The 72,089-nt window shown below is 46.2% G+C and overlaps 4 protein-coding genes and 1 pseudogene across 4 annotated transcripts; 3 read left to right on the forward strand and 2 right to left on the reverse strand.

The window, feature by feature from the left end:
* Positions 1 to 20,137: 20,137 nt before the first annotated feature.
* LOC147975956 (uncharacterized) lies at positions 20,138 to 21,305 on the forward strand (the record flags this gene model as incomplete). The annotated part of the gene is made up of 4 exons (XM_087520661.1): positions 20,138 to 20,242; positions 20,586 to 20,747; positions 20,843 to 20,941; positions 21,048 to 21,305. Coding segments are annotated over exons 1-4 (606 nt in total), but the record flags the coding sequence as incomplete, so codon positions are not given.
* Positions 21,306 to 26,810: 5,505 nt separating this feature from the next.
* LOC147975957 (protein FAR1-RELATED SEQUENCE 5-like) lies at positions 26,811 to 29,114 on the reverse strand (annotated as a pseudogene).
* Positions 29,115 to 36,301: 7,187 nt separating this feature from the next.
* On the forward strand, positions 36,302 to 37,268 carry LOC147975958 (protein FAR1-RELATED SEQUENCE 5-like). The gene is made up of 2 exons (XM_087520662.1): positions 36,302 to 36,324; positions 36,596 to 37,268. Exons 1-2 carry the CDS (start codon positions 36,302 to 36,304, stop codon positions 37,266 to 37,268), a joined length of 696 nt encoding a protein of 231 aa, XP_087376788.1.
* Positions 37,269 to 37,343: 75 nt separating this feature from the next.
* On the forward strand, positions 37,344 to 39,275 carry LOC147975959 (protein FAR1-RELATED SEQUENCE 5-like). The gene is made up of 2 exons (XM_087520663.1): positions 37,344 to 38,044; positions 38,669 to 39,275. The coding sequence occupies exons 1-2, from the start codon at positions 37,344 to 37,346 to the stop codon at positions 39,273 to 39,275; spliced, it is 1,308 nt and encodes a 435-aa protein (XP_087376789.1).
* Positions 39,276 to 40,344: 1,069 nt separating this feature from the next.
* LOC147975960 (uncharacterized) lies at positions 40,345 to 40,972 on the reverse strand. The gene is made up of 2 exons (XM_087519698.1): positions 40,701 to 40,972; positions 40,345 to 40,563 (listed from the first exon to the last, which is right to left on the reverse strand). The coding sequence occupies exons 1-2, from the start codon at positions 40,970 to 40,972 to the stop codon at positions 40,362 to 40,364; spliced, it is 474 nt and encodes a 157-aa protein (XP_087375824.1). The 3' UTR covers positions 40,345 to 40,361.
* Between the last annotated feature and the right edge of the window lie 31,117 nt (positions 40,973 to 72,089).

Raw genomic sequence — 72,089 nt, forward strand, 5'->3', positions numbered from 1 at the left:
TGGTGAACATCACTATGTTGATCATATCTACTATATGATTCACGCTCGACCTTTCGGTCTTAGTGTTCCGAGGCCATATCTGCATATGCTAGGCTTGTCAAGTTTAACCCGAGTATTCCGCATGTGCAAAAATGGCTTGCACCCGTTTTATGTGAACGTAGAGCTTATCACACCCGATCATCACGTGGTGTCTCGGCCACGACGAACTGTAGCAACGGTGCATACTGAGGGAGAACACTTGTACCTTGAAATTTAGTGAGAGATCATCTTATAATGATACCGCCGAACTAAGAAAAATAAGATGCATAAAGGATAAACATCATGCAATCAATATAAGTGATATGATATGGCCTTGTGCCTTTGATCTCCATCTCCAAAGCACTGTCATGATCACCATCGTCACTGGCTTGACACCTTGATCTCCATCGAAGCATCGGTGTCGTCTCGCCAACTATTGCTTCTACAACTATCGCTACCGCTTAGTGATAATGTAAAGCAATTACATGGCGATTGCATTTCATACAATAAAGCGACAACCATATGGCTCCTGCCAGTTGCCGATAACTCCGTTACAAGACATGATCATCTCATACAATAAAATTTAGCATCATGTCTTGACCATATCACATCACATCACAACATTCCCTGCAAAAACAAGTTAGACGTCCTCTCCTTTGTTGTTGCAAGTTTTACGTGGCTGCTACGGGCTGAGCAAGAACCGTTCTTACCTACGCATCAAAAACCACAACGCGGTATAGTGATTGCTTTTTGATCTTCAGAAAGAACCCTGTTCATTGAATCCGATTCAACGAAAGTTGGAGAAATAGATACCCACTAGCCACATGTGTGCGGAGCACATCGGTATAACCAGTCTCGCGTAAGCGTACGCGTAATGTCGGTCTGGGCCGCTTCATCCAACAATACCACTGAATCAAGAATCAACTTGATCTGAAGTTTCATGATCATTATCATTAGCTTCCTCTCTAGTTGGTGTAGACATCATGGGAACGGTTTTCTATGATGAGCTCCCTTCCAATTTGAGAGAAGGTAAAATTACCTCATCAAGTTCGACTTTCCTCCCACTCACTTATTTCAAGAGAAGCTCCTTCTCTAGAAAGTTTCCATTCTTGGAAACAAATATCTTGCCTTTGGATTTGTGGTAGAAGGTGTCCCCAATAGTTTCCTTAGGGTATCCTATGTAGATGCACTTGTCCGATTTGGGTTCGAGCTTATCAGGATGAATCCTTTTGACATAAGTAACGCAACCCTAAACTTTAAGAAACGACGGCTTAGGTTTCTTGCTAAACCACAGCTCATACGGTGTCATCTCAACGGATTTAGATGGTGCCCTATTTAACGTGAATGTGGCTGTCTCTAATGCATAACCCCAAAACGATAGTGCACTAGTACGCGTCGGTGCTATACAATCGGTATTTAACCCCTTTCCGCGATGGCATTTGGAACCGTCACCTAGTGAGTGACGACGATAGGGGGTCCTTCCCACACGACCCAGAAACCGTCGGGGATATGCCCTCCTGACACACACGCTCGGCAAAATGAGTTCGTGTGCGATCGGCGAGTGCTCAAATACGGAAATACGTACAATAGAGCTAAAAGAATACAATTATACAGGTGAAATTGTTTCCAGTCGCAAGTACATCCCACACAGGCAGTCCCCGCTAAACGTTTCCGTTCGTATGTACATCCCACACAGTCACTCCAAGGAAAACGTTTCTGTTCACAGGTACATCACACACAATTTTTCCCGCTAAATCGTTCGTGATAGCGTTGCCATTGCACACGATATTAATAATTTATCGTTTGCATTATTGAATGCATCACACACGGTCTGCAGAAGAAATTGTGTGGCAAAGGTTTTCCATCACACACAGTTTCTATGTGGTAAACGTTTGCGCAAGGTGGCCTAACACAAACAGTTTTCAAGAGAAAGTCGTGTGTGATTGTTCATTGATCTAGCACGGTTTATTCCTAGAAACTGTGTGCGTTGCCTGAGGTCATCGCCCATGGTATTTTTTTCAATAACCGTTTGCAATAGCAAAACCCAATTAGCAGGCTAATTGCCCTATTATTAATAATCCATTTATTAATCTAATTGACATTCATATTAAGCACATAATATATTTCATTTCCATATTAAGGAAGTAGAATTTCATAATTGAAATACATTAGAGTACAACGTGATATAGCTTCAGCACTAAGCTACCCCATTACACAACTGCACCAGCACCAAGTTTCACATGCAACATGTAGAACCTTTCAAAATTAGCATCATAGACGGTATATAGGTAGATGCATCTCATCTGTAAAACTGCTGAAGTGGAAGGCGAATATTGATCCTTCATTCATGTTGAAGGTCTTTGCAACTTTAGGCCAGAGCGTGTGGATGATTGACCGTCTGTCCTTCGTCCTCTTCAGAAACACTTCAATATCGAACCGTGGGTGTTGTATGAAAACCTTCCTCGCCTCCTGACCATAGAGGTGGTTTGAGAGGTAATCATGAGTGAACTGCTTTGGAAAGGCCTGAAAACAAGGATGTGCATAAATATCTTCTCTATATCGGAAATGGGGCAAAGGAATAAAAAAGGCAAGGTATAATAGTTAGTACCATCTTGTAGTGAACTGATGTCTTCTTCATTGTGCAGACAAAGATCTTGTTGTTTTTTGTCGCTAATTTAATTATCCTAACAATCTTTCTGAGTTTCTTGACTTGATTGATATTCATGGACAACTCATTTCCCCATATGCAAAAAGGGTCGAACAGTGGGTCAAAACCTCTGACAGCAGGACCTATATGTGCAAGACCAAATTGTTAGAAACCTAAATATTAGAATGGTTCCTATAATTGCACAATAATGTGATATTAGACAACGGACCATGCAAATGCAGTTAACTAAACATCACAACAAATAAACCAAACGTTAACTGAGCACCACATAGCACAATATAACATACTCCTAATAGAATATCAGAAAGTTAACCAAACCAAGCATGCTTAACAACTTGGAAATATAGCAATTGTATTTGTTTCTCATGTATTTAGTACAGACAAATTCAATTTATTGCTCACATGGTATACAATAACAGAATGCACCCACAACAATTGAACATCGCATTGCAGAATTGAACAAAACAGTTAACTAAACACCACAACAAATGAACCAAATGTTAACTGAGCACCAGATTGCACAATATAACATACTCCTAACATAAGATTGGACAGTTAACCAAACCAAGCATGCTAGAAAATTTGGAAAATTGCACCCTGAAGAATTGAGCATCACATTTGTAGAATTGAACCAAACAGTTAACTGAACACCACATTGCACGACATATAGAACATATACTCTAGAGCGGAAGATTGCATGGTAAAAGTAAATAGCACAATTCACTAGAATTTGTTAAGGAAAGGCACATGCATGCTGAGAAAACACCTCATAGTCTTCGTCGAGGCACCGATAGTGGCCTCGAGAAAACGCCATGAACTGTCGTTTAAAGCAGCCAACCGCGTCACGGCATCGGTGCGCGAGGCGTCGACGGTGAGGTGCTCCTCCAAGATCCGGGGGTCGGCATGAATGGCAGCCATCGTGACCTCATCCGCGCGTGCGGCCGTGATTTGCTTCTCCGCTGTCAAATGCTCCTTGAGATCCTGGCTATACTGCGTGCACCATGTCTTAGGGCGGCGCTTATTTGGTGGAGGGGTCGGTGATTTGGGTGGAAGGTGTCGCGCTCGCGCCAGCGGTCGGGGCATGTGGGATGTGGAAGGAGGAGGAGGATGGGGGTCGGGTGTGGATTACCTGCCTGGATAGGCGAGGCCGAGCAGCATGAAGGAGGGTCACCGGCGAGGAGGCGGCGCTGCAAGCAAGGAGTGAAGGTTTCAACTTGGAAAGGAAGGCGGAACTAGGGGAAATGTGGCTTTTGGTAAGGGGGAGGGGCGGTGTCGTGGAAATATCACGGCAGATGTCCTAGTGTGAGGACTTAGTCGTGAGGCCAATGCATCTATGTGGTAGCTTGAGAGGGGTTGTGTGGAATCGAGAGACGCAACGCAAGACAAAGGTTTAGACAGCTTCGGGCCACGGGAAACACCATACGGTAACAACCCTACATGTTGTTTGAGGCTATCTCTCATTATGATCATGAGGAAGTCGCTGTAAACAGGCTCTCCCAGTTAACCCTAACCCTTTATCTTTAAGATTGTTTCTTCTTACTTCTCCCTCTTTGGGGAGCCCTGCCCCTCCTTATATATGTTGAAGGGGCGGGTTACATGTAGAGTCCAACTCGGACTTAAGACTTAACTATTATGACTTCTCTTCTTGGGCTTCTTAACATCTTGGGCTTCATGACGTCTCGGGCTTCATAACTCCTGGCAACCCAATTACCACTGCTTGCTGGAAGTTAACTGGTGCCGGTTTAAGATAGTCTGTCGGGAGTTAACTGGTGCCGGTTTAAGATGGTCTGCCGGTTTAAGATGGTCTGACGGTTTAAGAATGTCTAATGAGTTATTATCTGACTTAACTCCTGTCTGCTGAGTTAACTGCCTATTTTACTTGTCTGTCTTAACTGTCAGCCGTTTTAACAACCTGCCGGTTTACCGTCTGACTTAACACCAATCGGTTTACCACATGCCTTAACACCTGCCGGTTTACCACCTGCTTTAACACCCACCAGTTTACTAAGTCCCTGCCGGGTTATAACTCCGGCCGGATCATACCGCGGGGTATATCCCCGACATTAGCCCCCAGTTGAATTTGGATTTATCCATGTTAAACTGATCTTGATTATCCTTAAGTCCTTGTCACTTCCTTCTTCTATAAAATCGGAGTCAATAGACCAGCTTCATAATCAATTTGCTGACATCGGTTTGTCATAGAGTAATATTGTGAAGAATAACTCCTTTGACTTCAGCTCCCAATGCTTAACAAAAATATTGGCCTTTGAAATACTCATTTGATCTTCAGCCGGTTTAAGAATGTAGAACTTGCCAGTTTAAGAATGTAGAACTTTGCCGGTTTAAGACATGAACTTGCCGGTTTACAAATATTGACGGCACCGGGTCATAATTGTAGTAAACATCAAGCTTGAAAATATACCTCTTATATGCCTATCACTTGTAGCCCCCAAGTCTTAAGAAGGTAGCATAGCAACATCTTAAGACTTGCTTCAATATGAATGTCACAAGCTTGAAGAAATCCAGGTTGTTCATCTCAATCACCAGTCAGAACTGAGTATTCCACATATGTAGCCCCCAAGTGCCGGGTTGTCATGCTTGCAGCAACCTGGGACTTGAAATTGCCTTATGCTCATAAAAATTCTAACCAGTGTAGCCCCCAAGGGCCGGGTTATTATGCAATAATGAGCAGGGACTTTGTAAATATGATCATGTAAACTTGAGCAGCAATATGTAGCCCCCAAGGGCCGGCTCAATAAGATAATATTGAGCTGGGACTTGATATATTCTTCAATGAAAATAACATCATATGATGTAACCCCCATCATGGGGCTTGAACCCACGTCCACAAGGTTAAGAGCCTTGTGCTTTACCAACTGAGCAATGGATCCTTCATTAATAGATGAAAATCTGTGTACCTTGAATTGTTGACAGGAGCAATTGATAGCCCCCAAGGGCCGGCTCATTACGATGTGATGAGTCGGATCTTCAATAAGTGAGCAAACAATGACTTTGCATTAGCCCCCAAGTGTCATGGTGCATGCTTGCAGCGACATGAGTGTGTATTTGATGTAATCCCAACTTGAATAATGTGGCCCCTAAGTGCTGGGTCGTAAGCCTGCAGCGACTCGAGACTATTCCTTCAATTGTAGAATAAATCATATCCATTGATAATATGATAGTCATTGCGCTAAAGCGACTTTGAAAACCTCAGTCATAATATTGGTTATTGATAACTATAAGAAAAAATCCAGCCGTATTGGCTATTAAAAATTTGAATAAGTATGACCTAGTTTGAAAACTGATTCCTGCCATATAAGCCGGTATATCCATGCACATATGATACATGCTATGATGATGTAATTATAACGCAACATATGATGCAATATACGATGATGTATATGTATGATCAAGAGGGTTTAAGCGATGGTTCGGATACGACCAGAGCCCCCATGTAATCATAATTGTGGCATTGCACCGATCAAGAAGTGTAGCTATGGTTCGAATACAACCAAGCCCCAAGTGATTTTCCTAGTGCCCTTATGCTTATCAAGAGGTGTAACTATGGTTCGAACCCATAGCCCCCAAGTGATTTCATGGTGGCCTTATGCCTATCAAGAGGTGTAGCTATGGTTCGGATACGACCAAGCCCCCAAGTGATTTCCCTGGTGCCCTTATGCTTATCAAGAGGGTATAAGCTATGGTTCGGATATGACCAGAGCCCCCAAGTGATTTCCCTGGTGGCTTTAAGCCTATCAAGAGGTGTGACTATGGTTCAAACATAGCCCCCAAGTGATATTGTGAGCTGTGCTCATGGGATACCCATGTTTGAGCTGTGTTGTGCAGCAGACTTTCTTTGGCCCCTTATGATAATATTGGCTTGATAGCCGGATTACCGAAGTAACCAGAGCTGTGCTCTTATGATAATATTGGCTTGATAGTCGGATCAAGAGGGTAGTAACACTATGTTCTCTTTGGTGAATACACCTATGTTTGAACAGGAAGCCCCCAAATGATATTGTGAGCTGTGCTCAAGGGGTACCTATGTTTGAGCTGTGCTTTTGCAACAGACTCTCTTTGGTCCCTTTAATTTTTCCTGAAAACTCGAACTTGCGAGAGATTATTCTTTTTGAACTGGAAATTCTTAAACCGGATACTGAGAGCTTCAAAGCTTCGTGGGAGATAGCTTTCCCTTGAACCGGATTTCAAACCGGAATCCTTCTTTTTAAGCCGGAAATTTTCTGAAGGCCTTTAAATTTGCACCAATACGGCGATTTAGGGTCCTGCATTAGATAACTTTGCAAGCCGGAGTAATTGCTCTTTTAAAGAAAGCAATATATAATATAAATATATACTGGATGGATTTCACCTGATATATTAGGTCAAAAATTATCCACCGCGGAGTTGATCATCACCACGGTGAAGCTGAAATCAATCACAGGCGGGTCGACCGTAGGAGCAGATAGATGAGTCGGCCACAATATTATAAACCGGTGCGAATGGGCGAGTCAATCACAGGCACAAACTCAGCGAGTTGATGTAGATTAAGCTGCACGGGCGGCAGTTTGTGCACACTTGTTCAACGGCAAGCTGGTGCGGTCACCGATGCATGAAGGTGCTAACGCATACTCCATAAGCACGGCATGGACAAACGCTAGTGCAAAATTAATGCTGACGCGCGCCCTTTTTGCGACACCTTTGTAAGGAATAATGGTCCTGTGAAAAGAAAATATCATAGACCAGAGTAATTGTTCTCAAACAATTTAATATGTGTTGATAAAATATATAGAAAAGACAGCATCTGGTGATTTGTCAGACAAACGCGGGCACCGACATTGGATGATATAGTCGGACGAAAAGAGTTCTCAGATATACTGTTAACTTTGTCTGATCTTTTAAATCGCCGGACGCGTCTGACAACATCATGGAATAGTATTCTGCACCATGGTCTTCCTGTAGTCAAAATACAGACTAGCAGTTGGAGTACTAGTACTGCCTCTGATCTTTTTTCTTGGCGTTTATGCTTATCCCGCATACCACAGCAAAAATCAGATTGCCTTATTCCTCTTTGCATGCACACAGGTTTCTCTATCCCGTCCCTCTATCTGTGGATGTGCATGCGCCTGCATGCGTTTCTCCTTCTCTCTCTCTCTCTCTCTCTCTCTCTCTCTCTCTTTTGACACACGTACAAGTTTTGTCTGAGCAAGCAGCTTGAGAGCCTTTTGTTGTGTTGGGTAGCTTTAGGTGCATACTTGCTTCTTCATAATACATATACTAAATCTGACCAGGTTTCTTTTACCATGTTTTTTTTTTGAGTTTTTTCAATCAGTGAAAAACCAACCAATAGGGATGCGACACGTTATTTACTGGTGGTTCTGATGAGGTACACATTGGGGTGCACCTAGAGATTTTCTTCAGGATTTTGTACCAAGTAAACCGGGGCGGTGGAGGTGGGCCTACATGGCGGGGGCACAGATGCGTGACGTGATTGATCTTCGCTGCCTTTTTTGCAGATGCATGCATGCAGCGGTGGATAGGCGGTGTTTTTTTTGCAGTTGCATGCATGCAGCGGCGATTTTTTCACGACCACGTGCATGTATCTATCGTTTCCAGGCTTCTCTCGATGGCCGGCGGTTCAACGTAGGCAATTGTGTTCCTTCTTTCTTCTTCTTTTGTGTCGATTGATGGATGTAGGCGATAGTAGATATCTCTAGATTGTCCAGTTAGAAACGTGCACGACTCAATCACCTTCGTTGTATGGCCCTATAAAAGGAGGTGTTTTCCTCTTTGGTCGCACATCTCTCAAATCCCACCGATAGATGCCTTCGGTCGTCCCCTCCATGACTTCGCTGTTGGCCTGTCCCTCTACGAAGCCTCAACCGTCGGGCCCCCGTTTTCCCTCCCGGCGCTGGCCACTCCATCGCCCTTCTGACAGACGCATCTTCTCCGCCTCCGCTTTGCGTATGTGGGATCGCATAACCACTGACCATATGGCCGGTTCCTCAGGTCGGGCACCAGATGCTCCGAACCTGCCATATCAGGCTCGGCTATGGCGGGAACGAGACGATCGCCTGGGCCGCCTCCCATGGTCCTCGGCAGCTCCAAATAAGAGGTGAGAAATCACGCGCACCTGCATGTGTTCGATATTGTGTGCAATGATCATAATGGATTCGGCATGGAGGGCGGTGGAGCTTCTGGGTCTCGATCATGACAGACGTGAACATGACAGGCAGACGGCATAGGAAAGGCGCGCGATCGAGAGACGGCCGCCTCTGGCATCACAAGACCACGATGTCGCCATGGCAGTCAGACGCGTGATGCGTCCGGCAACACGCCCTCACTCCCAGACACCTCGCAGCCGTTCTCCGGCGACGATGCTTGCGGCTTGCCCCGCCGCCCTATGCAGCCCTCCCGCCGTCAGCGTGCGAGGTCGCTACATACATATACTAAATCTGACCAGGTTTCTTTTACCCTGTTTTTTTTGAGTTTTTTCAATCAGTGAAAAACCAACCAATAGGGATGCGACACGTTATTTACTGGTGGTTCTGATGAGGTACACATTGGGGTGCACCTAGAGATTTTCTTTAGGATTTTGTACCAAGTCAACCGGGGCGGTGGAGGTGGGCCTGCATGGCGGGGGCATAGATGCGTGACGTGATTGATCTTCACTGCCTTTTTTGCAGATGCATGCATGCAGCGGTGGATAGGCGGTGTTTTTCTTGCAGTTGCATGCATGCAGCGGCGATTTTTTCACGACCACGTGCATGTATCTATCGTTTCCAAGCTTCTCTCGATGGCCGGCCGCTCAACGTAGGCAATTGTGTTCCTTCTTTCTTCTTCTTTTGTGTCGATTGATGGATGTAGGCGATAGTAGATATCTTAGATTGTCCAGTTAGAAACGTGCACGACTCAATCACCTTCGTTGTATGGCCCTATAAAAGGAGGTGTTTTCCTCTTTGGTCGCACATCTCTCAAATCCCACCGATAGATGCCTTCGGTCGTCCCCTCCATGACTTCGTTGTTGGCCTGTCCCTCTACGAAGCCTCGACCGTCAGGCCCCCGTTTTCCCTCCCGGCGCTGGCAACTCCATCGCCCTTCTGACAGACGCATCTCTTCCGCCTCCGCTTTGCGTATGTGGGATCGCATAACCACTGACCATATGGCCGGTTCCTCAGGTCGGGCACCAGATGCTCCGAACCTGCCATATCAGGCTCGGCTATGGCGGGAACGAGACGATCGCCTGGGCCGCCTCCCATGGTCCTCGGCAGCTCCAAATAAGAGGTGAGAAATCACGCACACCTGCATGTGTTCGATATTGTGTGCAATGATCATAATGGATTCGGCATGGAGGGCGGTGGGGCTTCTGGGTCTCGATCATGACAGACGTGAACATGACAGGCAGACGGCGTAGGAAAGGCGCGCGATCGAGAGAAGGCCGCCTCTGGCATCACAAGACCACGATGTCTCCATGGCAGTCAGACGCGTGATGCATCCGGCAACACGCCCTCACTCCCAGACACCTCGCAGCCGTTCTCCAGCGACGATGCTTGCGGCTTGCCCTGCCGCCCTATGCAGCCCTCCCGCTGTCAGCATGCGAGGTCGCTACGGCCCGGCTACCTTGCGCCCTCTCGCCGTCTCTCTGGCCGCAGCCTGGCGCCGCCTTCTAGCGCAGATGGGAGGTCGCCGCCTTGAGCTCGTGCGAGCCCTGCTGCAAGTCAGCCGTGGACGAGGTCGACTTGCACAGATGGGAGACAGCGCAGAGTGCTGGCCGTGCTCGCGCGGCGGCAATGGGCATGGCCAAGCCAATACGGTGATGGACGAGATGGTCTACAGCATGAACAACAAGAAAGCGCACTACGGCACCCTCGCGGCCTCGCCAAAACCCCTATGCCCCAGGCCGTATCTCTGGCTACTCCTCCAGCGGCTCCGTCGTCGCCGTCGCCCGAAGCCTAGCTGACTTCGCCCTGGGCATAGAAAGCGGCGGCGGCGTCAGGGTGTCCGATGCGTATTGCGGCATCTGCAGGCTCCGGCCCTCCCACGGACTGGTGTGCATTGAGTATGTCATCCTGATGGTACATATGTTCGACACTGTCGGTTTCAGTTATGCTTATGCGATATTTGCCCCGCGATGGAGCCAGTCAAACATATGTTGCTTTCACTGCAGGGCCGGTGTAACACCCCGGATATGACTTTCCCAATTTGTACTCCAACTCTTGCCGTTTCCGGTGTTAAGTTATTTTATTTTCTCGGGTTCGGGTCTTTGTCTCCGTGTGTTGTTATCGTTGTCATGCATCTCATATCATGTCATCATGTGCATTGCATTTGCATATGTGTTCATCTCATGCATTCGAGCATTTTCCCCGTTGTCCGTTCTGCATTCCGGCACTTCGTTCTCCTCCGATGGTCATTTCTAGCTTTCTTTCGTGTGTGGGGATTAAACATTTCTGGATTGCACCGAGACTTTCCAATCGGCCTTCGTTTACTACCGGTAGACCGCCTGTCAAGTTTCGTATCATTTGGACTTCGTTTGATACTCCAACGGTTAACCGAGGGACCGAAAAGGCCTCGTGTGTGTTGCAGCCCAACACCCCTCCAAGTTGGCCCAAAACCCACCTCAACCTTCTCCATCATCTAGAGCGTTCGATCACGATCGCGTGGCCGAAAACCGCACCTCATTTGGACTCTCCTAGCTCCCTCTATGGCTATAAATAGAACCCCCCCCCCCTTAAATTCGGATCTCCTTCTCCTCCCGAAACCCTAAAATCGCCCCGCCACCGACGGACATGTCCACCACCTAAATCGGACGTGTACGCCGCCGCGCCCCAGCCAACCGCCGCCTGCCACGTGTCCCTCCGCCGCCAGCCGCCGCCGCGGCCCGGCGAGCCCGCAGCGGGCCCGCCCAGCCCATCTCCGCCGCCTCGCGTCGCCCGGTCTTCTCCCCGCCACCCGGCGTGCCCGCGCCGCCCCGCTTCGCCGCCCGACCGGAGCGCGCCGCCCGCCACCGCCGCCTCGCCCGCACCGCGCCGCGCCGCCTCGCCCGCACCGCTCCGCCTCGCCCGCACCACGCCGCCCCGCCGCCGCCACCTCGCCGCACGCCGCCGCCCGGCCCGGATCCGGCGAGATCCGGCCGGCCCTTGCTTCCCCGACCTCTCCGGCGACCTCGCGCAGCGATTCCGGCGAAGATCCGGCCGCCTCGGTTCGCGTGCCGTGAAACCCTAGATCCGGAGGTGGTTTTTTTTCTCTAAGTCCCCAGAATTTCCTGATCCAAGTGCTCATGTTCATGGCCTCGTAACTTTGCATCCGTAGCTCCGATTCATGCATAGCATATCAAAATGTTCATCTCAGAGAGTACATCATTTCATTCCATTGCATCATTTTCATTTGAGTTCATCTTGATGCCCGAAATGCTGTTAGAAGGAGGCTACTTGAGTTATTTGTCAGATCTGCTGCTCCATTTAGAGTTGTCATTTTTGCCATGATTATTGTGTGCATGATATGCCCTGACGCTCTACATATGTTTTGTTAAGGGTTTTGTCATCTTTCCAGAGGTGCAACCCATGTACTTTTGTGATGTGTGTGGTGCCTAGTGCAAGCTTGCAAAGTGGTGCACTTGCTAATTCTTTTTTCAGGGACTTAGCATTTCCACCAAGTCCTTGAGCTGTTTAGTTCATGATGCCATATGTTCTTGCTGTTTTCTAGTGATCCGTGCCTCTTTTGAGGATGATTAGTAAGGATGTTTTATTAATCTTGTAGTGCTCTATCCATCCATGTCTTTGTTTGCAATTATGGAGCACCCTAGCTTGAGTCAATCGAGCTCTACTTTTGCTACATTGTGAATCTGGGCAGATTGTCAACTTGTTTGCAATTTTGCCGGTGATGTTGTAGTTGATCCGTGCATGCTATGCTATTGTTCTTGCCATGTCTAGCTTGCTTTTTGTGTGTTCTTGATAGATGTATGCATAGATTTTCATGACTTGCACCGTAGTGAGTGCATCGAGCTCGTAAACATGCCTACTTGAGTTATGTTTCAGCATGTGCCAGTTTTCACTAAGTCTGAAAACTGATTATGCTTTTTCTATGTTTACATGCTTGTTAGTATATTTTCTGATCCCATTTGGCTCAAGGTCACTAAGGGACTTTTGTTAAGATCTTTGAGTAGCTCCATGCCATGTTTTACTTTGCAATGTTCAGGTCCTGTAACATGTAGTTTTGTTGCTCCGAAGAGGGCTATCTGATCTGAAATTCTAGACAAGTGTTAATTTCACTAAGTTTGAGATCTGTTTACCATATGCAGTTTTGACATGCTTGTTTGAACCTGTTAATGAATGAATTGGCCGTAGCTCGGTGCTAGACTTTTGTTAAGGATCCTGAATGCATCCCTGCCATGTATTTTGTTGTCATGTTTGGGTGCTGTAGCATGTTCATCTCATTGCATTTAGATGGCTACTTGCTGTAAATCGCAAACCGGTGTCATATTTGAATCGCTTGCCATTTCCAAACCGTAACTCCGATTCCGATGATCTTTATATCGTTTTCAAGCGATTTGATCTCATCTTTCCAGTGGCACACTTGGATTCCCAAGTTGAGGCCAGGTTCATGCATTTCCTGTCACATCTTGCATATGCATCCCGCATCGCATCCCGCATGGCATATCATCATTGCATCATGTTGTTTGATCCTTGCACGTGGTTGATTGTGTCCTTGTTGCTTGTTTGTCTTGTTTGGGTAGAGCCAGGAGACGAGTTCACTAACAAGGAGCCCGTTGAGTTTACTTTCGAGGATCCAGTCAACTCTGACAACCGTGCAGGCAAGATGATCATACCCTCGAAATCACTACTATCTTTGCTATGCTAGTTTGCTCGCTCTTTTGCTATGCCAATGCTACGATGCCTACCAATTGCTTTCAAGCCTCCCAAATTGCCATGTCAAACCTCTAACCCACCATGTCCTAGCAAACCGTTGATTGGCTATGTTACCGCTTTGCTCAGCCCCTCTTATAGCGTTGCTAGTTGCAGGTGAAGATTGGAGGCCGTTCCTTGTTGGAACATTTATTTACTTGTTGGGATATCATTATATTGCCATGTTATCTTAATGCATCTATATACTTGGTAAAGGGTGGAAGGCTCGGCCTCTCGCCTAGTGTTTTGTTCCACTCTTGCCGCCCTAGTTTCCGTCATATCGGTGTTATGTTCCCGGATTTTGCGTTCCTTACGCGGTTGGGTTATAATGGGAACCCCTTGATAGTTCGCCTTGTTTAAAGCTTTTCCAGCAATGCCCAACATTGGTTTTACCATTTGCCACCTAGCCTCTTTTTCCCTTGGGTTTCCGGAGCCCGAGGGTCTTCTTATTTTAGCCCCCCCAGGCCAGTGCTCCTCTGAGTGTTGGTCCAACCGAGCGATGTCCGGGGCTACCAGGGGCAACTCTGGGCTGGCCTACCCGACGTCTTGCTCATCCGGTGTGCCCTGAGAACGAGATATGTGCAGCTCCTATCGGGATTTGTTGGCACATCTGGGTGGTGTTGCTGGTCTTGTTTTAACCTGTCTAAGTGTCTTGAAGAACCGAGATACCGAGTCTGATCGGAACGTCTTGGGAGGAGGTCTATTCCTTCGTTGACTGTGAGAGCTTGTCATGGGCTAAGTTGGGACTCCCTTGTAGGGATTTGAACTTTCGAAAGCCGTGCCCGCGGTTATGGGCAGATGGGAATTTGTTAATGTCCGGTTGTAGATAACTTGAACCTTAATTTATTTAAAATGAATCAACTGAGTGTGTTACCGTGATGGCCTCTTCTCGGCGGAGTCCGGGAAGTGGACACGGTGTTGGAGTAATGTTTGCGCAGGTTGCTCTCTAGTTTCTCGCTCGTGCTTTGCCTCCTCTACTCGCTCTCTTTTGCGGATAAGTTAGCCACCATACTTGCTAATCGCTTGCTGCAGCTCCACATATATTCACCTTACCCTACCTACTAATCTTAAATAGTCTTGATCGCGAGGGTGCGAGATTGCTGAGTCCCTGTGGCTCACAGATTACTATTACACCAGATGCAGGTCCAGATAATTCCGCTCCAGGTGACGCGCTCGAGCTCAAGTGGGAGTTCGACGAGGACTCTCAACATTACTATGTTTCTTTTCCTCATGATCAGTAGTGGTGCCCAGTTGGGGGTGATCGGGACCATGTCACATGTTGGGTTATCTTTTATTTTGGCGCCGTAGTCGGGCCATGAGTGTTTGGATGATGTATGTTATTTATGTACTTGATTGACATGGCGAGTGTAAGCCAACTATGTTATCCCTTTTCATTATCTATATTACATGGGATGTTTGTGATGATTGCCTGACTTGCGACATATGCCTTCAATGCGATTATGCCTCTAAGTCGTGCCTCGACACGTGGGAGCTATAGTCGCATCGAGGGTGTTACAGCCGGGTCAAGTTGTGGAATGCCCTGGGGCTACTCACTCAAGCACTATACTCCTCCTACTCATTGTCTTTGTTTCCTTCGAGGTTTAGGACAGTTCGTAATACGCGTCTTCGATAGTATGCACATCTCCAAAACGGTATCCTGCATGAGCATTGCAGAAGTGTGGACCAAAGACGTTGTCATGAAGGGCTTGACATATTCCTCAAAAAAAAGTATGAGTTGGGTGCTTCAGATTATCTCATGTTTTCAAAGCCTGAAAACAATGATGCATGCAGACCATCATTTTTTATCTGACACAGTAAGTGTCTGACTTTCCAATAGTGTCCTTTTCTCAACAAAAAAATGCAAGTGTCCTAGAAATTAGATAGATTTTATTTTTCATGTCTGCAACTTACTTTGATAAGGTTCATCGATCTGCTAATACAAACGTCTGTGGCTGGGACAAATTAGGTGGTTGTGTGTCAAGTCTCGGTGTGTTATGGGATGCAGTTCCACTCTGTGTGGTGAGCCAACTTTCGACTGATTGTAAGTATATATATATAGTTTCTTAATATATCAAGCGTTTTTTCATTTATTGTAAAAATATATTTTTTAAATATAAATCCCCATTTCTTCAAAAAAGGAAAAAGAAATTGAGAGCTTGCTGTTGTTATCCCCTGTTTTTTGTGAATAATGTTGTGTATACAGTTTTACTTTGAAAAAGTTGTGGTTGTGTGGCCATGTAGATACTCCTATTACTTTTTTAGTTCCATGCGATATGACTACTTGAGATGTTTTAATGAGTCAGGGAACATATAAAACACATCCATCGTGAAATATCAAACTATACATAAACCACCAACGACGCGCGACGAGAACTAGCTGTCTCGCGAAGTAAGGGCATATCCATGCACTTAATTTCATCTTTAATTCCACATCCTTATAATTTTCTAAAGTGCAGAATCCCATCTAGGGACTTTCAGTATTTTCTCTTCCATCGGTAACTTCCACTTGAAACCGTTCCCAATGGAAGGTGTGTGATATATACTACATCCCTTTCTGCATAACCTATTTTTGAAAATATGTGTCGCTTATCTGCCATTGATGACTCTAACTTCATATCAGCTGGTTGACTTCCTCAGAACAGTGCATTATATCACAAAGGAATGCCATATCTACCATTGTTGCTCTGCTTATTCATCTACAATGAGATGCTCTTCATGAAAGACATAGCGTGGGCTGCAACCTTAACAGTTTCTTCCGGTTCTGCACTACTGACAAGATCAGTGTTTTCTTCTTATTTTGTCTTACATGAATGAAATGATCAGTCTCTATGGTGAACATGATCATTGTAATTTTTTGTTTGTTATTCATGCTGGGCTAAGGAGGGAAATGTCTAATTTTATAGCATTGATCAAGTTTTCTCTTCGCAATACTATACTAAAATATGAATCAATGCTGAATGCATATCCCCATATTGCTTTAAAATACAGAGGCCCATGTCATAATCAATGAAACAAAAAGCATGCTATTTCAACGTTATAGTGTCGCTATAGCGTATTTGGAAGGGGCACACTATATTTAGCAAATTTGCTCGATATGGCGCTAATCGCGCTAAACATAATTACATTATGTTATAGCACTGTAGTGTGCACGATGCACCCAACAACATTACACTGGAGACTGTAGCGCATCAGACCACCCAGGGGTGGCGGCGTCTCTGGACTGGCAGGGGCTGTGGCTTCTTCATCAAGCATTCAGTGTTGCAAAAGAAACTTATTTAGTGTTCAAGATTTTGCATGAACCTTACAATGGCAACTCAACATGGCCTGTCAACATGCGACTTTTCAGCAAAATGAATTCACAAGACAAATCAAAACTCGAACAATAATCTATGATAATTTTACAGATACCATACCATTACGCATGTATCCACAACAACCACCCACCATTGACTCGATAGTGACATACCCTGGTGTCAAAGTGCACAGACCGCGTCCAAGAATTTGCACAGGCGCTCTACCATTTCATCACCGACACCAATCTAGCATGTAGTCATAGAATGATGAAATGATTTACCATAATGACACAAATTTAGCATGCAAGCTCTAATTGTATTCCGCCTTGTATAAAATGTAGCAACTGTTTTATTCCATAAACTTTTCTAGTGTCCACATATAACAACTTAATGTTCATACGTACGTTATAATGTAGAAACAAGCTACAACTAAGCCATTAGTTGTACAATTAACAAAAAACTTTTCCAGCGTCCATATATAAGAACTTAATGTTCATACAGGAGTACATCATAGTGTAAAAAACAAGCAACAACTGAGTCATTAGATGAAAAATTAACACATAAACTTTTCCATCTCAACATAAAGAACTTTCATATTATGTTTCAACAGGCGCGGCGTGCCGCCGCGCGGGTATGCTAGTTATTTTACGGAAATGTTAACGCCCACACGTGTGGGCGTTCACCACCCCGACCACACGCAAGCATCACCGTTGGCAGGTGTGTGCACGAATCTTGGAACAAACCAGGTGGTTTTTTGTGCCACGTAGGATGAGGCACGTGTGAGGTGTGCGAGTAGGTTAGCCCGCACGTTGGTTGCCACCCCGCGGTCAGCGGTTGCCATCTGAGTCGTGCGGTGGAACTGCAATGTGCCCGCACGCCACGCTTCGACTGCGGTTGACGTCGCACGCCTCTGCCCCCTCCCCCTCACGCTCCCATTTACTCTTCTGCTCTGTAGTTACTGGCAGAACCCACTCGCATTTCCAACTATCGAAGGAGAAGGAGAGGGGAGAAGGCGACGGTGAAGGCGGAAGAATCGACGGTGCTCGGGACCGTCGGTGGTGCTCGCCGGAACGGAGCGGCTCGCCGGAGCGCCTGTGGGTTGAAGGTACTGCTTGATGCACCCCTCGCAATCCCTTCCTGCATTTCCTCCCCTTCCCTCCCTGTTCGATTCCTCGATCGAGATTTGTAGAGATTCAGACGATTCGTCGATGCGTCGGCGTTCCCGCCGGTGAAGTCGTCTGCTAGACGTTTTTGGTTGCATTGGCCAGTTTCGTCGCGGCCGCGGCCGCGGCATCATTGGCGTGGTTCTGCTTGTTCGGAGGCACGCACTAGTTTTTGCATATGGATTGAGCAGGTGTCTTCCGGGTAGTTTTTGATGCGCGTTGGTTCGATTTTGTGTTTTGCAGTGAGTTCGTGGGAGAATTTCGAGGGTGAATTTGAAGTCGAAGTAGTTGCCATTGAACCCTAGATCTAGTTAGTTTGGTTTTTGAAAATGCAGAATGAGGCGAACTTGATAGTTACATTAACTATCATGATTGCGCGACCACTTACTCCCTGAACATATTTGATAGTTGCCACAAACGTGTTTCCCCTTGCGGCAACAAATTACTGAAAACGACTGTGTTAGTTGCCACATGTTAGCTTTCGCACATGGCAGCTAATTTTGCTGAAGTAATGCGATACTTGCCACACACACGCTCTTCCATGTGGCAACTAATTCTGCTAAACTAATGTGATATTTACCAAACACACGCTCTTTTTCCGTGTGGCAACTAAGATTGCTGAATTCCTGTGTTAGGTGCCACAACCATTCTATTTTCATTGCGGCTAGTGTGTTTTCTGAATGTTATGTGACAGCAACCACGGTGTGACAGTTGCCACAATTGGTAGTCAGTGGGCATTCAAGAGCCAAGTGCCATTGCGGCCAGTGTGTTTTTTGAATGTTATGTGACAGCAACCACGGTGTGATAGTTGCCACAATCGGTAGTCAGTGGGCATTCAAGAGCCAAGTGCACTCGATGGCAACCATTGCGCACTTAAAGTGTGCTTGTTGCCATCTAGGTAGTATATTCATATGGCAAATAGAGTACGAACACACTGCCTGTTGCCATTCTGCATATAAGACAGTGTGGCAAATAGAGTGTGAACAGACTGCCTGCTGCCATTTCTGCATATAAGACAGTGTGGCAAACTGTCTGCACAATGTGGCAACCGAATTTGCATATCAAATGTTTCAGATGCCATACGTATGCGTTGCATGCGGCAAGTGTTTTTGCTGACCCCCTTGCATTTACATTTTCCACCATGACAATTTGGTATGTTCCCATCTCAGCAGAATGGCTCGTGGCGATCGTGAAAACGATGATGATGATTTCATGGATCCACCACAGCGTAATCGGGCAACTGGGCGGAGAAAAGAGGGTGATGAGGTAAATGTTCACACACACCCCCCTTCTTCCTGATGTATGTTAATGGTTGACACCTTTGATCCCGCAATCGTCTGGCACGAACTAGAATTTCATTACATTGCAAAATGCGGCAACAACTGATATCCTGTTTTTGTTTGTAAAAACATGGCAACAACTGATCACTTTATGTCTGTTTTTTTTGCAGAAGAAGAAACGTATTCGCAACAGAGCCTCCCAAGAACGACTGACTGCGTTGACTGACAAATTCATCGACGATCAGAAGGGGGCTGCTGCTGAGATGGGTATGTAGTATATGATGGCTGTCCGGTGCACAAACCTTGTCAACCCTGTATGCGATTGGCTTGGTGAGATCTATGACCCCGCCTCCAGAGAATTCGTGATTCCGGGACGCGGAAGACTACCGCTGAATGAGGAATCCGTGTTCTGCACGTTGGGTGTGCCCCGTGGACATATCAAAGTCCCGTACGAGGTCAACAACGAGATCGAGGAAGCGCTGTTCCCCCGTTTGTTTCCTGGGTTGGAATCCATGCCGAACACGACTGCAGTGGCAGATTCGTCGGAGGCCATGACGACGCACGGAGATGTTTTCAAGATGAAGCTACTCAAGTACCTCATCTCAGCCGTTTTCGCGCCGACCACTTCTCTTCGCCCAAGCAACAAATGCTTCCCCATCCTGGTGAATGATCTATCTTTACTACATTATTTTTCCTTCAATTTTTTTTGCTCCGATGTCATGTGCAAGCTAGTCACTGACAGTTTTTTTTGTTGTTTTTCCATTGGAATTCTGACGCGGCAACTCCTTGTCCTGAATTTTATGCGGTGCAGGCGAAACTGAAAGATGTGAAGAACATGAACTGGTGTAAGTTCATTGCCGACTTCCTGCATGATGCATTTGCAAGCAAGGTGTACCAGAAGGGTTGTCGACTGCATTTAATGGTATTTTTTTACCGGTCCTTTATGTGAACACTATTTTTTAGCACATCTTTATTCATGCATATCAACATGATCATAACAAGATGGCAACTGCCATATTGATTATGTGGCAACTGCCATCATGACTTTATGGCAACTGCCATCATACTGTGATGGCAACTGCCAAGATGACAACATGGCAACTGCCATCATACTATGATGGCAACTGCCATCACTCTATGATGGCAACTAGCACATGCAGATGGCATATTCTTCGTAAAATACCATATATTTTATCCTGTTATTTGTCGCAAAATACCATGACCGCAACTGATTTTTCTTTCTTTTTAAAATTGTTGTACATCAGCTCATGTACGTCGACTGCCTTGATCTGTCCATCGTGGACTTCACTGGGACAGGAGGCCCGCCGCCTGCGCACAAGTTTGTTGTTTCTGCGTGGACTATCGATGCTGTCAAGGCTGTGCTTGCTGCAGACAGGGTAACTGATAGCAAATATGGTAAACTGCAGGTTAGTTCTGCTTTTTTTTTGCAACACATGAACTGCTAGTCAGTGTTCATCATTCTCTCTCTTATATCGTTGCTACTTTTTTTCTTTCTCCCCAGCTGATGGCCAAGCATTCTATAGACTACAGCGTGTTTGGGGGGCCTCAAAACTTTGAAAAGTGGATGGACGTGCACTCAGCTCCGTCTTGTCCTTCAGAGGTAATCAAAAGATCTACATATATGGTTTGCCGTGGAGTATTTTTCGATGTCGTGCAAGTGATTGCAATACGGGGTTGTCATTGATGCCTCTTTGTTTTGTGAACAGGCGAGGGCACCTATTGAGCAGTTAATAGGGCAGTTTGCATCTGGAATGACTGGCTTGATCGGGAAGTTGGTTGAGGGGTGGACGTCCCTCAGTGGCTCTGACGGCGACGCGGTTGCGAGGCAATTCACTTCATTCGTCCCAGAACGTACACACCGGCCAACCGGTTGCCGTGGCCGGTATGACTACAACAGTTCCCAGGAGCCCGCTGACACACAAGATGAACTAGGTGGAGACGCTGGTCTCAGCAAGGATGACGATGATGTCATGGATAATGTGTAAGAGGACACCGATGATGATGAACACGCTGAAGTTCGCGCAGGTGGTAACAAGGGCAAGGATGCAACAGATGTCCCCCAACCGGATAAAGTCAAACAACACACGGCTGTGAGAGGCGAAGGGGTTTTGCCATCAAAGAGGGGGATGGCTCCAGAGGGTGCTGGGCAAGTTTCTGCTGGCAAGAGGTCTAGGACCGACCCTGTAGCTGCCAGGAAGAGGTTCGACTTTCATCTTAGCTTTTTGCTTTGTCTATTTTCTTCAAACAGACTCATCCTCTTTTTTGCACTTGTGTTCTGTCAAACGTGGCAACGAGATTGCTGACTGACAATTGCCACCTCTTTTTTTTGACCTCCATCTCATACGTGCAGCGAGCCGACAGCTGGTGGACGAGCAATTACGAAGAAACAGGCGCCAACGCCAACCCGTGTTTCTGCTCGGTTGAACAAAGGTGCCCCCATTGCCGGTGATACCACTTCCACCAGGACATCTCCTCGCACGACGACAACCAACACCGGGGATCCTGTCGTGTTGCTAGACCTGAGGAAGCCAGTCAGGAAGTAGGTTTCTTCATCCGCTTTCATTGACATAGCGCTATATTTTTTGATTTTCCAATGCATTCGTTTAGCTTGTCACATTGTCTTCTGTCATCGCCCCCCCACGTGGCAACCGTTGTTTTACCAAATGATATTTTATTTACTTTCTAAACGTGTGGCAACTTCTATTTTTGTTTTTCACATGGCAAGTGGAATGTAGGCCAAATGGTAACTTTAATGTACCTTATGGCAACTGCCATCTTTTTACCGTTGTCTTGTGAGCTCATCCCATGCCTAGGTTTGAAATTGCATTCATGGCAGATCAGACATTTTTATCATTCTTTCAAGGTTGCTAACATGGCAACTGCTGCTGGATGGCAACTGCTAGTTATGACACATGGCAACTGACGTTCCCCTTACATGGCAACTGCCAGCTTTTCCACCTGTTTTTCCATTTTCTTAAGATTTCTACCAAGGCAAACATAATTTTGTTTCATTTTTAAATACCTTTTTCATGCGCTTCATTTTTTTGCAGGGTGAAGAAGACTACTACGCGTGGGTCCAAGCATATCAGTAAGGACCCGCTCGAACGCATGCATTCAAAGTTGTCAACAGGGGGCAACTCAGATGTACAGGAGGCACCAGTCGACAATACTGCTGCTGCACCATTGACCACTCCCACCAACTCTGATGCAAGTGGCAGACCATCTCCGCCGGCTGCAGATGTGCAGCCTACAACAACAGGCATCCGTACATCGGGGAGTGACGAGTCGGTATCTGCCAGGACAGCTGAAATACTGCCAACCCTTCTGGCAATGAAGGATGCTGCTGTGAGTCATGCCACCCCATCAGCAAGCGTTGAAGTGGACGCTCCCGAGATGAACCTAGGCAAGGAAGATTCCTGCTCATCTGACACTGATTCCAAGCGCGTGCGCGGTGGCACTCCTGTGTCCACGACAGAAGCGGTCGAGGCGGCAGTTCACAAGGACATGCCATCTACAGGTGAGAGTCCTGGCACAACAGCTCCAGCTCCTGGCGGTGCAGATACTGCAAAGGCGACTGTTTCGCGTGTTGGTCTACCACCTAGGCGTCGTAGCCCCCGCAAGAAACCAACAGACATACCGAACGCACCGACAGTAGCCAGGAGCAGGAGAGACGAGTCTGGTTTTGTTCTTGCGTCCACACTGTTCCCGCCACCTGCCAAAAGCAATGTGACGGAGAAACCTGAAGACCGGAGCACAACTGATGCAGGTGTCAAGCCGGGCACGAGCGACGCAGGTGAACACCCGGAGCAGACTGCGCCTTTTCCTGCAGTGGAAATCCCCAGCATAAATCTGCGCACTTCCAGGCTCCCAGTCAACGTCGGTGTCCCCTACAGCCCAAACAAGAAGATTTTCATGAAAGCTACGGTTGATACCACTGACAACACGCCCCGCCCTGCAAATAAGGACGATCATTCTGCAGCAGCCGATTCAGATATGTTTGTTGATCTTTCACCCTTGGATTCTGCCCCACAAGTCGTTCGTGGTCCGGCCAGTAGGAATGAGAGGCACCCAATGGCCTTTACCCCACCGAGTTTCAACCTTGGCATCAGTCAAGATCAACCGGTTGTGCAAGATCCTATGCCAGTTGCCTTTGCACTCCCAGGAGGCATGCCTGCAATGATGGCGCAGCCAATGGTCGAGGGCAGGAAGGCTGTCAAGTTCGCAGAGCCGATTGTGGCAGGTACACTTGCCATGTCCAGATGATTTTTCTTGCACACGTCTGTGTAGTTTCACTGTTGTCCCAATCATATTTTTTGTTTTGGGGGGTTCTCACTTGTGATGGCAACTGACATGCGATGACATGGCAACTGGATTTGATGCACCGTGTCACCTACTTTTTTTTCTGCCATGCTGCATTTTACATTTGGGCAACCATGTGGCAACTGAAGTTGATTCAATATGGCAACCGTAGTCTCCGTAACATGGCAAACACAGTGCATCACACATGGCAACTGGAATTGATTCAACACCATGTCACCTGCATTTTTTTGTTTCCATGCTGCATTTTTTCATAAAGCAATCACATGGCAAGTGCAGTTGACACAACATGGCAATTGTAGTGGCTGTGACATGGCAACTACATTCCAACTAGATGGCAACTACATTCCAACTACATGGCAACTGTAGTTGCTATGACATGGTCACTACAGCTGGACCACACATAGCGACTGCCCCACTTTTTCCTACCTACAACTCACATCATGCACCCCATCTTTTCTCACAATCCATCTGCTTTTGATTTCCAAGGTATCCTAACCCACTTTTTTTATCACTGCAGCCACACCCGAGGAGATTTCACCGTCTCTTGAAGAAACTTACCGCATGCTTGAGGAGGCAGCATTGCAGAGGAAGTCCTCACGAGGGCAAGGGCAATCAAGTTCCAACATGCTTGCAGACACGGTATCTGAGGATACCATTAGGAGTGCCACTCCTGGTTCTGTGAGGCAGCAAAGGGTAGTGCACCCACCTCCCGCGGAAGACTACGAGCCCGAATTCAGGGCCACTAAAGAACAGACCCAGCTGTACGATATCGTCAAGCGGTTTGGAAATGCGAGGTCCAGCGGCAAGCACATGAAGGAGCTGAAAGCGTAAATGACCACACCCCATAACATCTCATTTTGCTTTGCTCCTTTTTTACCATTCACATCCTTCGTACTTTCTATGTTATATTGTTTTAGTTCTTTCATAAATTTTTTTTACTTAGTAGGCATGATCCTCCCATGTTATATTGTTTTCATATAGCTCATGTTTGGACAGAACCAAAGTCGTTCAATGCGGAGCGACGTACGTCGACCTTGGTGATCTTGCTGAGTCCGTGAGGCCAAACGGCAAAATGTCGACGAACGTAGTTGCATGCGGGATTGACTACATCAACAACCACACCGATGTGTGCGCCGACAAGACAATCATGCATTACAGTGTGACCTGCAAAATATGGGACGGTGACTTCCACCACAAAATCCTGAGGAAGAACTTTGCCCAACACGGTGATTTCAAACTCACAATGAAGAAATATGTGAGTACTCCTTCAATGTCTGCACTTTTTTTCACAAGCTGTGCTTTTTGTTGCCATCATCTGCAGTTGTGTTTTACGTGGCAGCTGTTTTCATGTGGCAACAGCTGCCGTGCACACTGACTTATTTGATTTTTGCATGCCGCGCAAACTATGTGGCAACTTGACAGTAAAATACATGGCATACTTTTGTTCACACATGGACGGCAACTTTATTTCAACTACCCCCACCCATAACCAGAGTTTTTCTACGTGATTCTAATTCCTTTGTCCCTCTGCTGTTCTTTACGCGAACGTTGATTCTCATTTTCCTCACTTTTTTAAATGCAGGTCATGTTCCCCATGTTCCAGGAGCTTTCACCACATGACCCACACGACAAGTGTGGTCACCACTACGTGATCTGTCTTGACCTGAAGAACCAACGTGTTGAGGTGCTTGATTCAATCCGTTCGGAAGATGATGCAGACCTCACCACGCATGCTGAATTCTTCATTAAGAACCTCAAAGAGACATGGCACCGTCACTATGAACACTCAAAGGTCCAGATCAGTCATTTCCCGACTGAGTATGTGGCGACTACAAAGCAAGGGAACACGTAATTCCTTCCTCCCTTTCGTCTGCCATTTTACATCAATCCAATTCCTGTTTTGTTTGTCAGATCTGAAATTGAAGTCTGTCTTTTGTCACGTCTGAGCTCTTTGCATGGTCACGTTACTCTTTTCCTCATGCAGGACGGACTGTGGCTTTCACGCGCTGGAGTACCTTGCGAAGTGGGAAGGCAGAATTGTCCCCGCTATCACAGCTGCAACGCTTGTTGAGCTCCGGAAAATCCACACATGGAACTGGTTGATGAATGAAGATTTCAACAAGCGGTCGGGAGCACGCGAGTTTGTGCAGGAAGCTGTCAAGAAAGTCACCAAGAAGTACAAGTGATCACGTGGCGTTACAGACCGGACACACACCTTACATTCTGTTGCCGAGGAATGTAAGGTATTATCACGTTGTTTATCGTTGAAAACTATGTTTGTGTGCTATGTTGTGGCTACAACCCCGCGTAGGCTACTATGTAGTGGTGGTGTGCGAGTGACATTTGAATAGTTTCATGTAATATATGTGTGGACGTGAACCTACTTTTAGGCGTAATTATTACAATGGTTTCGTCGTTTCTAGCACCGGTTTGATGCTTTGAACGCGTCTACGATGTTTTAAAAACGATGGCAAATGTAGTTCATCAGACATGGGTAGTGGAAGTCATTGTCGTTTTACATTTTTGGCTGTTTTGCTTCTTCATTTTCATCGGTAACTGCACGGGGGTAGGTTGATCATGCAGCCACAACATTTTTGCTGGGGTTTATGCACGTTACGCTGTTTTCCAACTTGTTTCCCATACACTTGCACACAACACACTACGTGCCCGTAAACCGCGTCGTTTTTGTCATGTGAATACATGCCATGCAGAGTCATCAGGAATACCATGGCATATGTCCAGTACATCTAACATGGCAGATACAGTACAAACAACATGGCAGCTCCAGCATAATTGACATGGCAACTACAGCACAACTAAGATGGCAGATCCGGTACAATTAACATGGCAGATCCACTACAACTAGCATGGCATATTCAGTACAAAACAGCATGGCATATTTAGCATAAATTAGCATGGCATGTTTAGTATCAAAAATCATGGCAGACTAACTACACATAACATGGCAAATTAAATGCATACATCATGGCAGATTAAGTACCCATAACATGGCAACTGCATTTAACCATTCAATGAATTTTCCCTTGCACTTCTGATGCCCCTGAAGAGTTATTCCCCCAATTGTTTTAAAAAAGAATTCTCAACATCTAGGGTACAAAACAAAATGTCCACAACGCCACAGTTTTTGCTCATGGATTGGCCGCCCCTTTCTTCGTTTTCTTGTGTTTTGGTTGGATCTCCAATCCCGACTTGTACCTTATCTCTCTTGGACGACCCTTTGTGATGGAACGGGGTGGGTTCCTGACCTGGGTCTGTGTGCTTGCTGTTCCAGATCCTATCTCCGAGTTTTCAGACGACGGCCCTGTGGATGAAGGCACGCTTGATGTGCGGGGGAACCGGTGTAAGGCTTCCTCAGCTTTCCTCTTCTTGATCTCATCAAGCTCTCTTTTTAGTGCTTTCCTGTGTTTTTCTGCGACTCTCGCTGTGTCATCACTCTTGCACGCTTCATCAATTAGCTCAGCATAGTTCTTTGTCAGCACAACGTGCCTCACGGCTTCCATGGTTGACTCTGGTCTCTCGTCATGCACAGCCAGAACTGCATGTGTTGTTTGCGGCGCCAACGCATCGTCAGCGTCCCAAGTCCATCGCCGCCTTATGAAATGTCGGGGCATCCATGTCACAGCGTTCACGTCCATTACTTTTAGTATGTGACAACACACAATGCCGTCCCATTCGAACTTGCAGCATTGGCAGTAGAACTCGCCTTCGCCTATCGAGGCTGTGACGAAGTAGTTCCTTCCTTTGTCCGGGTCTTCAGGTTCTGAATCTGACATGCCCAAAATAGAACACACCTTGAATGTACGTTCGTCCACCTGGAAAGCCGTGAACATGCTGGCACGCTTTATTTCTTCCTGGAATCTGCATTTTTTGTGTGTTTTCTGTTAAACTATTGTGGGCTTTTTTCTTGTAGCAGCTTATGTTGTCATGGAAAACAGATATACATTTTGTTTGAACATGGCAAATATAGTATGTTGAACATGGCAAATGCAATACACTATACATGGAAAATGCAGTACAATAGACATGGCAACTGCATTTTCAACAAACATGGCAGATGCATCTTATTTAAACATGGCAACTGCATTTTGTTAAACATGGCAACTAGAGTTTATTAAACATGGCAATTGCATTTCAGCAAACATGGCAGTTGCATTTTAGTAAACATGGCAATTGCATTTCAATAGACATGGCAACAACATAACATTTTCCATTTGACACTAGCATTTGCACACCAACATGTCCGGTGGAAGTACATTGCATTAAACATGGCAACTGCATTTCATTGAACATTGAAACTACATCCGGGTAAGCATGACAAACATAATTTCTATTGAATATGACAACTGCATCTGAGTAAGCATGGCAAACAGTACTTTATTAAACATGGCAACCGCAAAATCATGGCAACTGCATCGCACTCTATAAGGCACATACTGACTTGGTGCTTTTTCTGCAAATAAGACTGTAACGCAACTGACTTACTTGTTAAAGATCTTGTTGGTGTATATCTTGCTCATTTGCCTCTCCATCGGTAAGTACGTTAGCAATTTTGGCTGCTTTAGCGCGGTGTTCGCTTCTTGCTGCAGCTCAGATCCCAGAATTTTTTGTTGCAAAGCTGTGTACTGCTTGGCAAACTGTAGCAATGAGTTGTCAGGACTGACGTACCGCTTCAAAACAGCATTGAATCCCTCGCTGCGTTGCGTAGTCTGCAGAAAGGGGAAGAAGCACTGCATGAAGTAGGCCGGCACCCAGTACATTTGCTTCTCCCACAGGCTTACAAGAGTCTCGTTGTCTTGGACTTGATGTGTTTCAGTCATGGCCATCCAGCTCCTTTCAAACTCCTCCACCGTCAAGCTGTGGTCCACGCACAGTTCGAATGCCTTGTGCAGCTCTGGACGGTCAGCAAAGAACGGTCCTAGCGTCTCCTCAGCCTTCTTTATAATGTGCCACCTACAGTGCCTGTGCACTGCCAACGGAAATACCTCCTCTATGCCTGCACGCATGCTGAAATCCTGGTCCGTTATTATGTTCATCGAAGCAAGTCCATCCATGCACTCCAAGAAGGTCTTGAACAGCCAAACGTACCCATCCGTGTCTTCGTTCCGGACGAGCCCGCAGCCGAACTACAACGACTGATTGTGGTTATTTATCCCTATGAACGGAGCGCATGGCATCTTGTACATGTTGGTGAGGTACGTCGCGTCGAATGAAATGCAATCTCGGAAATGTTTGTAGGCTCTCCTTGCAGCACCATCCACCCAATACATGTTCCTGACACGGTCCTCATCGTCCAATCTTATCATGTAGAAGAAATCTGCATCTTCTTTGGCTTTCTCATCGAAGTAGGCAATTGTGGCCTCTATGTCTGCCAACTTGCTCTCTCTACGGTACCTTGCTCGTAGGTTTGTGACGTCAGCTAGTATGTACGGCATGCTACTCAGAGTCCCCTTTTTGCTGTGGATGGGAGATAGTATCTACACCATTCTCGATGGACCGACGTTATAATCATGTAGCAGCTTTACGAATTGCCTTTCGACGGGGGTGAACCCTCTGTGGGTGGTCAGAAATTTCACCAGGTCAAACTTCTTTATCAGTTGGTGGTTGTGCTCGTCAAAATACTCATTGACCACCCACTGTGCTCCATCTACGTTTAGCTTACACCAGACAGGGCACTCAGCCTTCTGAATGATACCTCTCTTTCGTTCCGGAACGACAGGCGCATCGCCTTTCCCTTTCTTGTTCCTGCGAGCCTTGTGGCACCTCATCTCACCTCTGCTGTACTGGTTAGTTTTCTTAATTTTCCTACGGTACTCGGTGTTGACCGCAAACCCATGGAACTTTGCATATGTCTGGTAGTATTCCTTTGCTGCTTCGAATGACTCAAATCTCTGCCCAATGTACGGTGGCTGAGGCACCACGATCTCTGATTGCCCACCATCTTCATCCCCTTGCGTGTCGTCGTCAGTTTCATCGTTCACTTCAGTATGGGCGGCAGTCCCATCTACCTGAGAGTTGCCAGTGCTTGTGTTCAAAGGGGTGCTTGCCGGCATTGCTGGAATGATTGCCATTCCCGACTCTGACTCGAAATTGTTTGCGGCATGTTTGTCTGCTGTCTGGTGGAACGCGTCTTCCGTGCGCTCAGAGCTCCCCGCAGTAGATGTGCCGGCACCGCTGTGCATTGTAGTTGTAGGTTCTGTAACAGGGGAAAACAGGTACGAGATTAAGAATTTTGTGTTGGATAACATGTGGATCGCAACGGATCACACCATCTTCGAGTGATTTTCCATGACATATTTTACAGACAGCAAGCCGTCAGTCTGTGGGTGGTCATTTTTATGGCAGTTGTAGGTGTGCAGACATGGCACCTACTGTTCAACAAACATGGCAACCATTGTTTTGCCTACAAATAACTACAAATAGCAAATGTAGCGCTGTTTTTTGTGGTTCAGATATTTTCCCTCTACCTTGTTGTGCTGTATTTGACCATTGTGTGTGGTCTGTTACACCATAATGACGTGATCCACCAGGAATTTGCGAAGCTTGCTAGGAGATGTTTGCCGGGTCACCGCCAGCGTAATAACCTGCAATCATAGTAGTGGTTGGTCAAATCGCGGCAAACGCATTTCGTGCTAGCACGGCAACTGCAGTTGCCCTTATGTGGCAAATGCATTTTTGCTTGCATGGCAACTGAAGTTGCATCGGTAGGGCAATCGCAGTTTGTTATTAGATGGCAATTGCAGTTGTCATGAAATGGCAACTGCAGCTTTTCCTACATGGCAACTGCAGGTGTGCAGAGATGGCAAATGTTGTTTTTAATACATGGCAACCGTAGAAGACCAGTCATGGCAATTTTTGTAGTTTTCAACTATGCTCCTTGTGCTGACTGAGCATCCGCATCTTCACTATGTTTATGGACTCACCTGTGTACAACGTCGATGGTAGGTACATGGGTGCTGCCCGATTCCACATGCTGCACAAAGGCTCTGCATTTTACACCCGTGATAACTCGTGAGTCCTTTTGCCATCTTTTTTTCATGTTCATTTTTCATGTCCACAGCATTATGTGCTCTTTTTTCGTTTTTGCATTACCTTGATTAGCCATACTAGCTAGTTGGAGTTGGCTGCCCGTACATTTGTCAGCGTTAGCGCCTTGTGACTGCACTTGCCACGGGGCCCCCCTAAGAGTGTTCTGGTCATAAGAACCTGCAAGACAAATGACAGTGCATGACATAAGTAGAATGTCATGTCCATCGTCGCGAAGATGGCAAATGTTTCTCTTCATTTTTTAGCACGCATCGTACCTACGCCTGCATACTGTTCTAGCAGCGGCAGCAACGGCCCTGCAGAGATGAGCTGATTGTACTCTCATGCATCGAAAGGTGGCGGCATTTCTGGCCTTTGAGAACCCCAATTATCTGCACCATCTTCGTGATTCATTCTTTTCCATGTCTCGCTTCTGTTCTGATGTGCTCTCAATCACTGGATGAACAAGAAGGCATCAACAATCCAAATTTTTTTTATCATTGTGCTGCTTGCATGTAGAAGTTAACACGTCAGTGCTATCACATTTTCATGCGTTGGCAACCAACATGTCATGGCTAGTAGGACATGCACATCCACTATCCTTTTCTAAAATCTGGTGCTAGCTATCCGTTTGATTCGATGGCATCAGGCTCTACAATAGGATGGCAAGCAATAAGTTGACATGGTGGCAGTTGACGACAATGACAGGTGGCAACTGACGTTATACACCAATGGCAATTAATTTTCACACCCCCCATTATTCCAAATTTATCAATTCTCTCTCCCTTTTTATGGATTCCTGCACATCCATTCCTTCACCAACTAGGAGCATCAACCTACTGAGAACTCACGGTTATCTCTAGCGTACTACATGGCAGATCTAGTGTATTCTGCTTGGCAACTACGAAGTCACACAACGTATGTAGTGTTTTAACCCTGTAGGATGGATCTAGTTGCCAACTTCGTCGGTAATTTTGCAATTTTCTGCCCAGAAGGAGGATGAGAAACAGTAGGGAGATCGGGAGATTCACCTGCTTTTAGCTGGTCGTCTCTGGAGGGCGTTGTTGGAGTGGGGGTTGGGGGGTGGGATGGGGTGGGGGGAGATAAGGGGTGTGGTTTGCGGTGGGAGCGCCCTACAGATCCTCCCTGGTTGCCATGGCAACCAGAGATGGCCGGCGACGGAGGTCGGGGTTCGACAGGCGGGGGGCGAGGGCGCAGACGAGAGAGGGGACGGATCGGAGGCCGGGAACGGCTGGGTCGTGCAGGCAGCGGCTCGTCTGGCCCGGATGAGGCAGTGTGGGCGGGGTTGCCACGCACCGGACGTGCGGGCGCGCTTTTGTGCGCGCGGACGGGGTCGTGCGGGGCGGTTCCCGTCGATGCCACACGATGCGTGCGGGCGGGTTGCCCTCCACGCCACACTGTGGCAGTTATCGGTTCCCAAAATCAAAGTCAAGGAAAGAGTCGAGGAAAGGAAACATAGCCGTCCGTAACCCAGACTGATCCATCAACTGCGCCTGCGCCCTTGAACCGCCCGCTTGTTCCGAGCCGCTACAGCCTCCCATCGCCGCCTGGCCGGTCGTCGCCGTTGACTCGCCAACGCTTCTCCTACCGCGCCGTGGCTCCCCCTCAGCCGCAGCAGAGCCGAGCTACTATCTGCCTACACTGCCTCGTTGGGCTGCCCGGTGCCTGGCGTCTTCGCCGCCGTCTTACCCCTCTGGTGAGCCGCCATGCTGTTGTGGCCGGGCCGTCCACCTCCGCGATGGCGACCTGGTTTCCGCTGCTTGTATTTGATGTCGCGGTTTCTGAGTTGTACCAATCCGCGGAGAACGAGTCACCTCGCTCCGCCTCCGGTTTGTCTCCACTACACCTACAGACCGCTGATGTTCTGCGCTAAATCTCCGTTGCAACTACTTCTGATCAGACCATCGTCAATCGAAAAGATTTTTTCGGTCTTCAATCACTATGCGAGATGCTAGTGCTAATCCGGCGTGCAACGACTAATTGAGCAGATCAAACCAAGCACGACCCGGAGAAAGGTCTCAGTCACGCGGAGTCGGCCTCGCTTCCATGCTCCACATCAAGTCATTGCTGCGCCTCCGAGCCATGACAGTCGGCCTATACCACTGCTGAATCGCCGCCCCTGGGAGTTTTCCTTAAACCGCCCCGTTTAACCCGTTGGCGTGGCCCTAAGTCACCCTTGCCTGATGCATTTGTCTCTCCGCCAGTTCACCGTGTCTATGAGCCGCCATCACCCTCACAGCGGCAATTGATGCACCTCATCATCCTTTCTAAGCCGCCGGAGTTTCTCCAGCCCGCCGCCAGTCGAATAGCCGCGCCGGTCCTGCTTCTAAACCGTCTGCACCGTGAGTCGCCGTTTCGTGTTGCTGCTGGACCCTCGTTGTGGCGCACCTGTCGCCTCTGCTCCAACCTGCGCGGGGACTCCGCGACCGCAGTAGCTCTATGCCGGGTCACGGGAGCCCCTAGGCCGCGGCCGCATTTCAGCACCATCTCGCCATCGCGGGCCTGCCAGACGCATTTCTGAGCCGTCTCCGATGCCGGTCCACGTCACTGTGGTTCCGCCCGTCTTGTCCTTGAACCGCCGTCGCCGTCTTCCTCATGATGCCCCGAGTCACCGCGCGGGGCGCCGGCCCGTTTCCGCTTCATGATCCGCCTTGAGCTGCCGCGAGTCTCCCATGAACCGCTCTGGCTTCCATCGGTTCACCCTTGCTGCTACGGACTCGGCCGTTGTGACCCGCCTCCCGGTTGTTGCCTCATCCTCAAGCCGCCGCCTCCGTCGCACCTGCGACCTCGACATGGCTCGGCCACTCCTTTAACAGTTTTGCTAGAACTCATCTAGATGAGATTTAATTTGGTCTCATTCATTTTTCATAGCCATTGTGATGCTATAAGATGCGTGTGTGCTGATGTGGGTTGTATCCATTCTTGTTTTTTAGGCGAATGAGACCAAATTACGTCTCATGTAGATGAGTTCTAGGTACTCCCCTTCTTTAAACAGCCGAGCCCCCGCTGGGTTGTCTCCGGCCGTGGCCGGCCACGAGTCGACTACACTGTCTCAGCGGCCTCGCTAAGTCGACCAAGTTGCCGCTGCCGCCATCTCGGGCCGCCTCAGTTCGCATCTCGTCCCAAACCGCCTTGCCGGGTCAAGGCCAACGCTGCAGTCCGCTTCAGCCGCAGCCATGGGCCTCGCCTCATCTTCGGTCGTGAGCCGCCCGCTGGTTTTCTTGCTATAGCTGTCGTCCTCCAAGCTCAACCTTGCTTCCAATGGCCGCAGTTTCACCTCGCTGGAGCGTTTTTTGTAGCCGCAGTTCCACCCTCAAACCGGTTGTGCCGCCTCAAGATGTCGTTTCCATACCAAGCCGCAGCTGCACTCGCCTTGCTGCCTACGGTCCTGTTTTTGTCGCTCTGCTTTCGAGCCACCGCTGCGCTGGCCTCGCCGCCCGCGGCCCCGCCCGGGTCGTAGCGAGCCTCCCTCATTTCCATTACAACGATTGCAGCTGCTGGATACCATTGTGAGCTTCAGAAGCCAAAGAATAAGAAGGATTCCATAAGTAGCGACTTGGTGCAATCAGAACAAAGGAGGAGCATGCAATATTAAAATAAGGGAACCGATAACTGCCACACGTGTGGCGTGGAGGGCAACCCGCCCGCACGCATCGTGTGGCATGGACGGGAACCGCCCCGCACGACCCCGTCCGCGCGCACAAAAGCGCGCCCGCACGTCCGGTGCGTGGCAACCCCGCCCGCACTGCCTCGTCCGGGCCAGACGAGCCGCTGCCCGCACGACCCAGCCGTTCCCGGCCTCCGATCCGTCCCCTCTCTCGTCTGCGCCCTCGCCCCCCGCCTGTCGAACCCCGACCTCCGTCGCCGGCCATCTCTGGTTGCCATGGCAACCAGGGAGGATCTGTAGGGCGCTCCCACCGCAAACCACACCCCTTATCTCCCCCCACCCCATCCCACCCCCAACCCCCACTCCAACAACGCCCTCTAGAGACGACCAGCTAAAAGCAGGTGAATCTCCCGATCTCCCTACTGTTTCTCATCCTCCTTCTGGGCAGAAAATTGCAAAATTACCGACGAAGTTGGCAACTAGATCCATCCTACAGGGTTAAAACACTACATACGTTGTGTGACTTCGCAGTTGCCAAGCAGAATACACTAGATCTGCCATGTAGTACGCTAGAGATAACCGTGAGTTCTCAGTAGGTTGATGCTCCTAGTTGGTGAATGAATGGATGTGCAGGAATCCATAAAAAGGGAGAGAGAATTGATAAATTTGGAATAATGGGGGGTGTGAAAATTAATTGCCATTGGTGTATAACGTCAGTTGCCACCTGTCATTGTCGTCAACTGCCACCATGTCAACTTATTGCTTGCCATCCTATTGTAGAGCCTGATGCCATCGAATCAAACGGATAGCTAGCACCAGATTTTAGAAAAGGATAGTGGATGTGCATGTCCTACTAGCCATGACATGTTGGTTGCCAACGCATGAAAATGTGATAGCACTGACGTGTTAACTTCTACATGCAAGCAGCACAATGATAAAAAAAATTGGATTGTTGATGCCTTCTTGTTCATCCAGTGATTGAGAGCACATCAGAACAGAAGCGAGACACGGAAAAGAATGAATCACGAAGATGGTGTAGATGATTGGGGTTCTCAAAGGCCAGAAACGCCGCCACCTTTCGATGCATGAGAGTACAATCAGCTCATCTCTGCAGGGCCGTTGCTGCCGCTGCTAGAACAGTATGCAGGCGTAGGTACGATGCGTGCTAAAAAAATGAAGAGAAACATTTGCCATCTTCGCGACGATGGACATGACATTCTACTTATGTCATGCACTGTCATTTGTCTTGCAGGTTCTTATGACCAGAACACTCTTAGGGGGGCCCCGTGGCAAGTGCAGTCACAAGGCGCTAACGCTGACAAATGTACGGGCAGCCAACTCCAACTAGCTAGTATGGCTAATCAAGGTAATGCAAAAACGAAAAAAGAGCACATAATGTTGTGGACATGAAAAATGAACATGAAAAAAAGATGGCAAAAGGACTCACGAGTTATCACGGGTGTAAAATGCAGAGCCTTCGTGCAGCACGTGGAATCGGGCAGCACCCATGTACCTGCCATCGACGTCGTACACAGGTGAGTCCATAAACATAGTGAAGATGCGGATGCTCAGTCAGCACAAGGAGCATAGTTGACAACTACAAAAATTGCCATGACTGGTCTTCTACGGTTGCCATGTATTAAAAACAACATTTGCCATCTCTGCACACCTGCAGTTGCCATGTAGGAAAAGCTGCAGTTGCCATTTCATGACAACTGCAATTGCCATCTAATAACAAACTGCTATTGCCCTACCGATGCAACTTCAGTTTCCATGCAAGCAAAAATGCATTTGCCACATAAGGGCAACTGCAGTTGCCGTGCTAGCACGAAATGCGTTTGCCGCGATTTGACCAACCACTACTATGATTGCAGGTTATTACGCTGGCGGTGACCCGGCAAACGTCTCCTGGCAAGCTTCGCAAATTCCTGGTGGATCACGTCATTATGGTGTAACACACCACACACGATGGTCAAATACAGCACAACAAGGTAGAGGGAAAATATATGAACCACAAAAAACAGCGCTACATTTGCTATTTGTAGTTATTTGTAGGCAAAACAATGGTTGCCATGTTTGTTGAATAGTAGGTGCCATGTCTGCACACCTACAGCTGCCATAAAAATGACCACCCACAGACTGACGGCTTGCTGTCTGTAAAAGATGTCATGGAAAATCACTCGAAGATAGTGTGATCCGTTGCGATCCACATGTTATCCAACACAAAATTCTTAATCTCGTACCTGTTTTCCCCTGTTACAGAACCTACAACTACAATGCACAGCGGCGCCGGCACATCTACTGCGGATTTGAGTCATTCGAAGCAGCAAAGCAATACTACCAGACATATGCAAAGTTCCATGGGTTTGCGGTCAACACCGAGTACCGTAGGAAAATTAAGAAAACTAACGAGTACAGCAGAGGTGAGATGAGGTGCCACAAGGCACGCAGGAACAAGAAGGGGAAAGGTGATGCGCCTGTCGTTCCGGAACGAAAGAGAGGTATCATTCAGAAGACTGAGTGCCCTGTCCGGTGTAAGCTAAACGTAGATGGAGCACAGTGGGTGGTCAATGAGTATTTTGACGAGCACAACCACCAACTGATAAAGAAGTTCGACCTGGTGAAATTTCTGACCGCCCACAGAGGGTTCACCCCCGTCGAAAGGCAATTCGTAAAGCTGCTACATGATTGTAACGTCGGTCCATCGAGAATGGTGCAGATACTATCTCTCATCCACAGCAAAAAGGGGACTCTGAGTAGCATGCCGTACATACTAGCTGACGTCACAAACCTACGAGCAAGGTACCGTAGAGAGAGCAAGTTGGCAGACATAGAGGCCACAATTGCCTACTTCGATGAGAAAGCCAAAGAAGATGCAGATTTCTTCTACAGGATAAGGTTGGACGATGAGGACCGTGTCAGGAACATGTATTAGGTGGATGGTGCTGCAAGGAGAGCCTACAAACATTTCCGAGATTGCATTTCATTCGACGCGACGTACCTCACCAACATGTACAAGATGCCGTGCGCTCCGTTCATAGGGATAAATAACCACAATCAGTCGTTGCAGTTCGGCTGCGGGCTCGTCCGGAACGAAGACACGGATGGGTACGTTTGGCTGTTCAAGACCTTCTTGGAGTGCATGGATGGACTTGCTCCGATGAACATAATAACGGACCAGGATTTCAGCATGCGTGCAGGCATAGAGGAGGTATTTCCGTTGGCAGTGCACAGGCACTGTAGGTGGCACATTATAAAGAAGGCTGAGGAGACGCTAGGACCGTTCTTTGCTGACCGTCCAGAGCTGCACAAGGCATTCGAACTGTGCGTGGACCACAGCTTGACGGTGGAGGAGTTTGAAAGGAGCTGGATGGCCATGACTGAAACACATCAAGTCCAAGACAACGAGACTCTTGTAAGCCTGTGGGAGAAGCGAATGTACTGGGTGCCGGCCTACTTCATGCAGTGCTTCTTCCCCTTTCTGCAGACTACGCAGCGCAGCGAGGGATTCAATGCTATTTTGAAGCGGTACGTCAGTCCTGGCAACTCATTGCTACAGTTTGCCAAGCAGTACACAGCTTTGCAACAAAAAATTCTGGGATCTGAGCTGCAGCAAGAAGCGAACACCGCGCTAAAGCAGCCAAAATTGCTAACGTACTTACCGATGGAGAGGCAAATGAGCAAGATATACACCAACAAGATCTTTAACAAGTAAGTCAGTTGCGTTACAGTCTTATTTGCAGAAAAAGCACCAAGTCAGTATGTGCCTTATAGAGTGCGATGCAGTTGCCATGATTTTGCGGTTGCCATGTTTAATAAAGTACTGTTTGCCATGCTTACTCAGATGCAGTTGTCATATTCAATAGAAATTCTGTTTGTCATGCTTACCTGGATGCAGTTTCAATGTTCAATGAAATGCAGTTGCCATGTTTAATGCAATGTACTTCCACTGGACATGTTGGTGTGCAAATGCTAGTGTCCAATGGAAAATGTTATGTTGTTGCCATGTCTATTGAAATGCAATTGCCATGTTTACTAAAATGCAACTGCCATGTTTGCTGAAATGCAATTGCCATGTTTAATAAACTCTAGTTGCCATGTTTAACAAAATGCAGTTGCCATGTTTAAATAAGATGCATCTGCCATGTTTGTTGAAAATGCAGTTGCCATGTCTATTGTACTGCATTTGCCATGTATAGTGTATTGCATTTGCCATGTTCAACATACTATATTTGCCATGTTCAAACAAAATGTATATCTGTTTTCCATGACAACATAAGCTGCTACAAGAAAAAAGCCCACAATAGTTTAACAGAAAACACACAAAAAATGCAGATTCCAGGAAGAAATAAAGCGTGCCAGCATGTTCACGGCTTTCCAGGTGGACGAACGTACATTCAAGGTGTGTTCTATTTTGGGCATGTCAGATTCAGAACCTGAAGACCCGGACAAAGGAAGGAACTACTTCGTCACAGCCTCGATAGGCGAAGGCGAGTTCTACTGCCAATGCTGCAAGTTCGAATGGGACGGCATTGTGTGTTGTCACATACTAAAAGTAATGGACGTGAACGCTGTGACATGGATGCCCCGACATTTCATAAGGCGGCGATGGACTTGGGACGCTGACGATGCGTTGGCGCCGCAAACAACACGCGCAGTTCTGGCTGTGCATGACGAGAGACCAGAGTCAACCATGGAAGCCATGAGGCACGTTGTGATGACAAAGAACTATGCTGAGCTAATTGATGAAGTGTGCAAGAGTGATGACACAGCAAGAGTCACAGAAAAACACAGGAAAGCACTAAAAAGAGAGCTTGATGAGATCAAGAAGAGGAAAGCTGAGGAAGCCTTACACCGGTTCCCCCGCACATCAAGCGTGCCTTCATCCACGAGGTCGTCGTCTGAAAACTCGGAGATAGGATCTAGAACAGCAAGCACATAGACCCAGGTCAGGAACCCACCCCGTTCCATCACAAAGGGTCGTCCAAGAGAGATAAGGTACAAGTCGGGATTGGAGATCCAAGCAAAACACAAGAAAACGAAGAAAGGGGCGGCCAATCCATGAGCAAAAATTGTGGCGTTGTGGACATTTTGTTTTGTACCCTAGATGTTGAGAATTCTTTTTTAAAACAATTGGGGGAATAACTCTTCAGGGGCATCAGAAGTGCAAGGGAAAATTCATTGAATGGTTAAATGCAGTTGCCATGTTATGGGTACTTAATCTGCCATGATGTATGCATTTAATTTGCCATGTTATGTGTAGTTAGTCTGCCATGATTTTTGATACTAAACATGCCATGCTAATTTATGCTAAATATGCCATGCTGTTTTGTACTGAATATGCCATGCTAGTTGTAGTGGATCTGCCATGTTAATTGTAGTGGATCTGCCATCTTAGTTGTGCTGTAGTTGCCATGTTAATTATGCTGGAGCTGCCATGTTGTTTGTACTGTATCTGCCATGTTAGATGTACTGGACATATGCCATGGTATTCCTGATGACTCTGCATGGCATGTATTCACATGACAAAAACGACACGGTTTACGGGCACGTAGTGTGTTGTGTGCAAGTGTATGGGAAATAAGTTGGAAAACAGCGTAACGTGCATAAACCCCAGCAAAAATGTTGTGGCTGCATGATCAACCTACCCCCGTGTAGTTACCGATGAAAATGAAGAAGCAAAACAGCCAAAAATGTAAAACGACAATGACTTCCACTACCCATGTCTGATGAACTACATTTGCCATCGTTTTTAAAACATCGTAGACGCGTTCAAAGCATCAAACCGGTGCTAGAAACGACGAAACCATTGTAATAATTACGCCTAAAAGTAGGTTCACGTCCACACATATATTACATGAAACTATTCAAATGTCACTCGCACACCACCACTACATAGTAGCCTACGCGGGGTTGTAGCCACAACATAGCACACAAACATAGTTTTCAACGATAAACAACGTGATAATACCTTACATTCCTCGGCAACAGAATGTAAGGTGTGCGTCCGGTCTGTAACGCCACGTGATCACTTGTACTTCTTGGTGACTTTCTTGACAGCTTCCTGCACAAACTCGCATGCTCCCGACCGCTTGTTGAAATCTTCATTCGTCAACCAGTTCCATGTGTGGATTTTCCGGAGCTCAACGACCGTTGCAGCTGTGATAGCGGGGACAATTCTGCCTTCCCACTTCGCAAGATACTCCAGCGCGTGAAAGCCACAGTCCGTCCTGCACGAGGAACAGAGTAACGTGACCACGCAAAGATCTCAGACGTAACAAAAGGCAGACTTCAATTTCAGATCTGACAAACAAAACAGGAATTGGATTGATGTAAAATGGCAGACAAAAAGGGAGGAAGGAATTACGTGTTCCCTTGCTTTGTAGTCGCCACATACTCAGTCGGGAAATGACTGATCTGGACCTTTGAGTGTTCATAGTGACGGTGCCATGTCTCTTTGAGGTTCTTAATGAAGAATTCAACATGCGTGGTGAGGTCTGCATCATCTTCCGAACGGATTGAATCAAGCACCTCAACACGTTGGTTCTTCAGGTCAAGACAGATCACGTAGTGGTGACCACACTTGTCGTGTGGGTCATGTGGTGAAAGCTCCTGGAACATGGGGAACATGACCTGCATTTAAAAAAGTGAGGAAAATGAGAATCAGCATTCGCGTAAAGAACAGCAGAGGGACAAAGGAATTAGAATCACGTAGAAAAACTCTGGTTATGTGTGGGGGTAGTTGAAATAAAGTTGTCGTCCATGTGTGAACAAAAGTATGCCATGTATTTTACTGTCAAGTTGCCACATAGTTTGTGAGGCATGCAAAAATCAAATAATTCAGTGTGCACGGCAGGTGTTGCCACATGAAAACAGCTGCCACGTAAAACACAACTGCAGATGATGGCAACAAAAAGCACACCTTGTGAAAAAAAAGTGCAGGCATTGACGGAGTACTCACATATTTCTTCATTGTAAGCTTGAAATCACCGTGTTGGGCAAAGTTCTTCCTCAGGATTTTGTGGTGGAAGTCACCGTCCCATATTTTGCAGGTCACACTGTAATGCATGATTGTCTTGTCGGCGCACACATCGGTGTGGTTGTTGATGTAGTCAATCCCGCATGCAACTATGTTCGTCGACATTTTGCCGTTTGGCCTCACGGACTCAGCAAGATCACCAAGGTTGACGTACGTCGCTCCGCATTAAATGACTTTGGTTCTGTCCAAAGATGAGCTGTATGAAAACAATATAACATGGAAGGATCATGCCTACTAAGTAAAAAAAATTATGAAAGAACTAAAACAATATAACATAGAAAGTACGAAGGATGTGAATGGTAAAAAAGGAGCAAAGCAAAATGAGATGTTATGGGGTGTGGTCGTTTACGCTTTCAGCTCCTTCATGTGCTTGCCGCTGGACCTCGCATTTCCAAATCGCTTGATGATATCGTACAGCTGGGTCTGTTCTTTAGTGACCCTGAATTCGGGCTCGTAGTCTTCCGCGGGAGGTGGGTGCACTACCCTCTGCTGCCTCACAGAACCAGGAGTGGCACTCCTAATGGTATCCTCAGATACCGTGTCTGCAGGCACGTTGGAACTTGATTGCCCTTGCCCTCGTGAGGACTTCCTCTGCAATGCTGCCTCCTCAAGCATGAGGTAAGTTTCTTCAAGAGACGGTGAAATCTCCTCGGGTGTGGCTGCAGTGATAAAAAAAAGTGGGTTAGGATACCTAGGAAATCAAAAGTGGATGGATTGTGAGAAAAGATGGGGTGCATGATGTGAGTTGTAGGTAGGAAAAAGTGGGGCAGTTGCCATGTGTGGTCCAGCTGTAGTGACCATGTCATAGCAACTACAGTTGCCATGTAGTTGGAATGTAGTTGCCATCTAGTTGGAATGTAGTTGCCATGTCACAGCAACTACAGTTGCCATGTTGTGTCAACTGCACTTGCCATGTGATTGCTTTATGAAAAAATGCAGCATGGAAACAAAAAAAATGCAGGTGACATGGTGTTGAATCAATTCCAGTTGCCATGTGTGATGCACTGTGTTTGCCATGTTACGGAGACTACGGTTCCCATATTGAATCAACTTCAGTTGCCACATGGTTGCCCAAATGTAAAATGCAGCATGGCAGAAAAAAAAGTAGGTGACACGGTGCATCAAATCCAGTTGCCATGTCATCGCATGTCAGTTGCCATCACAAGTGAGAACCCCCCAAAACAAAAAATATGATTGGGACAACAGTGAAACTACACAGACGTGTGCAAGAAAAATCATATGGACATGGCAAGTGTACCTGCCACAATCGGCTCTGCGAACTTGATAGCCTTCCTGCCCTCGACCATTGGCTGCGCCATCATTGCAGGCATGCCTCCTGGGAGTGCAAAGGCAACTGGCATAGGATCTTGCACAACCGGTTGATCTTGACTAATGCCAAGGTTGAAACTCGGTGGGGTAAAGGCCATTGGGTGCCTCTCATTCCTGCTGGCCGGACCACGAACGACTTGCGGGGCAAAATCCAAGGGTGAAAGATCAACAAACATATCTGAATCGGCCGCTGCAGAATGATCGTCCTTATTTGCAGGGCGGGGCGTGTTGTCAGTGGTATCAACCGTAGCTTTCATGACAATCTTCTTGTTTGGTCTGTAGGGGACACCGACGTTGACTGGGAGCCTGGAAGTGCGCAGATTTATGCTAGGGATTTCCACTGCAGGAAAAGGCGCAGTCTGCTCCGGGTGTTCACCTGCGTCGCTCGTGCCCGGCTTGACACCTACATCAGTTGTGCTCCGGTCTTCAGGTTTCTCCGTCATATTGCTTTTGGCAGGTGGCGGGAACAGTGTGGACGCAGGAACAAAACCAGATTCGTCTCTCCTGCTCCTGGCTACTTTCGGTGCGTTCGGTATGTCTGTTGGTTGCTTGCGGGGGCTACGACGCCTAGGTGGTAGACCAACACGCGAAACAGTCGCCTTCCTCAGGTCTGGCAACACAACAAGATCCCCGGTGTTGGTTCTCGTCGTGCGAGGAGATGTCCTGGTGGAAGTGGTATCACCGGCAATGGGGGCACCTTTGTTCAACCGAGCAGAAACACGGGTTGGCGTAGGCGCCTGTTTCTTCGTAATTGCTCGTCCACCAGCTGTCGGCTTGCTGCACGTATGAGATGGAGGTCAAAAAAAAGAGGTGGCAATTGTCAGTCAGCAATCTCGTTGCTGCGTTTGACAGAACACAACTGCAAAAAAGAGGATGAGTCTGTTCGAAGAAAATAGACAAAGCAAAAGGCTAAGATGAAAGTCGAACCTCTTCCTGGCAGCTACAGGGTCGGTCCTAGACCTCTTGCCAGCAGAAACTTGCCCAGCACCCTCTGGAGCCATCCCCCTCTTTGATGGCAAAACCCCTTCGCCTCTCACAGCCGTGTGTTGTTTGACTTTATCCGGTTGGGGGACATCTGTTGCATCCTTTCCCTTGTTACCACCTGCGCGAACCTCAGCGTGTTCATCATCATCGGTGTCCTCTTGCACATTATCCATGACATCATCGTCATCCTTGCTGAGACCAGCGTCTCCACCTAGTTCATCTTGTGTGTCAGCGGGCTCCTGGGAACTGTTGTAGTCATACCGGCCACGGCAACCGGTTGGCCGGTGTGTACATTCTGGGACGAATGAAGTGAATTGCCTCGCAACCGCGTCGCCGTCAGAGCCACTGAGGGACGTCCACCCCTCAACCAACTTCCCGAGCAAGCCAGTCATTCCAGATGCAAACTACCCTATTAGCTGCTCAACAGGTGCCCTCGCCTGTACACAAAACAAAGAGGCATCAACGACAACCCCGTATTGCAATCACTTGCACGACATCGAAAAATACTCCACGGCAAACCATATATGTAGATCTTTTGATTACCTCTGAAGGACAAGACGGAGCTGAGTGCACGTCCATCCACTTTTCAAAGTTTTGAGGCCCCCCAAACACGCTGTAGTCTATAGAATGCTTGGCCATCAGCTGGGGAGAAAGGAAAAAAAGTAGCAACGATATAAGAGAGAGAATGATGAACACTGACTAGCAGTTCATGTGTTGCAAAAAAAAGCAGAAATAACCTGCAGTTTACCATATTTGCTATCAGTTACCCTGTCTGCAGCAAGCACAGCCTTGACAGCATCAATAGTCCGCGCAGAAACAGCAAACTTGTGCGCAGGCGGCGGGCCTCCTGTCCCAGTGAAGTCCACGGTGGACAGATCAAGGCAGTCGACGTACATGAGCTGATGTACAACAATTTTAAAAAGAAAGAAAAATCAGTTGCGGTCATGGTATTTTGCGACAAATAACAGGATAAAATATATGGTATTTTACGAAGAATATGCCATCTGCATGTGCTAGTTGCCATCATAGAGTGATGGCAGTTGCCATCATAGTATGATGGCAGTTGCCATGTTGTCATGTTGGCAGTTGCCATCACAGTATGATGGTAGTTGCCATATAGTCATGATGGCAGTTGCCACATAATCAACATGGCTGTTGCATGAGTAAAGATGTGTTAAAAAATAGTGTTCACATAAAGGACCGGTAAAAAAATACCATTAAATGCAGTCGACAACCCTTCTGGTACACCTTGCTTGCAAATGCATCATGCAGGAAGTCGGCAATGAACTTACATCAGTTCATGTTCTTCACATCTTTCAGTTTCGCTTGCACCGCATAAAATTCAGGACAAGGAGTTGCCGCGTCAGAATTCCAATGGAAAAAACAACAAAAAAACTGTCAGTGACTAGCTTGCACATGACATCGGAGCAAAAAAATTGAAGGAAAAATAATGTAGTAAAGATAGATCATTCACCAGGATGGGGAAGCATTTGTTGCTTGGGCAAAGAGAAGTGGTCGGCGCGAAAATGGCTGAGATGAGGTACATGAGTAGCTTCATCTTGAAAACATCTCCGTGCGTCGTCATGGCCTCCAACGAATCTGCCACTGCAGTTGTGTTCGGCATGGATTCCAACCTAGGAAACAAACGGGGGAACAGCGCTGCCTCGATCTCGTTGTTGACCTCGTATGGGACTTTGATATGTCCACGGGGCACACCCAACGTGCAGAACACGCATTCCTCATTCAGCGGTAGTCTTCCGCGTCTCGGAATCACGAATTCTCTGGAGGCGGGGTCGTAGATCTCACCAAGCCAATCGCATACAGGGTTGACAAGGTTCGTGCACCGGACAGCCATCATAGACTGCATACCCATCTCAGCAGCAGCCCCCTTCTGATCGTCGCTGAATTTGTCAGTCAACGCAGTCAGTCGTTCTTGGGAGGCTCTGTTGCGAATACATTTCTTCTTCTGCAAAAAAAACAGACATAAAGTGATCAGTTGTTGCCATGTTTTTACAAACAAAAACAGGATATCAGTTGTTGCCGCATTTTGCAATGTAATGAAATTCTAGTTCGTGCCAGACGATTGCGGGATCAAAGGTGTCAACCATTAACATACATCAGGAAGAAGGGGGGTGTGTGTGAACATTTACCTCATCACCCTCTTTTCTCCGCCCAGTTGCCCGATTACGCTGTGGTGGATCCATGAAATCATCATCATCGTTTTCACGATCGCCACGAGCCATTCTGCTGAGATGGGAACATACCAAATTGTCATGGTGGAAAATGTAAATGCAAGGGGGTCAGCAAAAACACTTGCCGCATGCAACGCATACGTATGGCATCTGAAACATTTGATATGCAAATTCGGTTGCCACATTGTGCAGACAGTTTGCCACACTGTCTTATATGCAGAAATGGCAGCAGGCAGTCTGTTCACACTCTATTTGCCACACTGTCTTATATGCAGAATGGCAACAGGCAGTGTGTTCGTACTCTATTTGCCATATGAATATACTACCTAGATGGCAACAAGCACACTTTAAGTGCGCAATGGTTGCCATCGAGTGCACTTGGCTCTTGAATGCCCACTGACTACCGATTGTGGCAACTATCACACCGTGGTTGCTGTCACATAACATTCAAAAAACACACTGGCCGCAATGGCACTTGGCTCTTGAATGCCCACTGACTACCAATTGTGGCAACTGTCACACCGTGGTTGCTGTCACATAACATTCAGAAAACACACTAGCCGCAATGAAAATAGAATGGTTGTGGCACGTAACACAGGAATTCAGCAATCTTAGTTGCCACACGGAAAAAAGAGCGTGTGTTTGGTAAATATCACATTAGTTTAGCAGAATTAGTTGCCACATGGAAGAGCGTGTGTGTGGCAAGTATCGCATTACTTCAGCAAAATTAGTTGCCATGTGCGAAAGCTAACATGTGGCAACTAACACAGTCGTTTTCAGTAATTTGTTACCGCAAGGGGAAACACGTTTGTGGCAACTATCAAATATGTTCAGGGAGTAAGTGGTCGCGCAATCATGATAGTTAATGTAACTATCAAGTTCGCCTCATTCTGCATTTTCAAAAACCAAACTAACTAGATCTAGGGTTCAATGGAAACTACTTCGACTTTAAATTCACCCTCGAAATTCTCCCACGAACTCACTGCAAAACACAAAATCGAACCAACGCGCATCAAAAACTACCCGGAAGACACCTGCTCAATCCATATGCAAAAACTAGTGCGTGCCTCCGAACAAGCAGAACCACGCCGACGATGCCGCCACCGCGGCCGCGACGAAACTGGCCAATGCAACCAAAAACGTCTAGCAGACGACTTCGGCGCCGGCGGGAACGCCGACGCATCGACAAATCACCTGAATCTCTACAAATCTCGATCGAGGAATCGAACAGGGAGGGAAGAGGAGGAAATGCAGGAAGGTATTGCGAGGGGTGCATCGAGCAGTACCTTCAACCCGCAGGCGCTCCGGCGAGCCGCTCCGTTCCGGCGAGCACCACCGACGGTCCCGAGCACCGTCGATTCTTCCGCCTTCACCGTCGCCTTCTCCCCTCTCCTTCTCCTTCGATAGTTGGAAATGCGAGTGGGTTCTTCCAGTAACTGCGGAGCAGAAGAGTAAATGGGAGCGTGAGGGGGAGGGGGCAGAGGCGTGCGACGTCAACCGTAGTCGAAGCGTGGCGTGCGGGCGCATTGCAGTTCCACCGCACGACTCATATGGCAACGGCTGACCGCGGGGTGGCAACCAACGTGCGGGCGAACCTACTCGCACACCGCACACGCGCCTCATCCTACGTGGCACAAAAAACCACCTGGTTTGTTCCAAGATTCGTGCACACACCTGCCAACGGTGATGCTTGCGTGTGGTCGGGGTGGTGAACGCCCACACGTGTGGGCCTTAACATTTCCGTTGATTTTTTATTCTAATTTGCTGCAGCATGTCCGGCCCTTTGATCCGGCTTAGTTTTTTTTTGAGCATCAGTACAGACACAAGCGCTCATATACACGCGCATACACTCACCCCTATGAACGCACACACGCACACCCTATCCCTATGAGCACCTACGAGAGACTGAGCCGGCATATCATCTTGAGATTTACGAAGTCACCGTAGGCGCTTCGTCGTCGACGGGAACGTCTCCTCCCACTAAAAGCGCATCGCTGGAAATCCTGAAATAAATCCAGGAATAATGCGAGCACCAGGATTTGAACCCGGGTGGGCTGGGGATACCACTGTCCACCTAACCAACTCAACCACAGGTTGATTCACTGATCCGGCTTAGTTCCAATGTCTATCTTGTCTTCAATTCGGTTTCGCCGGATCATCCAGACGTAGAGGCGCGTACTGCTGTATAACTCCAGCTTTAATCTAAAAGCAATGACTTACCGGCTCTGCCTATGGCTATCCCATGTCGGTTTATCCTGTGCGATTTCCTCTGTGTCGGTTCAACTGATTAATCACGAGCTTATTGATCCCTCGGAGAGATCCCTTCAAGGACTCAACACCACCATGCGCTCGCCCCACGGTGGGCGCCAACTGTCGTGGAAATATCACGGCAAATGTCCTAGTGTGAGGACTTAGTCGTGAGGCCAACGCATCTATGTGGTAGCTTGAGAGGGGTTGAGTGGAATCAAGAGACGCAACACAAGACAAAGGTTTAGACAGCTTCGGGCACCGGGAAACATCATCCGGTAACAATCCTACATGTTGTTTGAGGCTATCTCTCATTATGATCATGAGGAAGTCGCCGTAAACCGGCTCTCCCAGTTAACCCTAACCCTTTAAGGTTGTTTCTTCTTACTTCTCCCTCTTTGGGGAGCCCTGCCCCTCCTTCTATATGTTGAAGGGGCGGGTTACATGTAGAGTCCAACTCGGACTTAAGACTTAACTATTATAACTTCTCTTCTTGGGCTTCTTAACATCTTGGGCTTCACGACGTCTCGGGCTTCATAACTCCTAGCAACCCAGTTACCACTGTCTGCCGGAAGTTAACTGGTGCCAGTTTAAGATAGTCTATCGGGAGTTATCTGGTGCCGGTTTAAGATGGTCTGCCAGTTTAAGATGGTCTGTCGGTTTAAGAATGTCTGCTGAGTTATCATCTGACTTAACTCCTGTCTGCTAAGTTAACTGCATGTTTTATCTGTCTATCTTAACTGTCAGCCGGTTTAACAACCTGCCGGTTTACCGTCTGACTTAACACCAATCGGTTCACCACCTGCCTTAACACCTGCCGGTTTACCACCTACTTTAACACCCACCGGTTTACTAAGTCCCAGCCGGGTTATAACTCCGGCCGGATCATACCGCGGGGTATATCCCCGACAGGCGGGGAGGTAGATACTCCCGCGAAAGCTGGAAATTTGGAATCGCTTCAGCGAAAAAACTGGTGCGCAAAGTGTCATCAGACATGGTCCCTTATTCAGAACTATGTACGATATGTGAACATCACAAATGATTCAGATAGGTCAACCCGTGTGTGATGAGTTTGAACATCAAAAATTTTGGTTCGAATTTCCATGGTTACAGTGGTCATCCACGTCATTGCATAATTTGGGTACACAAAGGAGACTACAGCACACCCACATTTCTTAATCGAGTAAGTTCAGCAATTAAACAGAGCTAGCTGACCTAAACATTACTCTAACAAATTAAAGACTAGCGCTCTTAATTAAACAAAACAAAGAGTACTACTATGGCTGGTGCTCGTCGATCTCCGCCGCCGCCTCCATGTCCAGCTCACGCCCAACGGTCTCCTGGGGAAGGGGCTCCATGGCATCCATCGCACCATACTCGGCAAGCATCTGACCATACGCGTCCGCCATCTCTTTGGAAAAGGCCACCATAAGATGGGCATGGGCGGTCGTGATCTAGTCTTCATCGAGGCACCGATAGTGGCCTCGAGAAAACGCCATGAACTGTCATTTAAAGCAGCCAACCGCGTCGTGGCATCTGTGCGCGAGGCTTCGATGGTGAGGTGCTCCTCCAAGATCCGAGGGTCAGCATGAATGGCAGCCATCGCGACCTCATCCGCAAACATTGAGATACCTGGTTTTTAAATTCTAGTAAATCCAAAGCTCGTCTGAAATTCATGAAACTTGGCATGCTATCATGGAGCGGCATCAACATGCCATGGTAAATTTTTTGTCCCATTTGGGGCAGGTTTAGGAATATGCTTCTCACAAACCAGAGCTTCTCACAACAAGCCTGATGGTTTCGGTAGGGAACGTCCCACCATTGGGGACGAAACAATATCCATTGCCTCTTATTGCTTTCAAAAAATTTCTCGTGTCAACATAGAACAACATGAGTGTTGTGTCAATTTTTGGGATTTTTCGGGGTTCGTTTGGACATTTTTATGCATTAACTGAGTTTTCAATGCATTTATGTGCATAATTCAAATTTGAACTACATGCACATGCTCTAATGCATATAAATTGGTTGAAAATTCAAATATGTGTCCTTGGTTGCATGCTTAAGTCCCATACAAGAAATGGGAATGAATGTCAAACATCCTGCCACGATCACTCGGCCGCAAACATTGAGATACCTGGTTTTAAAATTCTAGTAAATCCAAAGCTCGTCCGAAATTCATGAAACTTGGCATGCTATCATGGAGGGGCATCAACATGTTGTGGTAAATTTTTTGTCCCATTTGGGCCAGGTTTGGGGATATGCTTCTCACAAACCAGAGCTTCTCACAACAAGCATGATAGTTTCGGTAGGGAACGTCCCTCCTTTGGGGATGAAACGATATCCATTGCCTCTTATTGCTTTAAAAAAATTCTTGTGTCAACATAGAACAACAGGAGTGTTGTGTCAATTTTTGGGATTTTCCGGGGTTTGTTTGGACATTTTTATGCATTAATTGAGTTTTCAAAGCATTTATGTGCATAATTCAAATTTGAACTACATGCACATGCTCTAATGCATATAAATTGGTTGAAAATTCAAATATGTGTCCTTGGGTGCATGCTTAGGTCCCATGCAAGAAATGAGAATGAATTTCAAACACCAGGGCACCGCTAATTGCCGGCAAAACGTTGAGATACTTTGTTTTTAAATTCTAGTAAATCCAAAACTCGTTTGAAATTCATGAAACTTGGCATGCTTTCATGGAATGGCACCCGACATGCTGTGGTATTTTTCGTGTCCATTTTAAGAGAAGGCGCATTCGAATAACAACCAACAAAGGCATTTTGAAAAAATAGATGCCACTTTAATATCTCAAACGGTTGTATAATTCAAATCGTGTGCGTTCTGTTAACCATTCATGTGACGCCACATGTCTTTGTTTAATGGCTATAGGAGGTGCCATGCAAACAGCTGCTTGACCTTGACTGAACGGGAGGCGTCGAGCGGAGTCTGGTGCGCAGGCTGACCGAGAGGCGTGCAAGCTGTCCTCCAATGCGCAGGCTCACCAGGAAGCGTGTGAGCTGTATGCTGTGCAGGCTCACTGGGAAGCGAGCCCTTTGACTTCCATGGACGCCCGCCTTCCTCTCCATTAATGGAGCCCGAGCCACTGCTTAATACGGGCGGCCTTACTGTTCGCCTCCCATTCCCCTCCCTCCCGCAGACCTCCACCAACGCCATGGCGCAGAATGATCATCTGCCACCAGTCTTCAAGTTTGGTGAAGTCGACTCCGAGCCGGAGGAGATAGAAAATAGGGAGGAATGGGGCCTCATGGACATGGCCAAAAACGAGCTAGCCGCGGCGGTTACTTCCCCCGCTCCCGTCCCAGCTCCCATCCCCGCGCCCGCGCCAGCGGCCTTCCTCGTAGCATTGACGGGATGGTTGCCGAGCACTATCACACAGCTGGAAGCCGCGGGCGTCAACGAGGTCTTCGCGGACTCGCGCGAGCTCGTGTACATGCCAGCGCCAGCGCTCATGCCCCTGCTCGTGCGCGCCCCTCCACCCACCGTGGCGCCGGCCCCCGTGCGTTTGGCTGCACACGTCGTGCCCGTGCGTGCCCCTCCACCCACCGCGGCACCAGTCCCTATGCATTTGGCTGCACCCGCCGAGCCCGCGCCCATGCCCGTGCACGTGCCTCCCTCAGCGGCATGGGGTGCTGCCGTCGACCGCTACCTCTCGGCGGCGCCAGTTGCCGTCCTCCCACACCCCACACGTCGATCGCGCGATGACATGATGTTTGATTTGCAAGTGAAGAACATTTTGTGCTGCCTTGAAGACTTCAACAATGGCGTCCCGGAGGACGACAACGATGGCGCGGCACGCCGCCTCCTCCGCCGCCAGAAATAGTTTTTTTGGGGTTTAATACTGTATCTCGAATTCTCGATCATATGAACATAAATTCGTAGTGTGACTGAATGAAAGATATGGTTTGAATGAACTTGCTTTTTTCTCTCTTAATTTACAGACTTATCAAACGATTTTCTTTTGAAAAAAACTTCAGTGGTATTTAAATATAAAACACTCATCGCAAACGTTTTAGTTAGAACACCCGTATGCAAACCGACAGCTTCCCCAGGAAGCCAAGGGAAAATGTGCCGAGCGGGATTTGTGCATCCCTTCAACGCAAATGGTTGTTTTGCATGACCTGTGTGCAACCACATAGAAACAATTGGGTAAGATTTGCATCTGTCATTTTGGGTATGTTTCCATTTGTCAAACTGGGAAGATTGACATTTGTTTATCTAGTAACATTGCCATTTGTCAACCATGTAACACTGTGATTTGTCAAAATATGTATCTAAAAATCACTAGCACTATCTAATTTTTGCAACTAAAATCACTAGCACTGTTCATATGGACACCACTAGCAGGCGTGAGTTGATGGACGCATATGCAAATGTACCATTGATTACATACAAGTCGTCAACCCACAACTACAATGAGGATACACGTTGGATTATAGATCATTTCCAACAAAACATTCTAGTAAAGTAAAGTTTTTCTCACACAACAAATAACAAAGCGATGAAATGAACTTTAGCTCAACCACTCGTTGGCGTTGGAAACACTTGCTTTGAACCAGAAGTGATTCTCTGGGAAGGGCCAGCTAATGTCAATCTCGAGACCAATGCAGGACTGATCATCCAGGCTGAAGCAGGCTATGTCATGACCCATATTGTGATGGTACGGAAGCATAGCAATGACCGAGGTATAGATACAATTGCTTCTCATAAATGGTAGTAACGTTGTGTCAACAGCAGCTGGATCGCCTTTCACCATCATTGTATAGTTTTGTCCAAGGAAGAGCGAGTTTCCTCCAAGACTTTCAATACTGAACCAGTGAGAAGGTGTTGGCGCTAGTACACTAGTATCCATCCCGAATACCATGCAATGGATGTTGGAATAGGAACGGAGAGTGTGACCATACGAGACAACACCTGCTTCCTTAGTAACATTAGCAGTGCCCTGTATACAGACAAGAAGAGGTGATCCATCGAAATAAGGTGCCATGCGCCATTGAGTATATGGGTCCTGCTCGTCCTCATGCTCGTGATCATCAGCATCGTCATCTCCCCCTTGGTTATAAAAATTTTCAAGTATACGTGGTGGAATGTTCACAGGACCTTGGAAACACATGAAGGTTAATTAGTAAAGGGAAACTAGCTAACCCACATGCATGTGGATGAAACAATTATAATTACGGTGGAAGACAAACATACCTAAAGCATGATGATTCCATGCAGAAACAGTGCCACAAGTGGTGGCAGCAAACACAAGACCCTTGTATTGAATTACATCACAGTACTCATCCGTGTACAGAAATTGATTTTTGAGCAATATCCATCGAGGCGTGGAAGTAAGGAAGGAAACAAGCTTGTCGAAGATAGCAACAACTTCATAGTTCGTGTAATCCCAAGAGCGGTTGGGAACTCAACAAGTTGCTATCTTTCGTAGACGACAGTCACCATGATCGTATTTGAACTCACATAGATCATCTGTGTGCTCAACCTCTGGGCAGTCTGAGATTTTTGGAAGTGGAACCTGGTGACGAGTGTACACATTCACAAGTTCCCACTCGCAGTTGTACCCAATATAAACAACCCAATCTTCATTTGTGCCAACCCAAGCCTTGCCCTCAAGCGATGGCATCTCAACATCACATGTATCATTATCAAGTGGCATCAACTTGCACAAGGCGAGGCTTCCGTCGTCCCCGTGCCAGTCAGCAGGGTCACAACGAAGAAGATAGGGGAGATCAAACCGCTCCTGGACCCTTGGGTTCCTTGTGATCATGTTATTAGTTGAGTCGAGAATGGTCTTGAACGAACCTGCCTTGCTAGCCGAGGTGATGATGTCGCACCGATCAATGAGTTCCTCCACCACGTCATCTTTCAGATCGGGGCAAGAATAACAGGGTTGTTTCCGTCCTATTCCCTCCATGGAGAAAATGACCGAACAATGGCAGAAGGAGGGGTGAAGGCAAATGGAGGGAGGAAGAGCATGCGATAGCAGTTCCAAATCGAGAGGGAAAGGCGAAGAGGCGGTGGACGGTTGCCACGGTACAAGAAGAGGCTAGTGGGGAGCGAACGGTTGCCACAGAGGTCACACACTGACGACAAGGCCGAGTGAACCGCATGTCGTATATTACACACATCTTGATCTGGCTGACCGTTTCTTTTGTGTTGCCTAATCACAAATAGTTCATCCGAGTGAACCGTATGATGTTCATCGCACACACCTTCATCTGGCTTCCCGTTACTTTTGTACTGCCTAATCACAAACAGTTCATCCGAGTGAACTGTATGTTGTATATCGCACACACCTTCATCTGGCTGCCCATTTCTTTTGTTCCTCCTCATCACAAACAGTTAATTGAACTGAACCGTATGCCCTGCATCGCACACGCAACTAAAATTCGAACCATGTTTGATGCATCTGTCATCGCAAACATTTTGCACCTTTTTTGACGGGTTTTTTACACCACCGTTTGCGATTATTGCATCGCACACAGTTTCGTCGAACGGTCTCTGATCGTAGTGTCGCGTTAGCAGCATCCTGCAGTAGTGGTGGTAAATCGGTAAGAGACATCATAGATCGCACCATATCTAATAAAGTATGATTACGATGTTCGGACACACCATACGTTGTGGTGTTCCAGGTGGCGTGAGTTTGTGAAACTATTCCACATTGATTAAATGAAGGCCAAATTCACAACTTAAATATTCACCTCCGCGATCAGGTCGTAGAAACTTTATTTTCTTGTTAGACTTAAAATGTTCGGGCACGGTCGTAAATATTCACAACTTAAAATTCTTTAAACTTTTCAAATGTTTCAGACTTGTGTTTCATCAAGTAAATATACCCATATCTGCTCAAATCATCTGTGAAGGTCAGAAAATAACGATACCCACCGCGTGCTTCAATACTCATCAGATCGCATACATCAATATGTTTTATATCCAATAAGTCATCAGCTCGCTCCATTGTTCCGGAGAACGGAGTTTTAGTCATCTTGCTTATGAGGCATGGTTCGCAAGTATCAAATGATTCATAATCAAGTGATTCCAAAAGTCCATTTGCATGGAGTTTCTTCATGCGCTTCACACCAATATGACCAAAACGGCAGTGCCACAACTATGTTCCACTATCATTATCAATGTTGCATCTTTTGGCATCAATATTATTAATATGTGTATTACTATGATCGAGATTCAATAAACCATTTACATTGGGTGTATGACCATAGAAGATTTTATTCATGTAAACAGAACAACAATTATTCTCTAACTTAAATGAATAGCCGTATTGCAATAAACATGATCCAATCATATTCATGCTCAACGCAAACACCAAATAACATTTATTTAGGTTCAACACTAATCCCGAAGGTAGAGGGAGTATGCGATGGTGATCTTATCAACCTTGGAATCACTTCCAACACACATCGTCACCTCTCCCTCAACTCGTGTCTGTTCACTTTGCAACTCCAGTTTTGAGTTACTAATCTTAGCAACTGATGGTATCAAATGCCCAGGGATTGCTACAAACACTAGCAATGTACACATCAATAACATGTATATCAAATATACCTTTGTTCACTTTGCCATCCTTCTTATCCGCTAAGTTTTTGGGGCAGTTCCACTTCCAGTGACCATTTAGTAGAACCACTCAGTTTCAGGTTTGGGTCTAGCTTTGGGCTTCTTCATGGGAGTGGCAACTTGCTTGCCATTCTACATGAAGTTCCCTTTCTTTCCCTTGCCCTTTTTTCTTGAAACTAGTGGTCTTGTTAACCATCAACACTTGATGTTGTTTCTTGATTTCCACCTTCGTCAATTTCAGCATCGCGAAGAGCTTGGGAATCGTTTTCTTCATCCCTTGCATATTATAGTTCATCATGAAGTTCTAGTAACTTGGTGATAGTGACTAGAGAACTCTGTCAATCACTATCTTATCTGGAAGATTAACACCCACTTGATTCAAGCGATTTTAGTACACAGACATTCTGAGCAGATGCTCACTAGCTGAGCTATTCTCCTCCATCTTGTAGGCAAAGTACTTGTCAGAGGTCTCATACCTCTTACCATGGGCATGAGTCTGGAATATCATTCAGCTCTTGTAACATCTCATATGCTCCATGGCGTTCAAAACATTTTTGAAGTCCCGGTTCTAAGCCGTAAAGCATGGTGCACTAAACTATCAAGTAGTCATCATACTAAGCTTGTCAAACGTTCATAACGTCTCCATTTGCTCCTGCAATAGGTATGTCACCTAGTGGTGCGTTAAGGACATAATTTTTCTGTGCAGCAACGAGGATAATCCTCAGATCACGGACCCGGTCTGCATCATTGCTACTATCATCTTTCAACTTTACTCTAGGAACATATCAAAAATATATAGGAGTTATATCGCGAGCTATTGATCTACAACATAGATATGCAAATACTATCAGGCCTAAGTTCATGATAAATTAAGTTCAATTAATCAAATTACTTAAGAAATCCCACTTAGATAGACATCCCTCAACTCATCTAAATGATACGTGATCCAAATCAACTAAACCATGTTAGATCATCACGTGAGATGGAGTAGTCTTCAATGGTGGACATCTCTATGTTGATAATATCTTGTGACGCCCCCGATTCAATTGTACACTAATCATACACGCAAACGTGTCAAGATCAGGGACTCACGAGAAGATATCACAACACAACTCTACAAATAAAATAAGTCATACAAGCATCATATCACAAGCCAGGGGCCTCGAAGGCTCGAATACAAGAGCTCGATCATAGACGAGTCAGCGGAAGCAACAATATCTGAGTACAGACATAAGTTAAACAAGTTTTTCTTAAGAAGGCTAGCACAAACTGGGATACAGATCGAAAGAGGCGCAGGCCTCCTGCCTGGGATCCTCCTAAACTACTCATGGTCGTCGTCAGCGGGCTGCACGTAGTAGTAGGCACCTCCCGAGTAGTAGTAGTCGTCATCGACAGTGGCGTCTGGCTCCTGGGCTCCATCGTCTGGTCGCAGCAATCGGGTATAGAAAGGGGGAAAAGAGGGAGCAAAGCAACCATGAGTACTCATCCAAAGTACCCGCAAGCAAGGAGCTACACTACATATGTATGCATTGGTATCAAATGGAATAAGGGTATCATATGTGGACTGAACTGCAGAATGCCGGAATAAGATGCGGATAGCTAGTCATATCGAAGACTACGCTTCTGGCCACCTCCATCTTGCAGCAGGTAGAAGAGAGCACAAGGTAACTTCACCAAGTAGCACGTGTAGCATAATCCTACCCGGCGATCCTCTCCTCGTCGCCCTGTTAGAGAGCGATCACCGGGTTGTATCTGGCACTTGGAAGGGTGTGTTTTATTAAGTAACCAGTTCTAGTTGTCATAGGTCAAGGTACAACTCCAAGTCGTCATGTTACCGAAGATCACGGCCCGATAGTATAGCATGGCAGACTGACAAGAATGTAGGGCCACTGATGATAAACTAGCATCCTATACTAAGCATTTAGGATTGCAGGTAAGGTATCAACAGTAGTAGCAAGGACAGGCCATGCATCGGAATAGGATTAACAGAAGACAGTAACATGCTACACTACTCTAATGCAAGCAGTAGAGAGTAGAATAGGCGATATCTAGTGATCAAGGGGGGGCTTGCCTGGTTGCTCTGGCAAGAGAGAGGGCTCGTCAACACCATAGTTGTACTAGGTAGCAGCGGTGTCGGTCTCGTAGTCTATCGGAGAGAAGAGGGGGAAGAAACAATAAATATTAAGAAAACAAATGCATAGCGATGCATGACATGACAAGTAGCGGTGCTAGGGGTACCCTAACGTGGTATGAGGTGGTACCGGTGAAGGGGGGAAACATTCGGGAAAGTATCCCCAGTGTTTGGCATTTTCGGATAGAGGAACCGGAGGGGGAAGTTGCATGTTCACTATGCTAGGGATGCGTGGCGGATGAACGGGTTGCGTATCCGGATTCGTCTCGTCGTTCTGAGCAACTTTCATGTACAAAATTTTTCATCTGAGCTACGGTTTATTTTATATTAATTTAAAAAGGATTTAATCATTTTAAATTATTTTTTATTTGAAAATTAAATGTTAAATTGCTATGGGTACACAGAAGTGTACCCACAGATGGGCTTGTGTGGCTGACCAGTAGGCCCAGTTGACTTGGTCAACTACCCAGTCAGCAGAGGCTGGCTGATGGGGCCGGTCAACGTCAACGGCCTAGTCAGCATTGACCGTTGACTGGTCAAATTGACTAGTGGGTCCCGGTTGTCAATGACTTAGGTTAACTAAACAGGATTAGTTAATTTAATTAAGTGATTAGGTTAATTAATCTTAATTAGTTAATTTAAACAGTGTTTATTAAGTTAAATAATTAATTAATTATTATTTTAATTATTATTTATTTAATTAATTCTTTTAATTAATCTTTTTTTAACAAACGTTCTGGGGCGCGGGGTCTACTTGTCATAGGCCCCATGGGCCAAACGGGTGATGGGCGGTTACGGTCGCAGGGGCTCGCGGGCGCCCGACCCATGCAGAAGCCGCGCGGGCATGGCTGGGCGCCGGCGCCGAGCACCGGAGGCGGCCGCGGGCATGGCAGCCAGGTTCAGCAACGGAACGGGGGGCGGTGGCGCCGACGAGGCAACGGCAGGGGCGGCGCAGGGATAGCGGCAGCAGCAGGGGAGGCAGTGCAGCGGCGGGAGCCGCGGCGGGAGGTCGGGGTGCGACGGGCGCGGTCTGACGCGGCCCGACGGAGGTGGAGGTGGCCTGGAAGATGGCGGAGAAGGCGACGCGGGCATGGGGGCGCACAGGCCGGCGCGGGAGGCGGGCTACGAGGCAGAGCGCGAGCGGAGGCGCTGGAGGCACGGGCTGTGGGGCGAGGTGGTGTGCGCGTGCGGTGCAGGGCGCGCGACGAGCGGCTCAGGTGCGGGCGAGGCAGGGCGGCAGCGGGCGTAGGTGAGCGAGCAGGGAGGAGGGGCGCCCGTATGGGCGTGTGGCCACGGCGAGTGGAGTGGAGCGGCCGAGCGAGGCGAGACTCAGGCGCATGCGTGGGCAGGGCGCAGGGTGCGGCCCCGAGCGGCAGGCAGGGGAGGGGACGAGCACGGGGCGAGGGAGAGAGAGGAGGGGCGCGGCTCATGCCAGGTTCGGGGCAGCGGTGGTCGGGGTAGTCGACGGTGACGACGGTGACGTGGAGGCGGTCCAGCGAGGAGGAGGCACCGGCGAGTTCGTGCTCCGGGCGGCGACGGACGAGGGCGAGGCGGCAGCGTCGAGCCCGATCCGATCTAGATCGGGGAAGGGAGGGGAGAGTGGGGGCGCGAGTGGGGGGAGTGGTGCGTGGGTTAGGGTTGCGGGGGGGAAGGGCGGCCTAATTAGGCCAGAGGCGCGCGGGCGGGCCGGCCTGTCTGGTCGGGTTGGGACTAGATGGGCCTAGCGGCCTAGTGGCCATGGGAGGGGGGTTTACTTTTATTTAGTTTTGTTTTTCATTTTTCTTTTGTCTATTTCCTATCTGTTTTATTACATTCATCAGTTTATTTTAGTTTTGTAAAATATATTATTAGTTTTACTAATTACACCAAGACCACAAAAGTTTGAACCCAATAAAATAGTTTAATATTTTATAACTAATAAAGGGCATTTATTTAATTGTTTAAGTTGTTGTTTTATTTAATATAGTGCATTTAAATAATTTATTAAAATGTGGTTTCACCTCCAATGTTTTCTAGGGATTATTTGTTACACAGAGAACATTTTAGTTTTAACGTCTGAAAACTTTTATCGTTTGACTTTAATTCAAATTTAGATTTGAACCAGTTATGAACTAACGTGAGATTAACAACAGTAACGGAGGTGACGTGGCATCATTAGTAGAGGTTTACTGTAGCTTAATTATCCGGGAGTCACAATTCTCCTCCACTACAAGAAATCTCGTCCCGAGATTTAAGAGGTAGTGTAAGGGGGAAAGGGTTTGGTATCGAATCTATCAGGTCTTCTCGGTCTTGGTTGCTCTTCTCCAAGAGGTTGATCCATTAAGTTGATGCCTTCATTCCTTTGATCCAGGTCATCATGATGAAATCGTCCTCCTTTCTTCGGAAATTCTTTCGTACTTACGAATAGGTAAGGGGATGTCGTACAATGATAGAATGGTATAAGGGAAAATCATCTGGGATTATCCCAGGAACGAACACATGAGTATCTCTCGAGTTGAACAAACAAAACACATCGAGAGCTAGGTAAGAAGGTACCATAAGAAGTTCCAAGCGGTTAGACAATCGTTCGCTGCCTAAAACAGAGGGTGAAAAGGGGTTCAGAGCAACAGGAATAAATATTGTGTTTAATACCGGAGTTGGTGATCACACGGAAGGTGGCTCGTGAATTACATACAAGACCTCGCACGAGGAATAGCCCTGGGAACAGGGGTGTATAGGAGAGTCGGGTTTTGATCCTGGGGAACTGTGGGTCATGGGCCCACCATTTGGGTTGCAAGTAGAAAGGGCGCTGACATCTTGCACAGACATGATAGCAAGGCATGCCAGAGGATAACCTGTCAGTTATGTCGGCAACAACGTCGGCACCAAGGGCGAGGGACAAAGAGAACCATTTTCCTGCTCGGTAAATGAGGCGGACCAATAGGCAAAGTTCTCGTCCATCAGTGGTTACCGGAATGTCATCAACAATAGTAACATGGTCTTAGTGACTAGGTTGTACACCAAGGTGTTTACGTAAGCAGGAGAATATTACTGCTTAGATCATATAGACCACAAGAAAGGTTAAACAAAACAATGGAAAGGAAAATGTGATTATCAAATTAAACAGAACAATGGAAAGGAAAATGTGTTTAAACACATATTTCAAGGGTATATTCTTCCCAAGGGCAAGCAGAGCATGATATCCATGACAGGATATAATGTAGAAAACCCTTTAGGTAAGGGGGGAGAAATTTTCATGACATTACCCATACAATGGTGTTTGGATAATTGAGCAAGAAACATTTAGCATTTGGGCTTCAAATGTTCTTGTTGAAAATTGGAGTACCACACACATACTTGAGATAGCATTGACATGGTCTTCAAGCAAAGGTCGGACTTTGGATACTCAATGGATTCATCAGGAACAACTTATAGAATAAGTATTTCAATTTCCTTATGGAAGAATGGTTAACATTGCTAAAATGAAGAACTATAACAATAGGGCCTCCGGGCAGGTGTGTTAGGATGGCATCACCTTATTGGGTTAAAGACCAATGTTATAACTATTGGGAATATGTTCCAACCATCATACCTGACCGAGATTCAGTTCTGATTAGCGCTAGGAGACCTCAGACTTAGGATGCCTGAGAAGAAAAGGTGCAACACAAATTGACGAGATGACATTATAAGATTCTCGGAAAATGAACTATGGAAGCAAGTTCCGAAACAAGAGTTCATCATTAGACCAATGATAGGATGAGGAGGTGGCCGATGAACTCAATGACAATTCATTGAGATTTCCAAAAGATGGATTTCCACAATTATGTGAACAGGGAGATAACATTTGTCAGATCAAATGATATAATGAGGTATGCTCGAGGAAAACATACACAATTAAACATTAGTTGAAAGGTGCACCCGAAATATGGGCTTAGGTAGCATGATCAATGTTAGAATGGCGATTCAATAACCAAAAGACCTAGAATGAAGCTACTGACCATTCACTTCAAGCAATAGGGTTGCTAAAAGTTTTGAATTCACACATCATAGTTCAATTGTTGGTATTCCGGTTAGAAACATCACAGGGACCAAGAAAGAATGGTGATGGCGAGAAGTATCACTTTACCAAGAATTCTTAAGAGGTGGAGCAATCTCATGACATTCCTGACATAAAAAATGGTAATACTCCAAGATAAAGAAGAAATAAGGTTGGATAGCAAGGAACTCAAGGTATAACACGAAACACGAACAAGTTTGTGTTGGTGGGAAGGCAATAAAATGGTCGATGATAATACAAATCATCAAGGGCAAGGATGGTATTTCTCATCCTGAATTCAATTGACATCCTAGAAGATCTCAGAATGTTGATGATCATCACGACACAATTGTCGAGAGATTTCATGAAGATGTAACCGACCGGTGATGACATCAAGTCACAGGAATGATGAAGCGAAAAGTTATTGGAACCAAGGGTACGCACAAACTCGAAATCAAGCTTGTTGTTCAAGGCGAAATGATATGACGAGGAAAGCCGACGTAAGCTTAGGTCATCGTTGAAAATTGTGCTTTGGAAAGAAGGACCAGATAGCACAGTTAAAAAGTTGCACGATGATGATATAGCCCATAAGGCTAGGAATGACTTGAAGGACTAAACTCATAAGCAACGAAAATTACTTTAAGAGTTATCATTCCGGAATGCGGAATTGGTTCACATATCGGTGTTCTTGAGCGACTAACAACTCAGAACCCATGAAAAATTGGAATCGGTGAGAAATAATAGCTGATGAAGAACTCATAAGATGCAACACAGTTCTTAGATATTCTCGAGATACCAGAGGGTAATACTCGACAGTAGATCAAAGTAGAGGTTGGACTGGTGTATTGATTAGCAAAAGACAAGTGCTTTAAGTTGTCCAAGAAATGGTATTAAGGAGAAAATATGGTCGGAACCATGATTGCAAAGGACCAAACATAGATACAGGACGAACTTATAACAAGGGGGTCATTATCATTTACAAGAAGCTTCGATGATAAGTTCCACATCAGGTCCATGGGAATGAACACAGGGGCTCAAGGTTGACTCCCACTTCTTCAATGCATAACCTTTCATTTTACTTCCCGCTTTTGACGAGGTTGTAGTGTAGAAATTCTATCTGGCGAAACAACAGAAGAGTATGACTCGCGAAAACTTTTGGGTTCATACGGTTTGGGGGAAGGCATAGGTTCAACCCATCGAGGCATCTTAGGAGCATATACCACAATTTCAGGAATAAATATCACAAGCTCGATAGTAGAGCATGTTGGAGAAAGCGGAGGATACAATTTACCAAAGGCATTATGTATCTGAGGAAAGGCTCACAAGCTTATAGAATATGAAGGACGATGTCGGATAAAATCCAACAAAGGATCTGGTGGTCCACAAGGGATCTGATGTGAGCATCGGTACTCAACCAGAGGAAGAAGGAATGCAAGGAGATTAGTTTATAGAAACAACTGACTAACTCAAAGTTCAAATGCAAAGGAATTATCAATTCCAAGACAAGAGATAAGAAGCAATGCTCTGATTAGGGATGGATAAGTTGAATAGCCTTAGGGGCACAATCGATGGCAAAATTTGATTGGTCGAGATCTAGCTCATGTTCAAAATGACGTCCGATACGGAAGGATGAATTCTAGGATCTGGTTGAGGATTGTGAGCGTTCGCACTTATTGAATCAGTGAACTCAAAAATGATAGTGGCAAAGGATGCCAATAAGATTACTATACTTATGGGATTAACCATAATGCAATCAAGCAAGAATTTCAAGAGCAATAAGCTGCTGAGGATTTTCGGAAGATCAAATAGTATTTCGAAGACTTTGGTGCAACACATGAACAATTGGGGAGAAACAAATCATCGGCGTGTGTGTGAGGATTAATTTGTAGGTGTATTCAGGTGACAAGGAAGTGCAAGGCAGTAGGCACAAGGATTCTCGGAACAACAACGAGTATTTTGGGGTATCTTGTAATAACAAGAGCAACTGGGGACTAAGGTAAGAATGGTAGTGCATGTAGTTATCTATAGGTGTTAACTGTGGAAGGGAATTACAAACGCAATGAGCACACGTTCTCGGGATAACTTCGGAGAGTATCTTCTGAATCTTCTGGTGCAGTAGGTGACCATCTGTAATAAGGGGCTCTTTGGAAGGAAGTAATTACGAGAACCTAGAGTTAGAATTATCAAAATATTTTAACCCGGATAGAAGAGAGATGAGAGTCCTAGAGTATAGACGAGGAATAAAAGATCCTAATACCACCCAATGGCGACGTGGGCCTGTAAGCGGTACAGCCATGTTAGTAAAAGTTTGTTTCTTAATAACTAGACTCAACTTCAGCCAAGGAGTTGGAAAGGGGGATTCCTACAGGCAGTCGGCTCTTATACCAACTTGTGACGCCCCTGATTCAATCGTACACTAATCATACACGCAAACGTGTACGATCAAGATCAGGGACTCACGGGAAGATATCACAACACAACTCTACAAATAAAATAAGTCATACAAGCATCATATTACAAGCCAGGGGCCTCGAAGGCTCGAATACAAGAGCTCGATCATAGATGAGTCAGCGGAAGCAACAATATCTGAGTACAGACATAAGTTAAACAAGTTTGCCTTAAGAAGGCTAGCACAAACTGGGATACAGATTGAAAGAGGCGCAGGCCTCCTGCCTGGGATCCTCCTAAACTACTCCTGGTCGTCGTCAGCGGGCTGCACGTAGTAGTAGGCACCTCCCGAGTAGTAGTAGTCGTCATCGACAGTGGCGTCTGGCTCCTGGGCTCCATCGTCTGGTCGCAGCAATCGGGTATAGAAAGGGGGAAAAGAGGGAGCAAAGCAACCGTGAGTACTCATCCAAAGTACCCGCAAGCAAGGAGCTACACTACATATGTATGCATTGGTATCAAATGGAATAAGGGTATCATATGTGGACTGAACTGCAGAATGCCGGAATAAGATGGGGATAGCTAGTCATATCGAAGACTACGCTTCTGGCCACCTCCATCTTGCAGCAGGTAGAAGAGAGCACAAGGTAACTTCACCAAGTAGCACGTGTAGCATAATCCTACCCGGCGATCCTCTCCTCGTCGCCCTGTTAGAGAGCGATCACCGGGTTGTATCTGGCACTTGGAAGGGTGTGTTTTATTAAGTAACCAGTTCTAGTTGTCATAGGTCAAGGTACAACTCCATGTCGTCATGTTACCGAAGATCACGGCTATTCGGATAGTTTAACTTCCCTGCAGGGGTGCACCACATTTCCCAACACACTCGATCCCCTTTGTCCGGACACACTTTTCTGGGTCATGCCCGGCCTCGAAAGATCAACACGTCGCAGCCCTACCTAGGCACAACATAGAGGTCAGCACACCGGTCTAAATCCTATGGCGCAGGGGTCTGGGCCCATCGCCCATTGCACACCTGCATGTTAGGAATGCGGCCGGCGAGCAGACCTAGCCTCCCTTATACAAGAGAAGGCGTTCTAGTCCAACCCGGTGCACGCCGCTCAGTCGCTGATGTCACAAAGGCTTCGGCTGATACCACGACGTCGAGTGCCCATAACTGTTCTCGCGTAGTTGGTTAGTGTGTATAGGCCAGTGGCCAGACTCAGATCAAATACCCAGATCTCGTTAAGTGTGTTATTTTGAAATAACCACGGACGCCGACCAGGGCTAGGCCCACCTCTCTCCTAGGTGGTCTCAACCTACCCTATCGCTCCGCCACAAAGATCCACTCAGAGGGCCGTCGGGACAAATGTCCTTTCGGACCCAATCCGTGAATCACTCGCGGGTACTCTTCAAGCCGACCCGTCTTTAGTCACCACAAGTATCATATATTAGGTATAAGTATATACCCGTGATCACCTCCCGAGTGATCACGGCCCGATAGTATAGCATGGCAGACTGACAAGAATGTAGGGCCACTGATGATAAACTAGCAACCTATACTAGGCATTTAGGATTGCAGGTAAGGTATCAACAGTAGTAGCAAGGACAGGCTATGCATCAAAATAGGATTAACGGAAGACAGTAACATGCTACACTTCTCTAATGCAAGCAGTAGAGAGTAGAATAGGCGATATCTGGTGATCAAGGGGGGCTTGCCTGGTTGCTCTGGCAAGAGAGAGGGGCCGTCAACACCATAGTCCTACTGGGTAGCAGCGGCGTCGGTCTCGTAGTCTATCGGAGAGAAGAGGGGGAAGAAACAATAAATATTAAGCAAACAGATGCATAGCGATGCATGACATGACAAGTAGCGGTGCTAGGGGTGCCCTAACGCGGTATGAGGTGGTACCGGTGAAGGGGGGGGACATCCGGGAAAGTATCCTTGGTGTTTGGCATTTTCAGACAGAGGAACCAGAGGAGGGAAGTTGCGTGTTCTCTATGCTAGGGATGTGTGGCGGACAAATGGGCTGCGTATCCGGATTCGTCTCGTCGTTTTGAGCAACTTTCATGTATAAAGTTTTCCCATCCAAGCTACGGTTTATTTTATATTAATTTAAAAAGGATTTAATCATTTTAAATTATTTTTAATTCGAAAATTAAATGTTAAATTGCTATGGTGTAGCGTCCCGACCTCAGATGGTCAAGTCTCTGTGCTTAAGTGTCATCCCTGGATCGATATGCTGACACACAGTACTCAAGGATTTATAACATAGGTAAATCACATGTATAAAATAACGTAAATACTATTACCTCAATCCATATAGTGGAAGTAACAAAGGTTGTGGATTCCCATCAACACCAACGACAAAGTTGAGTGTAGAAATCGTAACCCTAACGTATCACTTACTCGTCGTAAGAATCCTGCAACATGAAACGTTGCAGCCACAAAGGGTCAGTACATTGAATGTACTGGCAAATTCACACCATAGGATAATGATGAATAAAGGCTATCACTACATGCATATTTGGCTGGTGAAAGGCTCTATGGTTATAATGTTTTTGCGAAAGGCCGATTTTTCCCTACTGCAAAGGAATATAATTTATTTAACTACAAAGTTGGTTGAAAATATTGAGAAGGTTCCTCCAACTCAATCCCAAATTAACATCAATAACCCAACAAATTATTTAAGTAACATGATGAGATCAATATGATAATCCAAGAACCAGATACTCAAGATGTCCATAACCGGGGACACGGCTAACCATGATTAGTCTGTACACTCTGCAGAGGTTTGCGCACTTTTCCCCACAAGACCCGATTTCCTCCGTTGAATTTCTCGCACTGCCAGGTGTTTGAGAAATGGATGACCGAGACACAGTCTTTCAGAAGCATTAACTCTCTACTTCGGATAGACTATACCACCTACAACCCACTACCTACTAGTCTATCTCCTCAAGAGCTTCACGCAACTTACTCAACTATGCTAGAGCCCATAATAGCTTGTGGCTGCACATGGAAGTTTCTAGCATGAATACTCTTATGATCCCTTTGAGCCTGGGTGGCATTCCATAGGGTGATCACATGGGTCCTCCGGGATCCCCTTGGGCAAGCACTGGGTTCTCCAGGTGCCCGGGCAAACCACTGGGTGCTCCAGGGTGCCCCAACCAATCCACCTAGATGTGTATTAAAGTAGCCACCTTAAGTTAACCATTAAATAATAACTCTCACATCTGTCATGAATTCTCTAAAACCAATCCACGTCTACGAGCATCGCATAGCAATATGAGCATAACGTAAAAGTAACTCCCAAGGTTTGAATGCAGGGCAATAGGTTCCTACCTCATCAACTTCTTCCCGATACCCACATGTTATCAAGTCCTAACCATGCAATGTTTGAGGGTTGAAACTAATGCATAAAAACTGGGTATGAAAGGGATATGATCAAAGTGTGAACTTGCCTTGTACTGTTGATGAAGATGATTCGCACTCATAACTCTTGATATTTCTACTCGTCATACTCCGTTCAATCTATCGTGAGCAAGCAATAATAACCACACATAAGCAATCACTCAAAAGATCGGGAAGAACGAAGAAGGCAGTTCGGAAAACATCAAAACAAACAAATAACTCTTGCAACATAAAACAATTTCTAATAGTACCAAAATTATGTGAATTTGGCCTTATTAGAAAGTTTAAGTCAAGAGCTTCGATTTGCAAAAAGAATCAACTAAATCAGAGTTATAAAACTCAAATTATGAACAAAATAAGTTTGAATACAATCTGTTCGAATTCAAATTTTAAAACTTTCAAAAACATGTTTAAGTTGTTTTACTGGATAGAGGAGATCGTAACGAAGAAGTGGGCGTTGGTTTCATCTAATTTGGATGAACGAGTAAAAAGTTATGGCTATTTGAAAAATCAGAGCCAAGCTGTTTTACGGAGAAAGAAATAGCTATGTGTAAGGTCTAATGTATAAATACGTAGACTAATTGATAATCTAATTATTTTATCGTATTAGTCTAGAAATAATAAACTACGGAAGTATAAAAAAACAAAGAAAGATACCTTTATAAGGCAGAGAAAAGATGACTTTGGAGAGAAGGGACAATTTCCAAAAGTCGCGCGGGAGAGGAGAAATATATTTTTCTTAAATAAATCTAGTCAAACCAAAATATTGATTTAACCCGAATCGGATAATTTTTGGAGGCTCTATGGATCTATATTTATAGGTGGAAAAGAGATTTAAGGGTCAAAGGCTAGGGAATGTGGGATTAAACATAAACGAAAATATACGAAACAGAGAAGGAAAAGGCTAACGCCTCGCACGGGCCTAAAGGGCTTGGCCGGCCGCGCACCGTACACGAGCTGCATTTTTTTCGAAGTCTATTTTTTCTGAAATTTGTTTCAGAAAAAAACTAAACATTAATGAAAATAAAATAAATAAATAAATAAACGACAAAAGAAAACAAAAGAAAAATGGGCTGGCCTACTGCTATGCTACGCATGTGGGCGGCGGTTAGTTCCAGGCGCACGCGTAGATCTTTTTTTATATAGAAACAAAAAAATAAAACTACATAACAATAATAAAATAAAATTTTATATAGGCATATTATATATCAGAATTTTCAGAAAAAGATTTTTTACAACATGAACATTTCTCTAGTGCCAAATAAAATTCACAAGAATTCAAATAATTCAAACAGTGCTACTTCTACAATAAAACCCAATAAAAATCATTTTAGAAATACCAAAATGATTTCAAAATTATTTCTCTCCAATTTTCTGATGTAGGGAATCATTTTACCTATTTTCCATTTATTTTATTTTTGGACAAAAATAATTTGAATAAAACCCAAAGAACTCCAAATTGAGAATAATTTCAAACGGACTTTAAATTTGATCATTTTAAACTTCCAACTCGTATTTCATATATTTTGAAGAAGTCATTTTATCTTCTCTCATGAAAATAATTGAGTTGCTTAAAGTTTCTGAATTTGAAATATTTCCAAATAAAATTCAAATCTTTTCAAAAAAAACCTTTTCATTTAATTAAATGGAAGAAGTCATATCATCTTCTCTCGAGAGTTTTGTATTTGAAAAGAAATTGAATTCGCGGAGATCAAAATGCAAAAAGGTGAAAGTTTGGGAAAGTCATTTTATTCCCTCTCATTTAACTTTCAAAAAGTTTCGAATTTCACTCAAACAGTCACACAACAATCAAAAAACAATCAATCTATCTATTTATTATAATATTCCAAAATTTAGAATTATTGGATGTTACAAACCTACCACCCTTAAAATGAATCTCGTCCTTGAGATTCAGAGAGGCTAGCAAGAAAAAGGTTAGGGTTTGGGGGTCTCCTCAAAATCCATCAATTGTCGCAGGTGGGGGTCTGGGGTGCTACCACCCTTAGAAGCATGGCTATGGTTCCATCAAAACTCCTATACTTCATCCATATTGTTAACAGTGTCGGTCTTCTCAGATCTTCAGGATAATTCCTTATCTGGGCTCTTTCGGTAGTGGCATAACATTTTCCTCAATTCTTCTGTCTTTCATCTAGGTAAGGTTCTTTTGTGACTGGGTCTTCTTAGCTGACGGGTCTGGCGCCAATACTAAACAACTATCAATATCTCATGGTGGTCAACAATTTATGGTTTCTCCTGCAGGAAATGAGTCTAGGCTTCATTCTCACCATATGTCCTACGATTGGCAACAGTTGCCTTGTACAAGGGAAAATGATTATACCATTCTAAGGTTTAAACAAGGCTTAATATCGTCGTCTCTCTACTATAGGTAAGTCACTCAGATTTACCATCCCATATAGTAAGGCGAATAATAAGAGTAAGTCGGTATGGTGATCAACCCATCCCGCACCCAAATCATTACCTTGTACATGGTTTAGCGAATCTCGCATTCTAACACTCGGTCATCCTCTCAAGCATTGCAGAATTTCACTTGTCGACGAACCAAGTTCGGATAAATCCGTTGATTCTGCAAGCCAAAAAAACATCTATCGTTCTTTACAACTCTCAGATTTTGCGTTACTCTATAAGATCGTCTGCCGATAAACGTAACTTCTTCCAGGGTTTTTCCTTCAGCAAGAGTATGCTTGCTCCTTGGCTGGTCCTGGGGCGTGTGGGTTATGGCCCATCTCATCACTTGTAAACCATTGAACTCATCATCGGGGCTACTGATCATTAATCCAACATCCAGCTTCCAAGCATTCATAAATCCATCCAATTGCACTTTCTCTCTTCCTTCTATTTGTACCAAACTCAGATGTGATTACTCAACTCATCATGGAGTTACAATTGCTCCATATTAACAACATTATACCTCCTCTATATCCAATAATACTTCATCCCCTCATAATTTTGGGGTATCCCACATATCGAGTTAAAACTCTTACTTATTTTGTCCAAAGTCCACTTCGTGGAATATCATTATCCTTTCCAGGGGTCAAGGGTCCTCACAGTTACTACCGCCCTTGAAATGCACAAACTCATCCATATACCATATTTCTCATATCCTCGAAAATGGTCAAAATCCTTCTTCATAGAGTAACAACTCATAAAATCCAAATAGTACCCACGATACTAAATTTATTGATTCTCAAAGTATTACAATCTCTCGCTTTTCCATTACATGTCTCAACTCAACACCTTGATACAAAAGAGTTGTTCCCACTACTTCTACTACTACTACATTACTTCTCACAGACACAACTAATTATCACAAGTCTCCTTCTCCTTGGGACAATCCCTGGCAAAGTGCCCTGCTTCATTACAACGAAAACATATTACTTCTGACAACTCCCGAGGTTTCCTTGTGATTATATAGCCTCCTTGGGTCCTTGGATTCCTTTTTGGGCAACTGCTGAGGTAGTGCCCTGACTCCTTGCACCTGTAACAGGTGATATGACTCAGGTCCCTCCTGGACTCCAATTGGTTTCTCTTCCTGGACTTTTCCATTCCAATCAGGGCTTCTAGTTCCTGTGGGTCATATTCTACTTCCTCTGTCGGGAATTCTACTAGATCCCCATTCAAACAATTTTGGGAGATGTGTCCTTCTTCTCCACGTGAATAGCGATACTTAGTGCAGGGTTTACTCAGGTCTTCTTTAGGTGTGTCCTCCACCTCTTCCTTCATCACAGTTTCTTCTAAAATTTCCATGAGGGCTCCTTTCATTACTTCTTTCTTATGTTGTATGGTTCATTGTACCATGGGGTAAATGTGACACTGAGCAGGATAGTGGGTAGTCCCTTCACACAAGAAACAAGTAATCTGCCTAGTTGGGCATTCTTCAACTGGGTGACTTCCTTCACAATTAGGGCATTCATCCTTGTGTTCTTTATGGGTGTGTCATATTTCTCCACAAATCTTGCATGCACAAGGTTTCTTCATATCCTTTCCATAAGGCTTCAACTTCTGGGACACAAATCGAGAATTTGGCAAAGTCAACTTAAATTCTTTCCAAGTGGTTACTCCTTGCCATCCATTGATGGTTTGGTACATCCTCCACCAAGTAGCAGCACCTCTTTCAAAGCACTGAAGAGCATGCTGGGTCATATCCTTTCCGGCTATACGGTTACTCTTCATGTGATCCTCCATGTTCTGAATCCATCGGTCCGTCTCCAATTGACTTATCGGTCCAAGGAAACATGAGTTCATCTCCATTCGTCCTCTATTGGGTCCATGGGTTTGGGATGAGATGAGAGAGACAAAGGGGATGCACACAATACAAACAATAGTTTTGAAGAGACAGATTTTATTTGTGGCTGTCGGAAAAACATCAAACAAATGACAGCTCACAATCATCGCATCTAACGTAGGTATATAA

The sequence above is a fragment of the Triticum urartu genome, chromosome 4A (genome assembly GCF_056163025.1).
Source record: "Triticum urartu cultivar PI428250 chromosome 4A, HENAU_Tu73, whole genome shotgun sequence".
NCBI lineage: Eukaryota > Viridiplantae > Streptophyta > Magnoliopsida > Poales > Poaceae > Triticum > Triticum urartu.

What these genes read in the sequence shown, in the direction of transcription:
- LOC147975959 (XM_087520663.1), top strand. Translation starts at nt 37,344, where the DNA reads ATGTACAAGATGCCGTGCGCTCCGTTCATAGGGATAAATAACCACAAT. An exon ending in ACCAACAAGATCTTTAACAA is followed by an intron (nt 38,045 to 38,668) that starts GTAAGTCAGTTG and finishes CAAAAAATGCAG; the next exon opens with ATTCCAGGAAGAAATAAAGC.
- LOC147975960 (XM_087519698.1), bottom strand. Translation starts at nt 40,972, where the DNA reads ATGCAGGTCATGTTCCCCATGTTCCAGGAGCTTTCACCACATGACCCA. An exon ending in ACTACAAAGCAAGGGAACAC is followed by an intron (nt 40,564 to 40,700) that starts GTAATTCCTTCC and finishes TTCCTCGTGCAG; the next exon opens with GACGGACTGTGGCTTTCACG.
- LOC147975958 (XM_087520662.1), top strand. Translation starts at nt 36,302, where the DNA reads ATGGTCAAATACAGCACAACAAG. An exon ending in GTCAAATACAGCACAACAAG is followed by an intron (nt 36,325 to 36,595) that starts GTAGAGGGAAAA and finishes CCCCTGTTACAG; the next exon opens with AACCTACAACTACAATGCAC.